The 66,282-nt window shown below is 38.2% G+C and overlaps 1 protein-coding gene across 1 annotated transcript; it reads right to left on the bottom strand.

Moving 5' to 3' along the window:
* Window positions 1–15,179: 15,179 nt before the first annotated feature.
* SH3YL1 (SH3 and SYLF domain containing 1) lies at window positions 15,180–54,062 on the bottom strand (the record flags this gene model as incomplete). Its single annotated transcript, XM_009698921.1, has 9 exons — window positions 15,180–15,379; window positions 42,037–42,093; window positions 42,826–42,898; window positions 43,576–43,720; window positions 45,695–45,823; window positions 48,966–49,078; window positions 52,271–52,335; window positions 52,832–52,945; window positions 53,952–54,062. Coding segments are annotated over 9 exons (1,007 nt in total), but the record flags the coding sequence as incomplete, so codon positions are not given.
* Window positions 54,063–66,282: the final 12,220 nt, after the last annotated feature.

Genomic DNA, 66,282 nt, shown 5'->3' with positions numbered 1-66,282 from the left:
TGGTTGGAAGAGACTTCAAAGATCATCATGCCCAACCACATCTCTTCCATTTATCCTTAGTTTATGGGAGCAAATGTTCTGTTCTTCTGCTGTTTTCCTCCTGAGGTCTTAAAGACGACTCCCAAAATCAAATGAGGCTGACACACCAACAGTAAAACATTTGGATGAATTAATTGGTGGTGCAAGTTTGCTGATATAATCTTTTTTCGCTCTCTCTATCCTCCAGCTTCTTCCCAAGTTCATGCCTTCCCTTCCTATCTTGCCCAGCTTCTCACTTTCTCACAAATTCCAATGCTGTCCGGCAGTGCCACTGCAGCGCCTCTTCACTGAAGCAGACTGGTAAGACCATGTTAGCGGGTTGGATACTTACTGATCCTCTCTAGTCATCTGGAATCACAAGATCTTCTTCCAGGAGTGACATACCCCTTGCTCCTTTCCCTTTGTCCCACACGACTTGGGCTTTGACTCTTCTGCTGCTTGTGCCTGAGGAAATGGTACCTGGGCAGTAGTGTCTTCTGTGTCTCACAAACACTTATCAAGCCTTGATCAGCTTCTCATATTGTCCCAATGATATTAATTTAATTTAGAACATTTAAAGTATTAGAAAAAACGCCCCAAAAAATGAGAAGATGGTAAACATGGGTACTCTTGAGCTAGTATAGAGCCCATCGCTGATCTTGCTGACACTGATGGTATCTTTTAATCTGTGATTTGCCTGGGATTGTGACCGCTGTACCTCTATAGATGCTGACACATTATCCAACAGCTCTGTAAATTAAATGCCCTTTAATTTACCCCAAACTCTTCAAACATGTTCAGTGAGGCAGCTCATTCCTTGAAAGAAGAATGTCCTTAGGCATTCAATAGAAAACTCTCTAAAGTTAATTCCTAATGATTTCAAGAAGAATTGGATCAAACCTTTTTAGCATATAGGCTATTTTGTTTTAGTTTCCTATGGTTTTGTTTGTTTGTTTGGGTCTCTTTGCGTTTCAGCATTTACTAAAAGGGCTTGTAGGACCACAATGGAAAAGCAACAAAAATGAGCCTTTTCTTTCTTGTATTCTTTTTTCTTTTATTTTGCAATGAGGACCTCCTATTCTGTATTAATCATTCATGTGATACTTCTACTTTCCACATATGTTTCAAGTTACATAGGATATGTAGCATCTGTATCGTCCCACCAGCAAACAGCCAGCACTCAAACTTGCCAAACTAAAAGGTGCATTTCCTTGGCCTGGTCTCCTGTTGGCTTTGGACCTAGTAAGCACAAACTGTGTTCGTTTTTAGTGTCTCTAAGACAGATCTATTTATCGCCTGTTTGCTTTAGGGTAAGCCAGGCAGGTGCTCAGGCGACAGTGCCTTTCTAAACAAAATGGGCACGTACACAACAGAACCTTGCACAGACTTCCACTCTGCTGTGAAGGAGAGCTGTTGCCTTCACCACTCTTCCCCCACCATGTTCCCACAGTACGGATGCTTATTTTAAACTTTTTTTTTTTCCTTTCCCACGTTCTTGCTTCTTTTTGATAACATACATATAATTGTGAAAATACAAAGGGGCCAAAGGTTTGCTTTTTGAGTGATGGATGCCCAGGACAGCTGGGGTTTACCCAAGGAGGCAAGTCTTCTCTAGGATACAGTTTTAATTATTTTGTGGGCGTGTAGCAATATCACAACTAATTTGCTTTCACTTTCTTTAACACCACAGAGACCACAGGCAGCTCAGCATGTTACTGTGCTGTCCCCTAAAATAAGTGACCTGTCCAAAATGACTGCACACGAGCCGTAAGTTGAGCAGTGCTGCCAAGGTACCAACACCAAGCATCTAACAGGAGGGGTTTAGAAATACACTTCCATCTTTCAGACGTGCCTGTGTTCAGTTCCTTCCATGTATTAGTCCTTGAAATGTTTTAAACACCAGTTGTTCCTCACATTGTACATGGGGAAGAGTAAGCGGCAAGGCTGGCTCAACCAAGAGATTGTATCCAGCAAATGGCAGATTGGTGAAGCTGGATGGACACAAATGCCCAGCTGTTTTCTCTCTGCCTGCTGCTTTGCTGTTTTCCCAGCCTGGCAGCCTGGTTCTTGATCACTTCTGTTTGCAAAAAAGGTGTGACCAAAACTTCATCTTTGGGTTTAAGAAGATGATGCTTTATCTCATGCCACTATGTCTGATGTGAAAGCTGCATATAACACCTGAATTCAGGAGCATAAAAGACAAGGTTGTCAGACTTTGAGAACAAACTTATCTACATTTGCCCAGAGAAGACATAATTTTAATAGGAGTTGCTTACATTTCTACGTTGACCTTAGAAAATCACTTTATTGTTACTTACAGGAAGTATGTGCCAGTTCACTCCTTGGCCTCCTTGTTGAGTACACTAACCTGGAAGTTTGTTTTATCTCTGGGGACAAGATATACTTCTTATAATAGAAAGCAACATTATTTGGTTCAGTTCTGTTTTGGATTCACGGGTGACATCAGTGCAGGAATTATACCCAGACAAATTAAAATCAGGCCTACATCATATCTGCACCCTGAGTTATATTTGGCAATGTACAACTATTTTGAAAGTCATGGCAAGTGAGCAGACCTTGAAAAAATATGGATACTCCAAATGTTGATATCATTGCTGTAAACTTTTTCATTGCTCTGGTATTTGGAGTACTCTACACTGTTTAATTTGGGCTATTAACATTCCAAATGGAAGTAGCAAGAACTCCACCATAAGTTTATCTTTCTTTGACTAATCTTAACATGCACCCAGGTCTCTGTCTAGCTTTCCAAGAACCACATGGTACGGTTATATTTCAGAAGCACATTAGCTACGCTGTCTGCTTTAGCCATTTTACTGACACTGCCCAAGTGGCCCCCCTGGAAGCACTTACCTTTCTCCAGTGACTATGTAGGGAGTTTGCTCTTCTAATTTTTCTCTTCTGAATCAGAACAGAATTAGATCTTACAGTAGACTAAACCAAACGATGCCAGTGTCAGGTTAAGATTTTTGATCCTTTAAATCTTATTCATGCAAGTAAATCAGCGGTGATGCTTGTGGAGTGGAAGAGAAGTACAGCTATGTTATTAAAGGTCACGGGACCAGGGCTTCAGAATATGTAAGGCTTTTGCTCCACTTAGCCTTAAAATTCCCATGCTTAGCCCCCTCCCTCCATTGCTGTATTTTAGCCAATTTCTAAGTAATATTCCCAGCACAGTATAATCCTGAACTTCAATGCAGCTTCTTATTTTTTTGCAGATGTAGTAAAAGCACACTTATGAAAATAAACATCAGCTAATAATATAATAATGACGGAATGGGCAAGACGCAATATAATCCAATCAAAGGGGTGCAGTCCAGCATTACTTCTTCACCAAATACTACACACACATGCAAAGGCACACAGAAAAACTGCTATGCAGAATCTACCCTTAGCTTACCCAGTCCCTCCACTTTATTACCTAATGATGCAGTAAAGCCTTTTGGCATTAATTTAATAAATGCAATGAATACTTATAAAAAAGATACCGAAGAACGGGATTTGAAAGAATCTCCTTTCTCTGCAACCACAGTTTCAGCTGGTTTCAGTGTATTTTCCTTTAGCATTCAAATCTGACGCGTCACTGCATAGAGGAAAGTTTGCATTTTCATTACTATAGGCAATTACTAGACTGGTGTACTGTTAGTGCAAAAAAAAAAATGCAAGTCAGTGCAAGAAAAAAAGGTGAAGAAAAAAGGAAGGAAAGGACTATAATTATAAAGTGCACATTTACAGCTTTCTGTATCTCTGATGCACACATTCTCCTGCAGGGATTTCAATCCCTTTTTATTTCAGTAGTTAAGTTTCTTTGCTCTGAAAGGCCGTGAAATGCATAGACACAAATCTAAGAGCAGTATGTATGAAAATTACTGAAACACTGTAGGATGACAAAACTACTGGAAACAGTAGAAAGAAAAGTCTTAGGGGGCTGGAACACCTGAAACACACTTGGAGAAAATTTTATTTTTCCCAATTTTTATTGAAATTATCCTTCAAGGATTTTTTCAGCTTTTTAGGGAAAAAGAGTAAATCAAAACACTTTATATTTCAAAGAGTTTAAAAAATAGACAACTGTTGTGAAAGGGAGTATTTAGTGGAAAATTCCATTCTGTTGAAGAAATTACTTTTATCAAAACCAAAACCCACAGCTGTGACTCAAAGAATCAGAGAAGACCACATACCAAGAATAGCACATTCCTCATTCAGCACCCAGAAACGGGGACACTGGCCTCCATACACTTCTCCATACTTAGGCGAGGATAGGCCCTTGCTGTCATCATTTCAGTTACATAGGTCTGCACATGGTATGCAGGTAGCTGTACATCTCGGGTGGTGCTTAAGTAAAATGTAATGCAGGGAAAAAAATCTGTGGATGGTTAGCCTAAGTGCTTATAGCATGCTGAATTTATAGTCGTACAGCCTTTATTCTGAAGGAACTAGAATTCATGAGCTGGAAAAAACAGATTTGAATAAACATTAATTAACACATTCACCTTTCCCACGTAAATAGTGGAAATCCATACTAACATAGGTTGACTTGTTTCACAAAGCATAGATACTGTTGCCACCCCTGTGTGTGCAATACTTCGCTTAAGGTTATCTTGTTCCTGTACTAAGTCCTGTAAGAGAGTCTTCACAAACTTTTTATTGAAGTTTGGTCATCGATTGAGTAGTACTTGGGCAAGTTTTGTCTTGTTTCAGTAAAGGCGAGTGGTTTTGTACCTCCTGAAGCATATGTGGGACAAAGACACTTCTAGCTTCCTTGCACTCAGAGTTGATCTCATCTGCTGAACTAAAGATCTGTTTAAAATACATTGTCATTTGGATTAAAGTGAATTCTGACGCAAAAGAAAAATATGCAATATCCCCATACTATTTTAGGTTTGTCTAATTCATTGATCTGACTAGGAGTTGGCCATCGAATTCCTTTGAGCAACAGAAAGTAGTGGGATGCCCACAGTATTATTTCACACAGTTATGCCATTTGAAAGGTTTTATAGTGAGAAAAAGATAGAGACAACTACAGACAACTTAAAAGAAGTAAGTACAAGTGCTAGTTTAAAAGGGAAGATGCTATTTCAGGATGTCAGCCACGTTACGCAGCTGTTTTTTCAAGACAGGAACACCAGAATTAGAAGGACCATACAAAATTCTCTGGGGAAAGAAAGGTAAAGTATTCGAATACTTGGTGGCTGCTTGAGAGGCAATGGGGAGCACACTGAAAGGGGAGGGAAAGGAAAAACTGTAGCCAGGCAATCTGATAAGCAGAAAGGTAACACTACACAGACTTTGCAGAACACACAAGCAAAGAATAGAGATTTAGGCAAGCGAGAGGAACAAAGATTTCTTGACTTTTCAATCCTTTCCTGCAAGTATCTCTGAATGAAAAGAGACTGTTTGAAGAAAGCCAATTTCGCATCACTGGTCATAGGTTCTTAGATAAAGGGATATTTTTTGTGGTGTCAAATACAGCTGAGTTTATATTGTCATGCCATCTGGAAGCAAGGTGCAACATTGGGATTCAGTGTAAGATTAAAAGAACTGTGATGCTATTCCTGGCTACAAAAGGATGAGAGTGCAGGCTCACTGTGGAGCCCTGACAGTTTTCAAAAGCTTTCCACCATTTTAATTTATCACATTAAAATGTACATGGTTTCCTTAGACTTTCAGGTTTCAGGTCACACTCCAGAGGAAGAATTCCATTTTCTTTCCTTATTCCAGAAGTTACTAAGAGACATAATATACATTCAGGAGCCAAGGCACCAGGAGGGATTAACCACATTGTTAATGCTTTCAGTTGACTCCACTTACCTTTCACTGCACCGTGTAAGCAAGTATAAATAGAGGTTGCAAAGGAGGACTCTGTCATGGAAGGTAGAATCTGTATTCAGTTCCTGAGGCACAAAGAAAATACCTGCATAAGAAGAAGACATCTTTGTGGTTCAGTAAAGAGTGAAGCTCTCTAGTTTTTGAGCAGTGCACAGGACAATTACAGAAAGAAGGTATAGACCCCTGACGACCCATTCCCAGGAAGAAATGCGAAAAAGGTCTTGAGGAGAACCTGAAAATTCTATTTTCTTCCATGAAATCAGTTGGAAAAGTCTTCAACAATTTTTGAAATAAACTTTGATGTGTTCCACTGCCCAAAATCATGTTTCCACTGAAGCCAGTGTCAATGTTCCTGCAGATTTCAGTGGCTATATAATCAAGATGTGACTGTTGATACAGAAGATAGTGCTACAGAATTCCTTTTGTGTCTAGAGACATCAGACCAGATTTGTTAAGATGGTTTAACTCCTCAGCTGCCATTGAAAGAGGTAGAGGCAGGCGGTGTAATAAAACTCTTCTGTAATATCTGAATCAGATTAGAGGACTTAAAGCATCATGTAAATCCCTATGATCAACTAACACTTCAGATCACTTAAACTGATCACGTTCATGTTTTTAAGACAAGCAGTAGCCTATAATGATTTTTTCTTCCAAGGTTACATTTTTGTTATATATTGGTATCTATTTTCTTGGTTTAGCTTTTGCTACCTGCAGAAAACTTTGAAAAACAAACAGAGCAAATCTATGGAATTTAAGCATTTATTTAGGCAGGTCAGAATTTTAAGGCTTATTACTTTGCTAATTCCATTAACCTTTACTTATCTCCTAGTCTACACTGTACAGACACCTATTTTGGTTTTAACGGCAGCTTATAAAATAGTTTAATTAAAATCCAGAAAGGAACTCTCCATCTATCATGGAGGTGCATGACTTACTTTAAAAACAACAGCCTAGGCTTTGGTAGGGAAGAATGACTTTTTATCTTTGTGACCGAAATCCCAGCTGACAGCCCTGTTTATGCTACAGAAAATAATGACTGCTGACAGTCTCAAGGACCACCCGGTGGGTTATTTACATTTGAAACATTTGAAATCAACTCTGTTTAGATAATGTTTCAGTTTTGCATCTGGCCTGCCTGCACATGTTGCTTGTACGCTGTATTAAAGTTAGTACATCTCATTGGAACTGTAATCAATAACATTCAAGTTTCATACCATCAGCCAGGATCTATTAACGTGAAACTGCTGAGTTTCGTATTAAACATTTTGTTCATTTGGATTTTGGAGCCCAGTTGTTAACAGAAAACTCTTCATGTTTAAGAAAACTGGTATTTTTTTAAATGTAAGTGAATAACATTTAGGCTTTTTATTCTGACATCACCCTCAGGAGAAGAATATAATATAAAGACTATTTTAGTATTACAACGTGTAAAAGAAAGGTATTCCAGGCTACCTGAGTTCCTTAGGCTTGGCATGTACACCGTTGTTAGACAGCATTGACAATTAATATTAAGAGCCCTAGATTGAGATAATCCATTCAGCAACGTATGATTTGAACAGTTTTAAGAAATAACAACTTTTCATGAGATCTGTATTTTCTTCAGTTCAGGAAGTTCTCTTTTCAGCTCACTATTTTCAATCTCTTTGCTTTGCCAAGAATATTTCTAAACTGATCAAAAGAAGAATACCTTGAAGGGTGTTCTATTACCTAAAACAATTTTCTGAGCATGAAGTTAGATAGATACATATTTTTATCCAGCATTTGTCTTAGTACCAAAAAAGGCAATGATGAAATAAGCAGATAGCTAGAGTGTGTCAAAACTAACAACTAAGATTAATACCCCATACTAATTCCTATTACCAAAGTAGATCTCAACTTATATTGCTGTTAACTATAAGTTCCCCTTTCTTAGATTTTCCGTTCTTCATTCACAGTGGCAGTGATCCATAGTTTCAGTTCATGTTCCAGTTTTGAAACTTTTCTTAATAGGATTTGAAATTGTGTCTCTTTGCTTAATTTAGTAGGTCATGGAGAAAAATTCATACTTATTTCTGAAACACAAGAATGAAGTATTTATGTACAGAGATCATCCTGAAGGATTGCCAACAAAATGACATTAGGATGACAGTTGCAAGGAACAAGTTAATCTTCTCTGCCACAGACTCCAGAAAGCATCCTAGAAGGCATTGCATGCAACCTACCTCGCTCGACTGACTGCTTTGGAAAAACAGACATCTAACTTTGGAGGACTCCTAAACCTACCTGAACAGGTACCTGAAAGTAGATGGCACAAATCTAGGTATATTTTAAAAAATAAAAATGCTTTTTCGATGATGTGTTGGGTGGTGCTGAATATCCTCCCTCTCCGCTTTTGTTTTTGGTTTTGTTTTTTAACATATATCAGCAGTGTGGCAATGAACGCGACTCTACAGAAGGGGACCTCTGCGTATCAGAAGAAAAAGCCTTGCTACAAGAGGAAAATTCTTGACATCACGAAATGCTCTAACTTAAGCTAAGGTAATATTCCAAACCTTGAGAAGGCGAAACAAAGAAATAGCTATAGGATTTTGCTTTTTATATAGCAAAGTCTTTTTTATGCTATCCAAAGAGCAATTGTGACTACAATCTTCCAAAAGGAAGTCTGTTTCCTTTGGCTGCCATGTTCATGACCAGACTCCAAGGGACCTCTAGGAAAAAAAGATGGCAACCTGCACAGGAATCTGCAAGGCAGGTCAGGCCTGCTTCAGAGCTTCAGTTGTAATTGGTTTCAAACATGTGAGATGTATGGAATGGCTTTTTGTATGACAGAAGTAACTGACCAGAAGAACACATAGATGGTAATATAGGAAAAAAAAATGCTTAGCATGGATGGATGCAAAGTCAGTATCCTTTCTGCTAGGAATGTGAGCTACCGGAAGGCTGCGTTAAGAGTATGTATTGCTTGAGAGTGTGATGGCCATGGAGAAAATACTGATTGGATTGTTTCCAGAGGCACATAAATACATCAATAATCTCTGTCTTACACTGTAATTTGGGCAGCAGTCTGGCTCCTAGTAAAGTCAGCAGAGTAACGTAGACTCTAAGTAAATGTAGCACCATTTAACATTTAAAGTCTACCTCAAAGCTACCAAAATGATCCCACAGATGTAAAATCAGCTGGAACAGGCCCAAGTAATTTCAGCATTGACAGAAGGAAACAAGGGGTTAGTCTGAAAAGCATGAAATCAGATATGCAAAAGAAGTGATCCAAAACACATCAAATGCAATCTTTGGCTGTGAAATCTTAAAGCAGCTTGTCCCAGTTCACATTTGTAAGAATCTGATAGCTGACAAGAAACCAATTAGAATAAGAGACTGATGTTTTGGATTTCTGGCTTAACTGTGGCCTTAATTTTGCCATCAAATATGACAGGAGGAAATTTGGAACATTAAAATACAAGACACACTAAAGGGAATACTAGGTTGAGAGCAAGTAATAGCCTGAGACAGGTTTTAAAAGATAATGGGCAGATCTAGTTTCCACAAAAAATGACCACCACAGAATGAATAACTCAAATTAAAACTCATATTTTACCAGACAACACCTCTGCTTACAAAAAGTTCATTTTGGCCCAAATTTCTGCAGTTGATAAAATCTTACAGAATGGCACCTATTTAAGTGACTCGGTACTTTAGTAATCAAAAATGTCTCCCAAGCAGCTAAAACTATCAATCTGTGACAATACTTTTTGCATCCAGGTGCTTTATTTATTTCCCTCAACAGCATTAGCTAAATTTATTGTGAGGTATAACTCAGATTTAATTGCATGGAAATTAGAGTCTAAAATGATATAAAACCCTTGGAGAAAAGGATTCAACTAGCATTTGCGTTTGGAAAATAAAATTAAAATGTCTGAAAGCATAAAAGGCACTGAAAATATTGTGAAAACAGGACCTTCAGAAACTCAGAATTCTAATAATGTTTGTGTGAGACCATATATCTGATTTGAGAGAACAACAACTTTCATTTACAGGAATGATGTGAGAATGTGGGCTCCCAAAGTCAGGTAACTAGTCTCTTCCCCGCCCAACTATTTGGTACAGTGGTCAGCTTTACTCAGATGTTTAGAGTCAGGACGGTCAGGTTTAATTGTTGTGGACACTGTCAAACACAGTCCTTGAGCATTCAGCAAGTCAGATGCTAAAAGGCCATGCATAGCACAGCAGTAGTACAAGACTGGAGAAGGATACACCAGTGGAACAGAAGAAGAGAGGAGGGGAAATTCTTTGCTTCAAAATTACTTAAACAATAAAATAACTATGGTTATTACTTTTGTGAGTGGAATTAATTCTATTCAAGTAGTTTATGGAAAAACTTCATACGCTTAAAATAACCTTCAGGCTCATATTACCACTACAGACAATGTCCTCAGGGTCAACAAGCAAGCAGCTCCTGGTTCTTCAGCTAGGCAGATCTTCCACGTGGTAGACAGGTATGTTTAGCTCCTCTAGGCACTGCCTGGCTTGCTTTCTCTGCCTCCCATATAGACTTTTGTAGAAAAGAAATTCTCAAGCTGAAGGCTAGAAATATGCATAAGCCTGCTAGGAGTATTTACCTTTTCCATAATGTTAAACAGAACGTGAAGAACTGTTGAAGAGAACTCCAAAGCCGGTACTACCTCTAAGCTTTATAAAGGCAGATGCGAAGACTCATCTTAACGATGCAGATGGCAGAATTCCTCTGCAGTCTACAGTTACCAGGATTTTTATTTCTACTGTTAAAAAAAAAGATGTAGATAAAGAATTACAGGATGGATCACAGATATAGAAGAACATGTGGATATCAATCTAGCATTAGGGTTAGCGTGCATTAGTTCATACACTCCTGACATTTAAGGAACTATTTGCACTTAACTTTAGATGAAATTAACTAAAACCTTTTCCAAAGAATGAAGCTTGCTATTTTTTTTCATTTATTTTTATTACATTAGTTATGGCATGGGAAAAGCCCAAAAGGTTTTCTTTGCAGTATTTCTAATTCAATTAAGAGCAAGAACCAATTAAAAACTCACAAATGGTTTCCCATGAACTTTTAGACTGAATCGTCAGATAAATTTAGATTCTCAATGCAACCTAATTTGATTTCAAAATGTTCTGGCCAAGTTTTTTAGAAATAGATGCCTATAGGTAGGATGTTGTCTATATTTAGGTATCACAGAGGAAAGGTCCACATTTCAAAAGTTCTGTGCATCTAAGTACCCACAATAAATCAACATGAAAAGCTGCAGTTCAGCTCCCTTTCGATCAGACAATTCTTGTAAAGATCTACTGCAAAGGATACATAAATGACTATTTTTGTCTTCCTTATGATCCTATAGGTATAAGCTATGTATAGAGTTGATAGAAATGTATGCAATATGGATTTAAGACCATAATGTTTGACACAATTTGTAAAAATCTCATTTCAAAATTTGTGCAAGCATAATTAGAGCGACTGTAGAAATTTATCGAGATTTCAAAGGAGAAACTCAGTCATTTTTCAAGGAGATGCCAGTACTCAATCCTGAGGTATTTCTGCCTGCCATCCTACTCCCAATTTATTAATGCAAACAGAACAGAACATCACTGAGGAAGACACTCAGTCAGACTGAGCTGATCTCCTTATCCAAACATGGATCCAAAAAAACTACCCAGTGCATGTGTGTGTGTGTGTGTATGCACACATATAGAAAGAGTGAAACAGAACAGTTAATCAGGAAAGACTGTCCTGAGATGTTTTTGTGGAAGGTTGAATAAATGGGAATGTTTGGCCTGCTGTGAGAAGGGAGAGTGGGATTACATGTTTACTTGCTGCTGAAGAACTGGAGATATTAGCCACAATGGAAATTTACACCTAACAGAAGTATTTTTTGGTCAGCAATGGCCTGCAAGGAAAAAAAGAATGGTGGAAAATCTCATATCAAAAGTTTTGCAGTTATACTTATTACCAAAGCTATTTTTAAAATTATGAGTTAAAGTCAAATTATTACTACATTCACAGATTTTTGCAATACAGATATTACAAAGAATAGAATCTGAACACACTCTAATTATGGTTAGGGTCATGTACTTGACAGTATTGCAAACGAAGATAAATGGACAAAATTCTGTAAGCTGTGAAAGAGATGTTAGGAATAAATGAATAATGTTTACAAAACTTCTTAAAATTTCTGAAAGCACAGATACCATTTTAAATAGTTAATTAAAGTGGATGCATTAAATGCTGAAGGTAACTGCTTCTAAGAGCAAGATGATGAATTGAACCTGCTCAAGACCACAGAAGAGGTACTTTGCCTGTAATCTCTGTACCTTTTATTACGTATCCCTTTGAGGCAACCCCATGGCTCTGTAACTCATTTTTTCTCTTCTAGTATGGATGCCTACTGATTTGGTCCTACAGACATCTATCCTCCCAATGTCGCACTAAAAACCAGATGGCAGGCATCTCATAACTGGTCTACAAACACAATTAAAACTTTATGCTAGAGGCACCATTTTCTTCAGTATCTTCTCTTTCTGCTGGATCTGGGTCAGGCATCCTGTACCAAAGAAACACACACATGGACTTTCTTTCATGGAAAACCTCTCTTATGAGAACAGAAGTGTCTCTGGGTGACTCTGTATATCTCTAGGTTTTTGTTCCTAGACCTACTGCTGAGAACCTGCTATATAACTACCTGTTCCTTACACATCTCTTAGTTTACTGAATCCTGCAGACTGCCTTTTACTGTACAGCATTTTTACTGTAAAAACACTTTCGGAATTAGCCTTAGCCCACTGATGTGGGTTGATCCAGCCTGTGTCAAAGGCATGTAGAATCCGGCAGTAGAGTTCTGTAGTGCTTCAAGAAGGTTTGTTTTTGACAACCCATGGCTTTTCTTGCATTAGGCTAATCCACTGAATCTTCTCCTTCCTATATTATATTTAGATGAAGAAAGAAAAGTTCCAGATACGAGATATGCTTCCCATTTAATATTTTCCTCTCAAAATGCAGCTTGGATTTAGTAATTAATCAGTGCTATCCTGCAGAGCCCGCAGACTATCATGAACACTTAGATTAGACAACCCTCATTTTTCCTCGAACTCAGCCAAGGCAAGCCAAGAAACTGAATTTACATAAACAATAAAAAGATTTTACTGTGCAAGTTCATAAATTCTGACAGTTTCATGGAAGAAGACACTTGAGATGAGTTAAGAAGCTTTAACAACCCTACACAAAGGCAAGTACACTGGCTGAAAAAGCAGCCAGCATTCTGGAAATGACTAATGATGTACTACAGCACAATTCTGCTAGTGAATGCTTCAGCTTCTACTGCATAACTGAAGTGCAGCAACAGGGTATAATAAATGCAGGAGTGATTCTTTGTGAACATGTGGCATATCTAGCTTCTGGGTCTATGATATTATTATTAATCCTGTTCACTGAGTCTTGATATTGGATGATTTAGTTTTTTCTGGCTTAATAAGCAATAGATGCAGTCTATGAAAGATAGGTAACTGCAGAATTTGCTTTCTCACCTCAATTGGCAGACGCTACAACAGTCCTTCTAAAGGCATATATTAACACTGCCACTGCAGCTATGTAATGATATACAAATCTTTCCAACTAGTTGGAAAATACTTTCTAAAAAAATACCTGCAAGCAGTATGGATCCGTTTGGTGGTGGTATCTGTCTGAACACAGATCACATACATCTGTCTTGTTTATGAGGCAAAGACCATGAAGGATTTTCACTGAAAGGCAGTAAACACATTTGACTATGGTTTCAGTCTCTTCCGTCTCATTTTGAGTTTGTTTATCGAAGATGTGTGGCCCAGTCTGAAAGAAATCCAGAAACTTTTGCCAATGAGTGGAACAGAACGATTTTCTAACGATGGTAAGTCTTCCTCTATACTAGGCTTAACCTTGCCATTCAGATGGGATACCTTAAAGCTAAACAGCACCTGACAGATCAGTAGATCATAACATCTGATCAACTGAAACTTGGTCGCTGGAAAGATCACACATGCTAATTTTCCATCCGATACACATGGCACTGTTAAAAGAAACAAGGACTTAACAAAACACATTTTCAAGTGGGGAAAAGCTGAGAATGAAGCAGCATAATTATCATTTTGGCATTAACTCTGTACAAGAGACAAATTCAGCATATCCAGCAACGAGAAGGAAACTAAACTGGTTCTCAAAGACTCCAAGTCTCATTCTCACCTCTGCTCTGATTTGTCACATCAACTTTCAAGTCAATATCTGCATCTGTAAAATGAAGTTGATTTACAAAATACTCAAAATTAAGTTGAAATTTGAGAATGATAGTACTATACATTACTACTACATCTATCCTACAGAGATATCTTCCCTATCTTACTGTTAATATTTACTCTATTTACTCTGTAATTTACTCTATGTTGCTGTTTCCTTAAAGATTAAACATTAAAAAAATCTTAAATGGCAAGAAGCAGGAAGAGTTGTGCAAGCTCATTTGTGAACCAAGCAGAGATTTCTCTATCTTGCTTTTCATCTCTAGAACAAGTTCCTACAGGAATCAAGAGACATAATAAGCATATATATTTTCTGGGAGGGACCACTCATGCATTTTATTAAACAAACTTTCAGAAGTGCTTAAATTCTTCAAAGATAAAGGCAATATAAGACAAGCTATCAGAGAAGCTGAACTGCTTAACTGTTACAGAGTTGTTTAAAAAACGGTCTTTGTGTACCTAACAAGGACAAACACTGGGGACCAGACTTAAACTAGTTATTAAGAAAAACTGCAATGCCTAAAGTGATTTTTCAAACCAAGTATAAAGATAATTTCTTCTGGCATACCTGTGAAAAAATATCTGTGTTTAGTAAAAGTAAAGAACTCCAACTCAGAGATGGTTTGAAGCAAATTTGAAAGCATTTATTATAGAAAGAGACCATAAATTATAATTTAAATCAGTATTTTATAATATAAAATCAGTATTTTTTCAGCATGTCTAGTTTTAAATTGTTTGTAATTTTTCCCTCATGTAAAAAATAAATCCATATAGCAAGACAGAATTGCAACTAGACACAAATTGGAATACTTTTTTACATGGCAACTTGCTCAAAATTAAAACTTCATCATGAATTGACTATCACCTACTCTTTATTTCAGAAATAAACTTAGGGGAAAGCTAAGGTCATTTAACGCATTTCAATTTTGTGTTAGAATAGTCTTGATCAAGAACCTTATTATAATAAAATCTGAAAACTTAAAATATATTTTTCAGTGTGAATATATTACTGCTTCAACATTTTCATCTATACAAATTTAGTTGTTACTTATGGCAACATAATTGGCTGGAAAGATGCCAGTTTGTCCTCCTATTCTTCCTTCCCACCAATCAAACTGGGAATCTGTTTTGGTTGTGACTGTAATTTTGTCTCCAGCTTTGAAAGTCAAATCACCTGGTTGTTGTCCTTCAAATGAATAAAGTGCTGTCACTTCTACTGGATTACTCCAAGAGTTACCTGAAAAGAAAGACATTGAATAAAAAAGAAATTACTAAACTGCACATACAGTAAATCCTTAAATACAAAATTCTTAAATGACAGTAGAAAACAGTGACAAAGACACCAAAATAATTTATCTGAGCATATAAACCACTGATGAACAAAACCCTCCATTTCCACTACATTCTTAGGTAAGTGAGATTTGGATTCTAGCCTATCAGCACAGTCTATTTAATAAAGTAGTACTCTATACAAAATAAAGGTCAGCAATTATTTCTATATGCCTCATACGGTCAAACAGAGACAGTGGGAACAAGAGCAGTGTGTTGAAGAAAATGTGAGTGCTTCCTGAAAGACTGCCAACCAGAACCACTTTTGGGTTTTAGTTTGGTATGTGTTCTCTCTGACAGTTTCTTCATAGAAACTGCAAAACTTAAGGCAAGGATCTGATTTTTTAATCAATACTCAGGATATAGGATGGTAAAATACAGAATATCTACAGCACTTCCCTTCTCTTTCCACAGTGTCTAGGATTCTGGTGTATCTCCCATGTTAAACAAAACACACAAACTGTGCTTGTGGAAAGAACTGATTATCGTTTGATGTACTGGAAGTGACTTGGCTTGCAGAGTGGTATTTTATACCATATATCCAAATGGCTTTTATTCTCTTTCCACCAGAACTCTTTCAGTCCTTAGTTGGGGTTGGAATCGTGCCATGAGTCTTCTGATCCAGTTTTAAAATCATCTAAGTCTTGGATACCATTATCCAGCCTCCATTCCTGTTGACACTTTTTTAGCCAACATCTCAATGTTTATTGCTATTTAACTTCTAATCTAAGTGAATATCTTCAATTTGCTAATAATTATGTTTGCTCTCAATTCCTTTAACTGTCTGAAGTACACCAGGTAGTTGCATTTGTTTAACGTTGATTTAGAAAACAGTTAAATCTCTCACATGAATGCATCAAAAAGTGAAAAACGGAAGGTGCAATAGAAGATGAGTTAAGAGGAAATAATGAAGACGCTTACACGGTCAGGTGGAGAGATTTCAGGATCTGTTGCTTATATGGACATGATGGCTGCACAAATGCTCAAGCATGCAAGGTTAAAGGCTTTTAGCATTAGCTGCACCTGCTTGCTGCCAAAACTGTGTTGCAAAAGGGGAAACCCAAGCTCTTCTTAAGTCTACACATTGCAAGTACACAGCTAGAAAGGATGGTGAGAGAAGCACTGATACAACTTTTTTTTTTTGGCAGTCTGTCATCAACAAGTGATACCCACAGAACTTTGCTTTTATCACTTCAAAAGAAAGAGGAAAAATCCTTTTACCCCAAGCCTCCCAAATACAAACTGCAGCCAAAACAGGACAGAGAATAATAATGGACTACAACTGTATGCATAAACAGCATAGATTTTTTTTCCAGCATCTGCCAATATATATGTTCATTCCATAGGCCAGTTCTTTCCCTTCATGATCTGCATTTGTAGCAATCATCAAAGCTTAATACAAAATTATTTGACCATGTGCTGGGAGAGTGTTGGTTGCAGAGAAGTCAAATGCTGTCTTCCTTGATCACACAGTCTCTCTCTCCTGACATCCGTATTCATGATCTAAAGTCACACACCACTATTTCTTTTGATGTGAAAACAAAACCAGATGAGAATAGCCATGTTTATCAGGTCTTTATCTCCATCAGCCAATCCTACCAAAAAAAGGCAACAATATAACTTTTCTAAATATTTTTTTTACTTTCAGACTTGAAACCCTGATAGACTGAGTATTCAGCAATTACATGATCTTCCTCCAAGAATTCAAGCATTTGATGCAGCCAGGATGACATGATGTGTTCCCATGCAAAGTGTGGTTTGAAGCTAGATATTTTTATGGAGGAAATCATAGCAAAACCCACAAAAGATGCTTTGACTTTTTACTCCTAGTTTTAATTGAAGAACAGTAAGAAAATACTGTGGCTCAGGCCTCTCTAGGTGCTAAGGCATGAAACCAGCTATGACTCAGTTGCATATAAAAATGAAGAAGGGGTGTGTTTTACCCCTGTGCCACATTCAGGCAGCACGCAGGGGTAAAAGTGCATTTTATAAGTTACGATGAAGGCTACAAATTCTTACACTTTAAGTCCTTAACCACACCTAAATGTTCAAATGCATCATCACTCAAAGAGAATTAGAGTTACTATATATTTATAACTGCCCAAGTTAGTACACTTGGAAAAATTAGATAATTGACAGCACAAAAGATGAGACTGAAATTGCTAAAAGTGACGATGAGAGTTTCTTTTCATTACATTCAACAAAAGGACTGTCATCACCACTTTAATACGCCAGATGCGTAACAATGGCAGCAAGTAATAGTTACTTCCTCCATGGCTGAACTTGCATTAAGAGTAAGACTACAATTACTGTTACACAAACTATTGAGTATACTGAAATTGGCTCAGTAAAAGTAGGAAGAAAAATGAAGGGAAACTAGACACAAATTAAAGCATGAAAAGGTGGAACAAAAGAAGTGTGCGTGAGATATTAAAGTGAAGGATTGCATTCGATGCACCACAATCATGCCTCCGATTATTGTTTGCTCTGTCAGATGAACAAAATTGTTTTATGCATTTCCTTTCCCACTTTTTGCCCCCTGTATGTGTATCTTTCCAAACATACAGAAACCTCAAAGCACTACAGCTGATTATGAACACTGAGTTCTGTGTCCTTGCCCCATTTGCTACCTGCTATGATTTAAAAGCACTTTCCAGCTTTATTCCTGTCAGCTATTTCACAACAATTCCTACTTAATTCTCCCTAGCAGCTCTTTCCCATACTTTAGTTTCATTTTATTTCTCACAAAGGTTCTAATTTCTGTGCTTTAATTCTGTATTTTTGCAGCATAAAACAGATAAAATGCATATTTATTGCCTCCAGATTGCTGCATCCCATGCCTCATATTTATATGGATCATCCTAACAAATAGGTTTCTTAAATGAATACACTGCTAATAAACCTACCACATATATTATAAGGGGGAGCTATTTCATGTTCTTGTTTCTCGATTTCAGGCGTTTTAAATAAAATTGTTATAGTCAACATGAAGATTGCTGAATGCTTGTATTGAAACCACATTTGCAGCTCACACAAGATGGTGCTACAGTGCTACATACAGCACATGATACTGAAATCATTGAGATTTATGAGTATGCACACTGGAATAAAAACAAATTACATTGTGGAAAATCCTTAATTAATGGTATCTGAATACACACAGCACACTTCTACAAACACAGTGGTCAAAACAGAAATATAGACATTTGGGCTGAAGATCAATTAGTGCAGCAGTCAGCATACATATTCAGTGCTCTAACGTACATGGGTATGGTGTATGCTGGATAACAAACTGCTCTGACCACAATATCCTTTCATTTTTATTCATCTTTACATACCATAATGATTTGAACTTTTTGCTAAGGACTACTGCTATGGATTAAAGACCTGATGGGCTATAAACTAGAGTGAATTTACAGCCTCTTGGGCATGCCGCAGTACCAGCCCCAGAGTGAATGAAGCAGATACATCGGCTACTTTTCTATTAATCGGTTGAGGAATGCCAGAGCATTTCTTTGACTTTGAGGCCAACTGGCATAGACTGGTCACAGACATACTAGCAAACACTCACCATCCAGAGAGGAGAGCCACATCCAAACTACCTGCTGGTTTCTACACCAGAGTAACTCCTAAACCGTATCTATGAATTATCTGGGAAAGTGCTAGGTGAGAATAACACCAAGGAACTTTCTAACAACACAACCACATAGGTAACTGAGTTATAGTTCGTGGGCCCATGCCTTCACACTGTTTAATTTACTAGGAGATGTAGCCACTAGTTTCACATTCTAATGTGAACCTATAAAATATTAGTAAACCCATAGGCTGATGCTAAGACTGGTTTTTAGAGAAGAACAGGCATTTTACATCATTTTGGGTTCAGCTTATTATGTTTTTAAAAACTAAATCTGAGTTGGAAGACAGAATAGTAAAATCCAGTTGTGGGTCCCAAATTTACTTTTACCAGCGTAGATGTATATATCCCCTAGCCACTGAATATCTGATGCTGAAGAAGGATATAAAAACTCTAAAGTGCTGCTTTTGGCCACTGACACAGCAATAAAACTAAAATAAGTTTAATGTGTTTGAGGTTAGTGGGGAGATTGCTCAATATCCACTTTGCAAAATTCACTAATTGTCAGCAATTAAAGAGCTAGCATGATTTTGTGGGTCATATGTGCACCTATATGATAGAAACTATAAGTGAACTAACACAAACTATTACTGCCTGTTTTGGGTTCATCTAAATCATATTAAAGAGCTTGGCAAAAAGGAGCCCTGTGACTTAATTATCACTGCCAACAAGCCATCTGAGCAAGGGTACTGATGACTGACAGGATAATCCTGTTGTTGACTGTCCATATATTATGCACTGTCTGCTAAATCTCTACTTTGGTAAATGGGCTGTAGGTCTGGTTTCTTTTGAAGTTGAAAGGTTATAACATTGTTTCCGTTGGGATGGAATACACCATATGAAAATGTGATTGTCTAGGTAGACACATTTTTCCCTGAAACTGAATAGTCTATCTTACTCAATTTTTTTGTGCAACCTTTAGAATGCATGGCTATAGGTTTTCTTATTTAAAAATCAATCTAAATGGGCAACACATTCAACCTACTAACTTCTACTTTCTCTGCATTTTGTAAAGAAGGAGAGAGAAATGACTGGAACTGCCACACAGAATGTTAAAAGTCAGATAAGTCTCCAGCATCAGAGATGACAGAAGTTGTATAGTGCCGGCGTAAAAGCTCCACCAAAAAGTGTCAGTTTACAGAAGAGCTGTAATAGAGTTCTCATTGGTTAAATAGAGACCTAGAAAAGTAAGCAACCACATGAATCCTGTTTGTGCAGCAGAAGTAAGAGAAAACCAACAAACAGACCAAATGATGGAAAACAACTAGTGGATCTAGGCAGATGCAAACATCTATGCTTTGAAAAACAAATATATCAAGTATCAAAAAGGTTTACTATCACTAGTACAGTGTTCAGAGGCATTGAAAGCCTCGGGTATTGCTCATATGTTTAGGATGAGAGCTGTAACTAATAACAGTGAACAGACAGAAATCTCACTTCTTTACCTGTTATGGGACACTGGGCTTTTGTTTAGAAAGAACTAGTATTGAGTTTATAACTAGAGTTCCGGAAAGAATCTAAAGTAGGCTGAAGAACTAGGTTAATTACTGGGTCCTGCAAATCTGTGAGTAAAACATTATAGTTGGTCCTAGCAACAATGAAGAGTTCGTAGGAGATTTTAAAGGCCACCCTTAGCAAATGGTCTGGAAAACAGCACCTGCTAAGATACAATTGTGAGTGTAAATACTGTGTGTGTATGCATAGATTGATTATACTAAACTGCCTGAAGGATGTTTGCCCCAAATTATCATATTAAAAAGGAAGACTATTATCAGGCCCCCAACTGGACATGTTAAACAGGAAGACAACCATTAGCTTGATTTAACAGCTTTACAGGAGCCAGCAACATGCTGTTGCAGCAAAGGCAGCAAACAGTATCCTGGGCTGCATTAGGCAAAGCATTGCCAGCAGGTCAAGGGAGGTGATCCTTCCCCTTTACTTGGCACTGGTGAGGCCACAGCTGGGGTACTGGGTCCAGTCCTGGGCTCCTCAGTACAAGAGAGACATGGTCATGCTGGAGAGAGTCCAGCAAAGGGTCACAAGGACGATGAAGGCAATGGAGCATCTCTCCTATTGTGAAAGGTTGAGAGAGCTGGGACTGCTCAGCCTAGGGAAGAAAAAGGTTGATCAATGTCTATAAACACCTGAAGGGAGGGTGCAAAGAAGATGGAGCCAGGCTCTTGTCAGTGGCGCTCAGTGACAGGACCAGAGGCAATGGGCACAGACTGAAACCCAGGAGGTTCCCTCTGAACACCAGGAAACACTTTCTTACTGTGAGGGTGACCCAGCACTGGCACAGGTTACCCAGAGAGGTGGTGGTCTCCATCCTTGGAGATAACTCAAAAGCTGTCTGGACATGGTCCTGGGTGACTGACTCTCGGTGGCCCTGCTCAAGCAGGAGGGTTGGACCAGATGATCTCTAGAGGCCCTTTCCAACTTGAACCATTCTGTGAATTGGTGAAAAACTTCAAAGAGATTTTTGAAACAAAGTTACCTTGAAGTATAAAAGCAGCATGAAAATTTGTAACTGGAGGGGAGAGAGTTTGGACCAGAACAGCAGTAATCAAGCCTGAATTTGATACAAATGGAAGTCACCTTGCCAGCATCACCTCTGTCTAGGCCAGACAGAGCAGCCTCCCTGTCAGACACAGCCAGCATGGGGTTCTCCAAGTTGGGACTCGCATCGCTTTGTGCGTATGTGACCTCGTGGTGGGGCTTTCCTGTCAACATATGGGTCAGTGGGTTGTAGGGAGCTGCACAAACACACACATGGAGCTGCAGTACCCACGTCTCCACAACAGCTTTGTGCAGGCAGGAGAACCTGCATAGCCAGAACAGATTGTGTGTGCTCATAACCCATACTACGTGTGAGAGGGGACATGCATGAATGTAAAGCTTTGTACACACAACACTTGATATGTATGCATGCCTGGAAGTGCAATTGAAACTTTGGAGGTTGCATTTAGAAACCTCAGGTGTTCATTAACTTTTTGTAGTTGTCTAACATTGTGATTTATTTGCTGTAATGCTGATATGATCCTGAATGTATACTTCACAGATTACTAGCTAATTATCTGTCCTAACTGAATTAATAAAGCACTTTGATCCCGATTTTGGTTTCAGTTACATGAAATGACCAGTCTTTCCCTGTGAGAGTTCCTGCAAAAGTGTCTTCTCCCACAGCAATGATCAGGGTTCACGCTGAATGGCTCATGGCCATTGCTGAGCTTTAACTAATAATTATAACAAAACAATCTATTTAGCTGCTGGTCTAAGTAAGGAGGGCAAGCATGTGTTGTGATGATAAAGCTAGGCTGAGAGCAGGAATTCAAATATGTAATAAAAAGCTAAGCTCACTAGCAGTCCCACGAGAAGCTAGAATGACTATTCTTTTCTGCAAAAACAAATCAGTTTAGCCTCGGACTGACATTGAGCAACTAGACTAATATTAGGGTTAAGACTAGGATCAGAGTTTAATAAAGTAAGGGGCTGAAGAGAAAGATTCATTGGTGGACAAACAATATTAGGAACGAGATAAGGCATTAAATGGCAAGGGTAAATATCTTACAGATATTTCTGGATTTGCTGTGCTCACCAACTGATAGAGCTAGATCTGGAAACTAAAAGATAACATTGGATCCTTGCAGGACAGGTGAAGGATAGAGTAAGAGCAACAAATGTCTTATGGTTCATTCTGAGGTGGACAGAAGTTACGGCATTACAGTCAAAGTCAGCTTTAAGGGTGGAACGAGAATTTGAGTATGGAATACAGTCAGCAACTGTTATTCTGCTTCTGTACTCACTGCTAATCAGGGGTTTGAACCGGCCCAGTTCTTAGAGTGATTACTGCTGCTTCTCCTCCTTCATATTTTCAGATTTGAGGCTTATTGAGCTATGTTTTGGGTAGGATTGGGGCAGGAACTGCAAGCACCAAAGAGATATATTTTCTGCTGGATCCAGCACACTGTGCATTAGAATGTGGAAGGCAAGGGGTGGGCAAAGAAAATTGCATGTAGTAAGTTCCGAAGGCATCAGGGCAACTACTAGTGACAGGAATAGCTTCTAAATTAGTGCTAGGGCTCATGATAGTAGGAACTAAAGACCTAAAATTTTTACTTGAGGAATGTAGTAGCATTGGGCCATGATGATGCCTAAAGGTATGCAGAGAAATAGCTTAAGTTTATCTTTGAAGCAGGTAGGTAGAACCACTGAGTTCAATCTGTAATACTCACAAAAATGAGATGAAAGCTGGATCTGGCAGGGAGTGCTTTTGGTTCTGTTTGAGCTGAAAGACATACTTCACCTGGGAGTCAGTGGAGGAATGTAAAGAATGGGCAAAGTGATAGGGCAGGAAATTAACTTTGAAGCAAGAACTCAATCTAGATGAGAGTAAAAGAATATTGAATTTGTAAAGGTCAGACAGAAGGATGTTGCAACAATTGAATCATAACAGGACAAAAGCCTGGACAAAAGTGGAGACAAAAAGAAAAGGCTGCATCTTTCAAATGGTATTCAGAGAACAATCTATAGGACTCATTGCTCAGAAAGTGAGAACTTCTAAAGAAGCTCAACTTGAAGATCACACGTGCTCTGTAGTGGTCAGCAACAGGCAGTTTCAGGTTCTATTTGATCATTTTTAGCTTGAATTTATAATTAGCTAACAAAGGAATACCAGAGTAAGGCAGGAAGAGATGGATCTCGAACAAAGGTAGTTATGAATTGTCTGCAGAAAGTGTTATCTAGTAAATGAAAAGGGACAAAGGATAGCTAGCTGCAAAATAACAGAAAAATAGAGCACTGATAAGGATGCCTGCTCAGTGACACACTGGAAATACAGATGTAAAGGCAATTACAGACATAGCCCAGCAATGGAATTCAGGGAGCACAAGTATTACCAAAGAAAACAGAAGACAATTAATCTAGCTATCAGGTTAAGGGAGGATGGAATACGACTTCTAATTTGTGGTTATAAAGAAGTCACCAGAGACTTGGAAGTAACAGTTACATTTACATCAGTGAACGTGAAGTGAGTACCAAGGCCAACTGCCACTCTGGCCCTGACCATGCTGTTAAACTCCATGTCTCCAAATCAGAGTAGCTTCATTCCTACTGACCAGTGGGGACAATCTCTGGCACATCCTAACTTCCAAACTACTAAGGACAGACACTACCTGTCCCAGACCAAATCATACCAGGAATCTGCTAACAATTTAATGGAATAAATGATACAGTTTCAGTGCCCGAGCACATTCCCTGGCAACGTTTAGTTTATCAGCATAGATAGAGCCAATGGCTTGAACTGGGTGCAAGAAAAACTGCTTTAAAGAGGGTCCAGCCTAGTACTGAAGAACTCCAAAACAACAAGATAAAAGATTAGGTAACAGCAATACGGGTCCAAAAAAAGCGACAAGATAGGATGGATACCTGGGACAAACAGAGAGAGGCGATAAACCAATGAGAATCTTCTGCATCTGTGAAAGCTATAAAGTTTAGAGAAGATATGAGCTGAGGACAAGTAGAACCATTATATCCGTATCAGTATCCTCCTGAAAGATACCCAGTATGGACTGGTAAGAGGGGACAGACACTGGCGAGAACCTGAAGAATGGTCTAGTAATGCAAGACTTCCACAGAGGTGAGACTAGGAGCATGTAACTAAATAAAGCACATTCTCTGTGACTTAACGCTGGAGTGAGGTGTGTTGCCAGACATTAAACCACCTTTTTGGCCACTCCTCTCTTTGCCCCCGTTAGTCATCTGGGGAGGCTATTTCAGAGCCGTACTCCCCCAGCTGGTAAGACAGCTTTCTTAATGTCCAGCTTCAAGTAATTCACTACTAGTTTACATCAATTTTTCTTTTTGTTGACACTGGCATTTGGTTGAAACCTTTCTTTCTTGGCATTTACCTTCCTTATGCTTTTATAGTCAAAAACCATTTTTTTAAACCTTCAGATCGTTACACTAAAAATAACTTAGCTACCTCATATCAGAGACTCCTTGCTCCACTCACGGGACTTATTCTTTTCCACATCTATTCAATTTAGCCTAATTTTTCTCAAAAATAAGTAAACAGAATATTAGCATCAGGTAAGAGGTCTGTAGGTAACTGATTTCTCACACTCTACCCATTAAGTGCAGAGCTGTTTAAATAGAAGGGTGACAGAACTGAAGGAACAGAGAACTCATTTTGTGGAGATCATGGATTTATTTCTGAATGTGAAAAGAAATTAAAAAATACTTAGGATAAATCAGCACAGGAGTCTGTCAGAACAGATTTTTTGATGAGGACATAGCCATGAGCAAAGAAATCACCAAAGAAAAAAAATGGAAGAGGAAGGAGAGCAGGGAACACTGGAGGAACTGGAAGCCACAGAAAGCTGAGGTATGAGAACAGGAGAGGTATTAGCGATGTAGCAGATCCACTCTTTTAGCTGAAGGCTGAGCTGCAGAATAGGTGATAAAGCTAGACGACACAGAGCTAAGGGGTCAAATGCATTTAGAAGAATGATAATGGAGCTACAAAAACTGACAATGAAGATTGAGAGAAATCAAAATAAAAGGGATGTGTACCTAATTTAAAGAAACTTCAATATAGATATAGATTTTGTGTATGAATGGATGTACTCCAAATCCCAGAACTCTAAACCCAGAGCTATATTAGAATTCAACATAATACAATATTGAACATACATGTTACTCATTAGTTTGACAATCATTAATCCAACAAATAGTCATCAGTTCTATAAACTTTTTCAATATTAGTAAGTTTTGAAAGGAAAGAAGTCTGTGTGCGCAATAATGGAACCTGTTCCAAGGTTACCAAAGACAAAAAAAGGAAGCTAGCAAACAGAAGACTAGAGGGATGCAAAGTTAGGAGGGAAAATAAAGATGTCTCTGCGATTAGTGCCTTCATCTGTTCCCTGACCATAAGAAGAAATACTAGCACATGAATTAAATGGTGCAGCTATTTCAAAGAGACTAAGGAAACACGTCTAAACCCCACCTGTTGATACTAATTTAGGAAACAGTTAAGAACAGTATTAATCAGATTGAAGTCAAAGCACTAATTGTGTGCTGGGCCACCAATATGGAGAGAGAAATTGGACAGTGTGTTGTCTGATACAGTGCTAATTCTTCAGTTCTCTCTTCTCCAAGGAATTATGAAGCTGAAACTACTAATAGTCTCAGCGATACAGCACCTTTTTCAAGAACAAGGCAAATCTGATGTCAGGGTTATGCATGATCAGTCATACTGGGCAGTATCTACCTTTTACTACATCTAAACTTACCCTCTTGCTTTCCATTTTATTTTACATCTATTTCTGAACAGCAGCTATGAAAATAACTTAGGAACATATAGCTATGCCCTACAGATATTTGATTTCTTAGGTGAGTTGTGTCAGGGATAGTCAAAGAAGCATTGGAAAGGACATAAGAAGGAGTTTGTGGAAGAAAGATGTAAGGCTTAGTGCTGGATTTTTGAGGAAACAACTAATTATTCCTACATGCCAGTTTCCTGCAAGCTGTTCAGTCCTTTGATTTTAAGGATCTCATGCCTTACATCACTATTACATTTTGTAATTGTTTTTAGGTAAGAGTTTTAAATCAAGAACGAATACTAGTTTTAAATTAAAGATACATGAATTAACGGTTTTGATCATAATAACTCTAATTAGTCACACTTGAATGAGTTAGAACAAAGAAACAATTGAAGACACACTTTGTTGATGTTCTAAAAGACAATCTTAGAAATAGTTCAGTTGTTTTAAAGCATGCATGTATGTGACTAAACTTGTCTCCTTAGAAACAAAACAATGGAAACTATTTCATTTATGTTATAAGTTAATAAAGCACGGAATACCTCTGAAACCGCAGAAAAAGAAATAAAGCTACTAAAGTACATAAAATTATGTTTATTACTAACATGCACACATACAACAAAAAAATCTTGTTACAACTGATTTTTCTACTCAGAGTTTAGAAAGCAATCAAAAAAATGAAAACTGCAACAGAAAACAGTATTCTGTTATTGAAATAGAAAAATATATGGCTTACGATGGATGTGACTACCAGTTTGAATATTTCCTCAAATTTAAAACCTCTTGCACATATTATGTAATTCCTTTATTAAAAAGGACTGGCTCATTTACTTGCTAGAATGTAAACAAAAAAAAATACTTCTACAGTGAAGTTATGAAATATTGAAAGAAACAGTGCCTCAAAATACCCACTTTATGACCACACGCAATAATAAAAACATGGAATAAGATACTGTATCTGTCATGTGCCTTTTGGAAAATTGGCATCTTGGAGATTAAGACCTCCTTAGGTATAGTTCACTGGATACTTATATTTCATAATGTTTTATGCATGTAGAAGTTGAATGCAATTAATAGTCCATGCTTAGATGATATTTGAATTCCAAGGCTTTACTATTCATAAGTAGTTTCTAACAAATATTGTTTCGGTAATGTGAAGTTTGGGTCAAAGTTGGGGCTCAGACCTACAAAGGTGATGTTGAGTTCATGTTCACAGTTAGGCTGCACAAAAGTTAAGTCAGATTACTGAATTACCTAGGTTACAATGTCATGATAAGCAGAAATGAAATACCTTATAATGTTAAGATTCACTTACTGGGCACTTATTGGGCCATGTCTGTTCTCAGGATTTATCATTCACAATGCCTGGCAAGAGGCCTAAAGCAGCAGCTTCTTTGGAAAGCAACAACTGGTCTGTGTTTAAAGACTTAAGATGGAAGTAAGGAAAGTCAGAGAAAGGATGAAAGCAAGTGCCATATGAATTATTACACAAAGGCGGCAGTAAACTAAAAGATGTCACAGCTTTCTTCTCCCAAGACAAGACAAAATATCAGCCAGCAGGGTTTGGAGAAAACGGAGTAAAGCAAAAGCATATTTTAGTATGGTACACACTGGGACTCTCTGAAGAAATAAACTTTTCGGGTCCTGAATGGCAACAAAATATTACATGTGCTAATGCCTACTTAGATAAAAGTCTCCATGCAACTCTCATTCAGAAAGAAAAATAGTAGCCCAACTGTATCCTAAATACTAGAAGTCATGAAAGTAATTTCAGTTCTTTATCACATCAGTATACAGATCAGTTTTTCTTTCAACCTAATGTGCTTCGTTTTCTATAATCTTAGATGACACCTCTCAGCCTTTAACCCAAGAAGAAAGAGTTTTATCTCAGCTTCTAGAGCAGAACAGACATATAACTACTTACAAGTTTCATTTTAGTAGTTTCTGGACAAATTAAAAACCAACTGATTGTGCAGTCTTACAAGTGAAATCTCAAATGTCCTATCCCCATTAAACTACTAATTTCCTTAATGGCCTTTTTAATTTTGTTTTTTGAATGCAGACTCACCTCAAAAACCCTGGGCATATACAAAACAACCACCTCAGATCTCACTGAACAGATGTTTGGGAAGGCCTAAATATGCACGGTAGATTTGACATTTTATATCTACAGGTACTAATCTGCTATAATCAGATATAAGCATAAATCTTTCTGTACAGATACTTGAAGTATGTCATATGCCACCATTGATCCAATTAATCTCCAATAATGCTCATCTGATCAAAGGTCAGGAGACATGATATTCAGCAAATCATGCTCAGAACAAATAATCTCTTGCCTTAGCTGTTGTTTTGCTAGTAACTATGGTTTGTTTGGGGTAAGTAAACAAAACCACTTGTCTTTCTCTACTTTCTGAAAAAAAGCTTCTTAAGATCCTTGGAGTTTTTAAATTCAACATTGAAATCTGAAAACAATTCCATCTTCATAACTAGGAAAATGAGGATAGACTTTTTGGGGTAACTGAGCTTCACCGACACTGCAGTAAAGCAGCACCCTTTAAACTCTCACACAAATGCCTCTCTGTGCCCTCAGTTACACAAATCTGCTCTGAAGAGGGAGGGCAGGCACCAGTTGCTTTGCTCTATTCTACAATCACTTACAGGCAAAAAAGTGTCCTATATCCAGAAGGCCTGATGTCCACTTTGTTACAGCAGCTGTAGATTTAAGGTAATTTCAAAACGTTCATGGTACCTTGGATAATATCAAGGAAGTCCAGTATCATTCCAGGAACTATACTCTTTAACACCTCTTGGTATTAAATGACCACCCCAGTCCTGGAAAGGAGTGCAAAACCAAATATTAAGCCCTCTTCCACTTCCCTGGGAATTGTCTTAGCAAACCCTATTTTCTGAATTAGTTGCAGAGCTAGATGTTATCTATTACTTCAGCTAGGTAATTTGTCCAGGTTTCCGGTGTTACAAAGCCCTCCAGTTGATTTCTGGAATAACTTAATAACTACGTTTTCCATTAACAAAGAAACGGTGGCTGAAAAAAGCTATTCCATGTTTAATACTTGTTGTTAAAGACAGTACAAAGCAAAGTTAGCCACAGATGTTCCGTACCAGGTATACTACCCTCAGTTTTGCTCCAGAGCCTCAACAGATAAGAAAATCATCATCATCTGAAAATCTGAATGCATGGAATGGAGGTATTATACACATTTTTATAATAGACTCATAAAAGCCAGGAAAAGGCTCAAGTATTTATGACCTCTTTCACATAAGCTGGAAATGGACCATTTCAAAGCAGCTTCCATGTCACCAATTTGTGTCATTGCTGAACGATGTCACATCTAGCAAAGAAAGCCAGTGGTTTCATTGGTGGTTGAAACAGACCTGCCTATATTTAAAGTTTAAGTTACTGTGCAAATTAAGCTCATTCAGTAAGAAACACATTTCACTGTTTTTGAGTTTCTGGCCTACTAGGGAACATGCTGGCTCATCATCTTCATCTGCTGATGGAATGCTTTCTATCTTTGTTTCAGCACACTCAGCTTTTGCATTAAAGAAGTGCCATTTTTGTCAAGCATCTGTGGATGTATTTGGTATTTAGGATATAAAAAACCCACCTCCTGGTTGCAAGAGTCAATTCCATAACAGTACTTTTGCTGACTACTTTTTGGAATTTTCTGCCTTTTCAAAAAACATTTAAATTTTCATTCAAACTGAAATGGTCAGATAAACTATATCAACGTCGAGGGCTTTATTATGTTCAAGACTACATTAATGCAAATAATGCCCGTGTTGATATCATACTGCAAAGGCTGAGCTGCAACACTAAGCATAACCTTCATATTCTGAAAAGTACAGTACAGTAACGAGAACTGAGCACTATTTTATTCAGGTCAAACTGACAATTTAGGAACGATTTGCGGATCTTTTATTATGTTGACAAGCTTCTCCATGTTTCCCCTACACATACTGAGTTAACAACTCAACCTGAATACATTGTCTCTGTATTTTGCTGCACAAATCTCTCTATTGCCAGATTCAAAAGTTATGCTAATGTGTTATTGGTGCATGAGCTAGTTCACTTGATGTAAGTCTTAGCTTTTACCCCAGTCTGGGAAACAACCTACAGTCTCCAAAAAAAAAAAAAAAAAAGCAGCAGTAAACCAGACTTAATTCTATAGTTTCTACCAGTTTCTTGTGAAATGTTTTGTGAAATACCAATTGAAAATTTTTTTCAGCCTTTAATGGAGAAAACTTCTCCGCACTTGTTAGAAAAAATGGTTAAAAATAATAAAATTATATGAGACAAAGAGGTATCTCATAGAGAAACATACAAAATAATATTATTGTACAAGGCTTATTTGAAGTGCTGTTGACAATCCTCATCATCAATATTTAAAACTGGACAAGGAGCAGGATGACCAGGAACAGAAAGCCTGTTTTCAAGGGGAAATGAAAATGAGCTTCACAGAATAAAACTCAGATGAAAGAGGTTACTACTACAAAGGAATAAGACAGAAAGGTATTTCAGCTAAAGAACAGGAAAGCATAAGACAAAACTGACTTAATCTTGCTGAGAATAAATTTAGATGGAAAGCAGAAATAAATATCAAGTCATTAAAAGAGAAAGATTCAGAAACTGCTTTCTGTAAAAAAAGCTGGTGAGTATCTCCTAACTATTTTAATACAAAGTCTACCACTTTCATGATAATATATTTAGATTATGTGAACACCTGCAATATATAGAAATCTCTTGTTAACTGTAGTTGGGTTAAGGGGCTCAGGGGCTGTTGAAATCTAATCTAGGATTTATTCTTGGCACAATTACTTATTCTCATCCCTGTTATGTTACTCTACCACAAGTTCAGCCATTATTAGCTCTGCCTGTACCACAGGCTCCATCAGCTTATAACTTCAAAAAGTATTGAAGAGATGTTCCCTTCCTCTGCCAAATGGTGACCCAAGCAATTTTATTTCCACTTAGAGTATCCCATGGCACAATCCTGTATTATTTGATCACAGTGTAAACTGGTAGGACAAAGGCAGATACCCCTACTTCATCACAGAACAACTTCAGCAAGAGCTAGAAACAGCACAGACCCATGAACTAGAGCCTAAACTGATCAGTGCAAACTCTGCAACTTGCAACATCCACCCTCATGAGGATGAAGCATCTTGAACGGCCACCATCACCCAACCTGTGTTCACATTATGCTTCCCAGCCAGCCTTCGCTGAATACTCATTACATCAGCCTGGTCAAAAAGTACACAGTTACGATAAAGTTCATGAAATGAAACAGCAAACAGTCCTGCAATTTTCAGTTAAAATTTAAGAATGGTATTGACAGTATTCTTCATACTCCTATGAACATGACATAATGCTACCTATGCTTTTAGGTCAAGTGAAATACTGGATGTGTAGATGCTCCTTCAAAAGAAAAAGCTTACAGTAACTACATTTGTGAAAAAAATATCCCTTAGTTCAAGTATGAAGAAACTCTGGCTTGCAGATGGGATTCAGCCACTAACTCTGATTCGTCCAATGTGCAAGAAACATGAAAGCAGATTTTTTTTTTACCCCCAACAGTAGCTACAAACTTTCTCTGCTGCCCAATACCCAGCTGTACCACTAATCTCAAATTCTTCCTCATCCTTCTGTAGTAGTTGACAAATAGCAGAACTGGTGGAAGGAGTAGGGAAGAGACAGTCTGAACCTTGTGGCAGGGACCAATACATGAAATTGTGTACCAGAGTAAGTTTTTCCCTTTCATTTTCTTTACAGATGAGTTTTCTAATTTCTTATTTCTTTTAATCTTCTTTTGACACCTTCCTTGCTAAATAGCAAAGGATCTGCTAAGAACACAAACATGCACCACTCAGAGGAAAGGGGGAAGAGGAGTGCAAGTCTCACAGTGTATGAACAAATTAACAAGACCTACTCTTGTGGAAAGGAAATGAGAAGTCGTTTCCAGTTCAGCTTCTTAAAGAAACAAACAACTGGAAAAAGAGTGTGTGAAGGTTGCCTAATATGGCAATAAAATTGTTAATGAGAAAGAGAAACCCAATGGAAAATACCCAGAGAAGCCTCAATGAAATCCTTGCCAGACCTTCCCATGAACAGGTGGGAAGTTTCTTGAAACCATATCTTTTTGTAAAAGTGAGAAATATTATTACACCATTTCTAGAAAGGTTGTTATACTAATTTAGTTTATATTAATGTTTGTCTTATTGATTTATTTTTGCGAAGCCTCCTATTTCTTATTCAGGAACTGCCAGTTTTTCCACAAAATGTGAATGACCTTCTTGGTTCAACGAGCAATATCCAGCTGGCTGATCTGCACGATGTAACGCCGAACTAGCACAGCCAAGGTAGATGCAGGATCCCAGGTCCCTCCATGCCAGAGAACACATCACTTTTTGGGGAACCACGGCACTTAATTTTACTGCTCATGGAAAAATATATTTAAAGTGGTTGTTCCATCAGGGCAAAAACTAATGAATTCCCAAAGAAAGGAAAGTATTATCAGTCTTCCCTTAGCACTTAGTATAAAGTGGATGTTCAGTATCCTTCCAGGAACAGATATGCAGTATTTCTTCCCATCTCCTTCCTGGCTCTCACCAGAGATAAAGGTAGCATTGGGGACTATGTGGAAGACAGGATGTTCTCAAACATGCAGTTTTCAGATGCAGTGAAGTTTCTTGTCCCTGCTATCAAGATGGATCTGTAAAGCGTCACCCTACCATTACCGTAAAACGACCTCCATTTCTTGGATCAGTGTTAGCTTTCATCTCAAGTCAATCAAGCACAGGGCATTTTTTCACAGTCTGGATAGAAATCATGTATATCTAGCACTTCCTTGAGGTACTTAAAAGTCCTGTTTGGCTTCTATTAGTATTAATGAAGCAGAAGCTCCCATACTCCCAAAGGCTTTTCTAGATAAATAGATAGAAAAGCAATTTAAACTTACCTTTGTCCTACTATTTGAACAACACAGAAAGAAAATACTATCTAATGCAGTACACAGTTTTGAGACAACTTTTAAAGCATATATTTTGTCAATATGCTAAAACATTAAGCTCCATACTTTTCAAAGGTCTCAGACAAAAGACTTTAACCTATACCATTTAGCATTTGTATGTTCACATGAAAAATTTCACATTTTAACTGCTGTGAATCAGAATTATCACCTTAGTGGTGCTTTACACTTAAAAAATAAGTGTAGATCACACTGAGATTTTCCTATGATTTAGGTCCAATTTCCTCATTTTTATTCCAAGCCATTAAAAAATGGCAAGAAAAAAATATTGTTCCCCATGCCAGTATATCTGGTTCAGATTTCGCATAACAGCTCTCTGCCAATGCAGGCACACATCAGAAAGACCCCAATTTCATCCCAGCACGTCTGACCTCAATCTCTCTGTGCCTTGTATTTTGAGTTAGCTGATTATACATGGTAAGTCATTTGTTTCAGTATGACCAGTAAAGTCCTGCATGCTACATATTTTCCTCTCAGCTTGCCACAACATAAGCCATAAGCAGCTTGATTATCTGACTTACTACATTCACAATAGTAATAGTACGATCCTAGTAAAAGTGAATCAGGGATAGTCTCAAAATAGTCTCAAAAATAATTTCCTGGGATTTCCTGGGTTTGGTTAGTATTAAGAAAGAGCTTATAATAGCAAGAAAATTAATACTGTGGGGGACCACCAGATGGATGTTTTATTCTTCCGGTAACTAAATATAAACATGTCACAAGCCTTGCCACGAAAAACACAAAAATAGACCAAGCTTAGCTAAAACTCTTAAAAACAAACAACCCAAAATGTACTTTAGTTACTTTTCAAGCGGCCAACTTCTTCATGTTTACTAAATTAGTAGACAGTGTTATGAAGGATTATGACAGATATATCATATATCTCACTTTGTAAAAGTTTTCTAAAACAAATATCTATTAGTCACACTGAGCTGTCTTACTGATTTTACAGTTCATAATCTGCTAGAGTTGCTCCTCAAATTATAGTGTAGAAGAAACAGATTACTGCACAGCTTGATGAGGGTTCTTGCTTACAATGTGAAGTAGTTCTACTTGATCCTACAGCAAATCTCTGCCTTTCTTGGAAAAGGAGCAATTCATGATCTGAAGAATGAAAAGTGGCTTTTTTTCAGTTCGAAATACCCAGCACACATCCACAGCACCTAAAGGAATATCTAATCGTCTTCAGACAGAAATAAGCAGAAATTGCAATACTGACAATATCCTAGAAAGACAGACTTTAAGCATATGGTTTCTGACAACAAAGGAAAAGCAAAAATTCAGGTATTACACTGGGAAAAAGTTAGCCTTAGACCACAGAGATATCTGAATTTTACTGGCTCCAAAACTGATGATTACTATTGTTGTGTCTAGTCTTAATTACAATAAAAATGCCCAAGTCAAAAGTTGCTCATCAAGAGCAAGTTTGGGCACACTTACATTTCTCTCGTAGTGCAGTTGTCAGAATTTTTCTGTCAGTGGGTATTTCCAAATGTGGAACTGCATGGCTGATATAAATAGCTGTATGTTAGACTTCCAGTTAAATTTGAGTTGTTCCAAAATAGTACTAGTTCTGCTAAAACTAAGTTAAGAGAAGCATATCAGAAAAATAAAGTGATTGCTTCATACACATTTAGCAAAGCAAGCCTGTTTTAAAGTTGCAAGCACATACAGTGGTGCTTTCATTCAGCAGCTCTAACTAAAAATTCCATTGTTTCACCACAGTGCGTTTAAACAAGCTCAGTAGTACATGTAATTAGAGGTACTAATTAATGCAGTGACAGCTAGAATGGTGTCCAGGTTCCAGGTTGTATTTTGTCTTTTCCCTGAGTTTGATCAATATTATCCTAAAGGGTAGTAGCTCTAAAAATAACAAGGTCATAAGTCAGATGGAAACTGAACAGCAGAACAAGTATTCAAGTACAATAAGTGAAATAGGAGGTGAAGTCACAAGTAAAAATTATGCTGTCACGCTCAAAGAACTGCAGAACAGATTTATTTTTTTTTTTTAAAGTTTTTTTCCTCAGAAGCAGTGTGTGAATTCTTAGTCCATATAACTGTGTTGGCTTAGTCAACACTGACATTTTTAACTGGCCACAAAAAAAACCTCATAATGTACCAAGAAAAAGAAATTCACACACAGACCCTCAAGTTTCCTTGCCAAAATACATTTCAGGATGTATGAAAATCTGTCTTGGAATTCTTCAGAGCAAATAGATTTTCATAGATCTACTGAACCATCTGGCATTCATAGATTACCGAAAGAAACACTGAGATCATCTCTGAAATTATAGAAAATTGGGCCAGACCCGATTCCTGGAGAACCGTAACTATGAAAAGCAGCATCTCTGAGAGGGATTTAGTTAACACAAACTGAGTTCACCACAACCTCACGGTACCACCTAACCAAAAAGGGCTGATATTGTCTCAACTGTTTTATCATAGAGTAGCAAATATGTAAGAAGGTTAAAATAAATAAATGAATAAATAAATAATTAAAAAAGGTAAGGACTCGAGTTTAGACCAAATTCGTTACAGCTTTTAGGAGTCCAAATCTTACTGATCTCAGTGAGCTCACATCTCAGAATTTTCTATTTGTAGCACTACTTAAAATTTTGAGAGGAAAGAGAAAATGACTTCTGACAAAGAGCACATCAATCTGTTTACCAATCAAAAGAAAGATCAAGGAAGATCAAAAGGTGATTTGATTACAGCACAAGTGTCTCAAAGGGAAGAAGAGGGGAACAAAAAAACCCTCTGGGTAGGAAAGGGCTCTTTAATATAGTGAAGAAAGCCACAACAAACATCATTGTCTAAAAGCTGCAAATTCATATGGGAAGGTATAAATTTTTAATAATGAGGCTGACAAATCACTCAAAGCATCATTGAAGGAAAGAGGGGTTTTTTTAGCTTCTTAAAAGCCATGACAAATTTCTCATCTGCCTCTGTGTCTTCATGAGTAGGCTCAATATAGCACTTCTTTCAGTATGTAAGAATACAAATATATGCATAATGGGGCACTAACGATCTGTTAATATTTTCGTATTATTTTCAAAATGAAAAGTTTCTGCTAAAAAACATTGTGGTTTTTTTTTTTTTAATTTTACCGTAATCAAGTTTGGGTGTGATGATTTTATGCACAATATTCTGAAGAGTTCAATGTCTGCAGATAGATAATTTATTCAGTTCAAAAATCAAAAGAAGAGGGCACACATTTTCCCTGAGATAAAGTTAAATTTAAAAATATTTAGTTCAAGTACTTGTGGAAGGTAAGGAAGCCAATGTTTCTGAGAGAAATCTAAAAAAAACCCACCTTGAATGCTTAGGCTTTACAAGCACAAGTTCTTTGAAGTTTCTTAAGCAAATCATATGACTGCTTAAAAGATGCAACCACTACCATTACTTTCTCCAAATTTTGACAAAATACTTACACTGTTATAAAAAGAACTGCTTTTGTGTTTACGATGACCATTTTGTCTTACAGTGCTGCAGTCATAGACCCACCCTCTTGTTCATAAACTGAAAGGGAACATATTACTGAGCAGAGGCAGAATGAAACACTAAGCAAGTATGCATTTTTGAGGCCAGAGAACTCAAGCCCACAATGATTTTTGATAATTGTGAATTAATAGTGAAAGAACAGTGTTTGGAAGGAAAAGGTTTTTTGCATTTTCATCCCCATTGCTGCCTCAAGTCTATTTCCTGATTGTTTCAGTATCTTGGCAATTTTAAGTGATTCTTTTCCAAACATGTGAACCAGTCCTTTTCCAATTAGCTGAACTGACTTCTGATTCTGAACAAATTGTCTGTTAATGATTCAGTTCTCACCAACATTCACTTTAACCCAGCTCCTGCTTTTACTAGCAGATCGCTACTCCTGCTGCTACCAGTTCAGTTGGGAAACCACATCACTACAATGTTTTCAGAATTGTATAGTATTCAGCAAACTGTTAGGAGGACAGACAGGTAAGTCAAGTAACCATTTATCTACATTTTTGGTTACTTGCTGCTTCATGGTAGAACCCCAAGCAGAAATAACTAGAAGTCATAATACTAATGAAAAACTAATATCTAGGATTATCTAATCTAGTGCGACAAACTATCAACCTAGCGCATCCAAAAAAATTGTCCTAATAAAATAAACTTCTCCTGAGTCTACAATGCCCAAGCAGTCCACTAAAGAACTACAGGTCATTTATATTACAGATGTGGTACACAACTCTGCAGAAACCTTCTATCCAGATAAAGTAATGCCAGAGCACAGTAGTAAAGCTTGGAAGGACCAGTCAGCCCTTTCATTAGATTGTACAACAGAGGGGACAAGTAGAAAAATGAAGCTGCAAATCCCTAATTCTAGTAAGGGAGGAGGCATGAACTTTCATACTCATAAGCAAATGTAATTTCTTTATCTGAACAGTCTCCAGAAAAATCTCTGCTACTGTAGAAACTTCATACTTCACTGAGTCACAATAACTGTATCAGCTATTAAGTATTTTTTCCAGAATTGTAAAAGGTCTCTGGAAATTATTATTTTTTTTAATAAAATTTGTTGTATTTCCATGTTTCTGGAATAATTTTAAAGCATTATTGAACCTCATTTTACAACTAAATGCATTACCTTAAGTATTATTCAGTTACATGAAAATAATCTACTTGCATCTGAGTTCAAGTATCACATTATCAGTTTAGAAAAACATGTTTTTCATTTAACATTCTTCTTGCATTTGAAATAGATTATATTACATTACCTATCTAGATAATTCAGGTTCACATAAAATAATTAAAAATGTTTCATCCACAAGTCTAGCTCTTCTTCAATCTAATGAGAAAAATTAAGGTTTCAACCTTTCTACTACTTTTGTAACTGTTGCAAAACCAAAGCCTGATAACACAATGCCAACCTCCCCGGTCCCCGCCCAAAAGCAAGTCCTTACTACTGGCAACCCAGACAAGCTTGTGCTCAACATCAAAACCTACCCCTGCACTAGCCATTATACCTAAAATGTAGCTTCCTAAAGATTAGTTTCATGCACTTTTCTATTAGTCATCTAATTTTTTTTTCAAACTAGAAAGATGGAAAAAATGTTGAGTCTTTTTTTCAGATCACTGTAGAACATCTATTGCAGCAACTAATCCTGCAAGAAAAATTGGCTAGTATGAGCTACAGCTGCTAGGCAGCTCTGTTGAAATCATCTGGCCTATAAACAGGCAGGGAGAGATTATTGACAGGAGGTATGGCCTTAAGGCTCCTTCTGTTCCATCACCCAGCATTAATACACCCTTTGTACTGATGTGAAAGGGACTGCCAACTCTTTTCCAGCCTCCCACCACCATGCACGTAGGCTACGGTATTGAGACACTCAGGTGAACTGACTTCAGCCTTGATTTTTGCCTGTGATAAGAACAATTCTTTAGCCCTTAGAAACATATAGTACTGCTGTGGATTCAGATAGCATTTGAACTGTTACCTATGGAAATACTATTTGCAATAAAAAGCAAAATATACCATGCCCAGCTTCTAAAGTAAACGAAAACTACCATGAGACAACATTTCTTGCAGATAGTGTCATTTACACAAGATCCTACTACCTCTTGTACTCCTCAAAGATAAGCTTCTGTATTTCTAGAAATTGTTAGGAATCCTCAGGACTAGACTGATTGAGTCTACATTTTGATTTCAAAGAATCTTCAAAGCCATCAACAGATGGCTCTGGAAGGTTTTACCTTGTCACTTACACCTGAATGGAAGAACACTCCCTTTAATACAGTAAAGGTGTGCAAGTTTTTTCTATTGCTTTAGAAACCTCTTCTCGGTTGGTCAGGGTTTTTTTAAGACTGGGAAAGTTTAGTTTTAATGGCCAGAAGACCAATTTTTCTTTCTTTTTTGCATGACAGCTACTGAGTACAGATCACTGGAGTCATCATTCTTTTCCTGGTAAAGATCCTACAGCACAAGAGCAAATTTTGATTCTCAGAAAGTCTCTGATCTGCAGAAGTCCCATCAACAGCTCAGCTTAAGATCCTCCTATGTTAGTCCCCTCAACAGACACACATCAACAGCATGCATTGAGAGAAGATATGGAGGGGAATGTAAAGACGATGACACATATAATTTGTCTTAATTTTTAGTGAAAATATTTAATTACATGAAACAAGAAATGAAAAATACGATTTTGGCCTTCAGACAACAGAGTTTAAATCCTGTGTTAAATCACAGTACTCTGCCTGAAATAGACTTTTCACTGTGATCTATTATCAAGCTTGATTTTAGCTCCATTTTCAAAAGTGAAAAAGAGATCCTTTGTTTTATTTTACTTTCAAGTGGTGCATGCCACATGTGAACATGTGCGTACATATTCACGTATATATAAACATATACATATATGTAATATGGAATGCCTTGGTCTTAGTTTTGATCCTAGCAGAGACCACTAAAACATTTATTTATGAAATGGACAATATTTTTAATGGGAGAAATGATTTATTTCACTGACTTTGAAACAGCTAACAGTCTTTTACCTGTGAAAGATGAGACTCCTGGTGGGAGGGAACACTATAGCAGCCAAACAAACATCACAGAGTCACAGAATGGTTGGGGTTGGAAGGGACCTCTGGAGATCATCTGGTCCAACCCCTCTTGCTGAAGCAAGTTGTACAGGATCGCATCCAGGCGGGTTTTGAATATCTCCAGAGAAGGAGACTCCACAACCTCTCTGGGCAGCCTGTGCCAGGGCTGTCACCTTCAAAGTACAGAAGTTCTTCCTCATGTTCAGATAGAACTTCCTGAGTTTCAGTTTGTGCCCATTGCCCCTTAACCTGTCGCTGGGCACCACTTGAAAGAGTCTGGCCCCATCCTGTTGACACCCACGCTTAAGGTATTTATAAGCATTGCTGAGATCCCCTCTCAGTCTTCTCTTCTCCAGGCTGAACAGACCCAGTTCCCTCAGCCTTTCCTCATCAGGGAGATGCTCCAGTCCCCTCATCATCTCCATTGCCCTCCACTGGACTCTCTCCAATAGTCCCTTGTCTTTCTTGAACTGGGCAGCCCAGAACTGGACACAGCACTCCAGATGCGGCCTCACCAGGGCAGAGCAGAGAGGGAGGAGAACCTTCCTCGACCCGATGGCCACACTCCTCCTCATGCATCCCATGCTACCATTGGCCTTCTTGGCCATGAGGGCACATTGCTGGCTCAGGGGCAACTTGTCTGCCAGCACTTCCAGGTCCTCCTACGCTGGGTTGCTCTCCGGCAGGTTTACCCCAGCCTGTACTGATGTGTGGGGTTATTCCTCCCCAGGTGCAGGACCCTACACATCAGGTTCCTCTCTGCCCAACTCTCCAGCCCGTCCAGGTCTCGCTGAATGGCAGCGCAGCCTTCTGGTGTATTAGCCACCCCTCCCAGTTTTGTACCATCAGCAAACTTGCTGAGCGTACACTCTGTCCCTTCATCCAGGTCCTTGATGAAGAAGTTGAACAAGGCTAGACTCAGAACTGACCCCTGGAAAACACCACCAGCTACAGGCCTCCAATTAAGAGTCTGCACCGCTGGTCACAACCCTCTGAGCATTGCCATTCAGCCAGTTCTCCGTCCACCTCACTGTTTACTCATCAAGCCCCCACTTCCTGAGCTTACCTATGAAGATGTTCTGGGAGACAGTGTCAAAAGCCTTGCTGAACACAAGGTAGACAACATTCACTGCTCTCCCCTCAACTACCCAGCCATCGTAGAAGGTTATCAGATTGGTCAAGCATGATTTCCCCTTGGTGAATCCGTGTTGCCTATTCCTGATAACCTTCTTGTCCTCCACCTGCTTAGAGGTGACATCCAGAATGAGCTGTTCCATCACCTTTCCAGGGATGGAGGGGAGGCTGACTGGCCTGTAATTTCCTGGGTCCTCCTTCTTGCCCATAACCATTTTTATAATAATTTTTTTTCCTAACAGATCACAAGTTTCCAGATGATGGGCCCCATGGTTCAAGAGTTACAGTGCAAATACTACAGAGTAAGATTCTCCCGTTAGAGCTGAAACCACTTTATACTTAAGAGAATCAAAATAGAACAACGAACAAGTAGTATAATGCAGAGTTACCTCAACTCAATACAAAAACTCAAGGAGTATAACCACAGTGGAAATCTGTGTTTATGCCAGCATAATCAGATATGACCTGTGGAAGCACTTTTTAATTAAAATAGGAGTTACAGTACGTTGCATAAGGACATGGAAACAAGCTTGTTATATCAGCTTTCTTTTTCACTTCAATTAGGTGATAATGTAAAACAGTTTTACTACTTTCAGTGCATTTTTCAAGCTCACTGAATAAAGCAGAAGAACTTTTCCTGTTCAGAAAAGGAACGTCATTGTTGGAATGTAAAGCCAAGGAATAAGATTCACATTTATGGAATATTTTCAGAAGAGCATACAAGACATGAATCTCATTTTAACACATGGACAATAAAGAAAAATACATATGGTCAGATATTGTTAGCTGTCTTCCAAAGCACTTTTAGGACTTCTCAAATTTCACACTGCATTAATAAAATATCAGTAAGCTTAGTACTTACCCACAGAGGCATAATCATTTGGAAGCTCAGGATAAAGTTTGTTTGTATTCTTTTTAGCTGAAAAAGAAAATCAAGTAGCAAGTTATATAATATACTAACATATATTTTTATATATCACATACTGCTTTTCTAATACATATTCAATAGTTATAAAATGATTGCAGTTATCTAAGGAGCAGTACAAAGGAAAGAAATAAAGACTTTGCCTTATATCCTTGTCCAGAGAAATAAATCAAGTTAACAACAGGAGCTGCACAGTAAAGCCTTACTTTCAATGAAAGCACTTTGGTAGACAACCTGTTATAGACACAAAACTTTGTCTGCTCTGCTCTTCTGTAAGACCTGTGCCTATTAAAAGATAATGACAACCTAAAAGAGAAACTAAGTTTTCTAGAAATCAGAAGTTTCTAGAAGTAAGACTAGCAGTTTCTACTAGGGCTGTTCTTTTTACTAAGAAATTTCATTGTACCATGGGGCTTCTACATATCCAATAAACATGAATGCTTCCTTTGAACTATTACATGCTTCTGTAACTATACAAACACTATTTCTATAACAAATCTGCCAGAGAGAAAAGGTTTAATATAAAACAAACAAACAAAACCTTTACCCTTTATTGCTCATGGCACTATCCCAACATGCTGGGAAACAGTGTTTGCCCAAGAAAGAGTATTAACAAAATATTTTTATAGAGACAGCTACTACTATAATAATTGCATAACATTCATTAGCTTTAATGATCTAATTTTATATAGAGAATAAATTGATCATTATCAAAATGTTTTTAACCTGGTGGTGTTGGTCTAACAGTGGGTTTAGGTGGCTCTGGTCTTGATGATGGTCTAGCAGGTGGGTCATTTACCTAAAATGTACAAATTTTTATAAAAAGGTACATCACACCTGGAAGTAGATCATAAATTCAGAGCCTAGAAGTGTGTCAAGTTACACTGAAAAAAAAATAAGTCACGCTTTCTCAACTGAAATTGTATGAACTTGAGAAGCACACTAAAGAACTAGTGACATACACATGGCTGTAAAGCAATTCACCGTGGGTTTAACAAAGATGAAAGTAAATGATTGTCTATCAGTAACAACAAGAAAACACCTTCTACAGTCTTAGTATTAATTGTAAATGTGACTGAATGGAAGACAGAAAAAGTAGAAAAATGGAGTATCCACATCAAACCTGGTAACTCCTTATTTGCAGATTACCTTGATTAGGAATAGTTGAACAAACTTTTCTAATCATTACCTCAGATTTGATTGTGGACTGTTATAATAAACAAGGACATACTTTGTTATTCTGGAGGATGCAAAGCAAAACCAGCAATGTTCTTGTCCAGAAGAGCCTACCAGGGCTATACTTGAATGAATGGATTGCTCACATGCAGTAAATGCAACGTGTAATGCCTTTAAGCATCCAACAGGGAAGTTAAGAATGCCACATGAACATCAACATTACCACTGACTAGGAACAGTTCAGGAACAGAAAAAGCCTATGTGAAAAAGAGATGCACAAACCCTTCTTTGTTCCCTTACAGCTTTTCCTGGATTATTTTTTTGCTCTTCATTTTCATATACTTCAGTGAAGGATGCTAGAGTTTCATAAAGATCTTCTGCTTGAGCAGGAAAAGGCACATCACCAAGCAAGATGGCACTAGCACGAATATCCTGCCCATAAAACCTGATACAAAAGAAAAGATGTCAGGTATTTGATCATCATCACATTTCAATGTCTAGATAAATTCACCTTGCGCAAATGTTCCGCCCCCCTGCACCTGGCCCTGCATTTCTCCTACTGATCATCTATTGAGAAAAGACAGAACTAGTTCAATGCTGTAAGTTTGGAATGATAAGTAATTGTAGCAAACTTGAATGCCTACCTACCACCTAATTTCAAAATATTCTTCATTAGTAATATTTTGTTCCTGGTCACACAGTATGCATCAGCTAGACAATTTCAAAGCCAATCACATAGTAAACTGAAGAAACACACACTGCTTTCACAAAACACTGCAATAGATTCCTTAATGATGTAATAAAATTCCTTAACGGAAACACTGGAACCTCAATTTTATGAATGGAGAGAGCTAAAAGTTACTGACATGCTGTCATTAAAATCAGCCTTAGTCTTTGCTGATACTAGCAGAATTAAAGTTTTCATAAACACAGAACCTACAAGTGCAAGACACTCAGAGGTTCCTTGGATTTTAAACTTAATAGGCTGCACAAAGGAAGCAGCATTCCATAAGCTGGGTATTTTCTCAAATTCAGTGATGGTCTAAACCAGATTTTTTTTTGTTTGTTTCAAGTGGTCTAAAAGAATATTTCTCATTATGCAGTAATACCTCAATACCTATCTTCTACAATATTGTGCTGGGCTTAGATTGAAAGGTTTTGGTAAGAGGTGGGGCTGCAGGGGTGGCTTCTGTGAGAAGCTGCCAGAAGCTTTCCCCATGTCCGATGGAGCCAATGCCAGCTGGCTCCAAGACGGACCCACTGCTGGCCAAGGTCCAGCCCATCAGCGACAAGGGTAGCAACTCTGGGACAACCGAGTTAAGAAGAGGGGAAAAAAAAACTGTGCAACTGCTGTTGGAGAGAGGAGGGAGAATGTGTGAGAGGAGCATCCCTGCATCCCCCCACGTGAGTGCAGCAGGAGGAGGAGGTGCTGCAGGCCTGGAGCAGAGATTCCCCTCCAGTCCCTGGTGCAGCCCACGGTGAGGCTGGCTGTCCCCTGGCAGCCCAGGGAGGCCCACGCTGGAGCAGGGGGATGCCTGAAGGAGGCTGGGACCCTGTGGGAAGCCCACGCTGGAGCAGGCTCCTGGCAGGGCCTGTGGCCCCGTGGAGAGAGGAGCCCAGGCTGGAGCAGCTTTGCTGGGCGGGCTTGTGACCCCGCAGGGGACCCAGGCTGGAGCCATCTGTGCCTGAAGGGCTGCACCCCGGGGAAGGGACCCACGCTGGAGCCGTGCATGAAGAACTGCAGCCCGTGGGAAGGACTCACGTTGGAGAAGTCCATGGAGGACTGTCTCCTGTGGGAAGGACCCCACACTGGAGCAGGGGAAGAGTGTGAGGAGGAAGGAGCGGCAGAGACAACGAGTGATGAACTGACTGCAATCTCCATTCCCCGTCCCTCTGTGTTGCTCAGAGGGAGGAGGGAGAGAAGCTGGGAGTGAAGTTGAGTCCAGGAAGATGGGAGGGGTGGGGGGGAAGGTGGCATTTTTTTAGATTTGGTTTTATTTCTCATTATCCTACTCTCTTATTAACTGGGAATAAATTAAATTAATTTCCCCAAGTTGAGGTTTTTTTTTGCCAGAGACAGTAATTGGTAAGCGATCTTTTTGCCTTTATCTCAACTTATGAGCCTTTCCTCATATTTTTTCTCCTCCCATTCTGTCAAGGAGGGGGAGTACAAAGCAGCTTGGTTGGCATCTAGTGGCTAGCCAAGGTCAACCCACCACAGATACATAATCTCTAAATATTCAGCATCATCTCAATATCCATTCCAAGGTGTCTAAATTGAAGAAATCCTTGCCCCTCAGGAAATTCTAACCTCAGCACAGTATGTTCTCACAACAAACTCTTTTTCCAAACTGAATGTGTCCTAGTTCATCCTGTCACTATGCATTTACTGAATCTTCTAGATTTGAAGAGCACTTACTTGCGATTTGTTTCTTTCCTTTCAATTAAACAGGTTCCTTCCAGAGATACACCTGCAAACAGTCCTCGAGATTTGCAGTATGTATAGACAGCAGCAGAGCTTCTCAGGGCAACATCCCCTTCTAAGTTTCTAGAAGGAAAAAAGTTTTAGTTGACATTCTTCAACATGGCTTTGCAATATGAACTGCAATTGTCTTTTTATTTTAATCCTACCAAAAGTCAGCAAGAGTTTCACTTCCCTCTGTTCCTACAAATGCTATTGAATATATTCAAGTGGGTGAGACTTGAAATCCATTTTCACATCTTATTTCAGACAGGACCCAGTACAAAGTAATTAAGTTGTTTGATAAGGTTTCCTCTGAAGCATAGTAGAAAATTGCCTCATGTGAATGCTCCATGTTAGACCTCCTCTGCATTCAGAAGTCTGAAAAATGATTAACCCATGTTTCAAGCATTTTTAAAAATTATCTGATTGTTGTTTGTGGTGCTTGGAACTCTATTCAATACATCCAAATCCTCCTTGATTTTGTGGTGCCCAAAACAGCACAAAGTATTTCAAGTAAGGCCTTATCAGACCTCAAGAGAATTGGAAGATTACAATTTTTGTCCTACCCAGGATCACATAATATTTTAGGTTTCAAGATGCCTCAGGCAGTCAGTCAGTCCAGCCTCCTACTGAAAATGGATACAACATCAAATTGAGATCAGAGTTCTCTGGGCTTTGTCTAGCCAGTTTTTGAAGACTTCCAAGGATACAGATTCCACAGACACTCTGAGTAACCTGTGTCAGTGCTCAATTATACTCATGTTGAAAATCTCATATCCACTCAGAATCTTCCTTGTTTCAATTTATGACTACCATTTCTCACTGTCTTGCCATGCACCTCTGTAAAGAACTAGGGTCTGTCTTCTTGGTGATCCCCTGTTGGGAACACAGCCTCTTAGAAGACGTCAAGGTCTTCTCTCCTCTAGGTTAAATAAGCTGAGCTCCCCTAGCCTTGACATAGACAGCTAAAGAAAGAGCATTGTTTAAGACCACTCAAACCCGACCAAGAAGTATTATTTGAGTTGCTCAACAGTAAAGAAACACCCGTATCAACAGGAATGTCTGTGTACATCTGATCACAAGTTGTTTAACCATGCCAGCAAGATGTGAGTTAATCCTTGAGTCATGTCCTTAGGTGATTTATAACCATAAAAGGTTAAAATGAGAAAGGGGTTATTCCCCAAACGACCACCAGAGACCCTCTGAAGACCATTCCCCAAATTGTACGCGCGTGCTCGACTATAAAATATACTGCTTTGCCTATGTAAATGATTTCTGGGAAGGGGAGGAGAATTCCTGGAATTCACATAAATATGTATGATTTGTATAGATAAAAAATAGCTTTGAAACTTCGCGTGTGTCAGGAGGAGGAGTGATCCCCCGTGCGCCCTGGGCTGAAATAAAGTAATGTCTGCTTTCTAATACTAAAATTATAGTGTTAGAGAGTTTTGTTTTTCCCGAAGTTTCAGTGGCAGCCTTATTGTTCACGTGCTCCATGTCCCTGGCCATCTTGGTAGCCGTTTACTGCACGCACTCAAGTTTATAAATATCTTTCTCACACTGCAGGGCCAAAACTGGACACAACATTCTAGGCACAGTCTACAAAGTGATAAGAGGAAAAATCACGTCCCTTACTCACTGGTTACAGCTTTGTGGATGCAGCCCCTAGACTGTTTGCTGCCTTTTCTGTCAGGATGCACTGCTGGCTCAGCTTACGGTCCACCAGGACCCCGCCATCTTCTCAACAGGGCAGCTATCCAGCCTGGCAGGCTCTGCCTACGTAACTGCAGAGGTGCAGAACTTAGCATTTGTCCTTGTTTAATTTCATGAGGTTTCCTGTTGGATCTTTCCTCCACACTCTCTAGGTCCACCACTCTGAATGGCAGCCCTACTCTGAAGTGTACTGGCTGCATCCTCTGATTTGGTGTCATCCACAAACTTAAAGACGCTATTTTGCATCTGCTCCTCCAGGTCAGTGATAAAAATATCAAGCAGGAGAGGTCCCAGAAGAGCCTCCTGAGAAATTCCACAGAAACCTGTTTGCTAAGTACAACATGAATCATTTACCACTATCATTCAAGCCTGATGATCTGTTTTTTCGCCTATTCGCTAGTCTGCCCCACCCTGACACCGAGGCCACAATGTCCCAGTTTGAACACAGAGAAGCTGCAGGACAGCATACTGAAAGCCTTCACAAGGCAGATGACATTCGCTGCCCTCCCCCGATCCACAGATCTCTTTCATCTGTGGAACAGGTATCATCCTTTTATTTTGTCAGAAAAGATGAAAAACCATCAGTAAGAACTTCACCATCATCAAAAAAAAAGGCATAAGGAGGCACATGCCCCATGAGCAGAGTCTGAGGCAACCGGGCTTGGTAAGCCTGGAGAAGAGAAGACTTAGGGGGAACCTAACAGCAGCCTTCAAGTATCTATGAAGAGGCAATCAAGAATATGAAGCCAGGATCTTTCTAGCAGTGTATCGTGGTAGGATAAAAAGCTATGGACACAAGTTGAAACAATAAATGTTTTGACTGGATGTAACGCAAAACTTTTCACCATGAGGACAGTTGAACAGTAGAGCAGGTTGTCCAAAGAGCCTCAGCAGTCTCCACCTTTGGAGGTTTTCAAGACCCTACTGGAATAAAGGCCTGAGCAACCGGATCTGAAGTCATAACAGACCTTGCTTTTAGCAGGAGGTTGGAGTAGAGACCTTGTAAGGTCCCTTCCCAGTTAAATTATTCTGGGATTATATCGTCTCATCCTTCAAAGTAAGCTGGCTTAACCACTTAAGGTTTAAAACTAATTATTTGGTGTATTTTTTTATCTACTGTCAGGCAGATCTGTGGTGACAGAAAGCATAGACCAATAGGTGAATGAAAATAATAGGACAGTCAGGCACAGTAGCACCTGTGCTCTTTATTAAGGCTAGCCAAGCAATCTCCTGCAAAAAGAGAATAAATCTCAGAACACTTTCCTTCTACCAATAAATGCCTTTATCAGGAAAGAAGGAAAAAAAAAAAAAAAAAAAAAAGAGCAACAAGTGACTAAAAAGGCATAACACTACAAGAACAATATTTTCCAGTCGACACACAGGTTGCCCAGGTTGTTTCGTAACATATCAAAAAGCCACATCTATATTTATATATAGCTTTAAAAACTATCTTCCATCTTTAATTCTGCCCCATATTTAAATCTACCCCATATTAGGAAAGTATTTTACTCACCTCCCCAGAGGTCCAATTGCCACAGTAAGATTTCCTCCAAGTGTAAGATTTCCTCCTTTGGCAAAAGCTTCTACTGCTCTTTCATGATTCAATATAATCACTAAGTCTGAAACCTATAAAATATCAAATAAGAGTACTATGCTTTTTAAGAAGAAAGTTAAAATGGCACAGGACAAGTATCTTCCATTTTGCAGGAAAACAGGTGGGAGTATCAAAGATATTCCCTTCTGCAAATGAAAACTAGCTCCAGATTTATCAAGGTGATATACAAGTGAGAATCTCTCCTTCTCTCAGAGAATTACTTCCTTTCTTGTAAAGGATTCTTTTAAAACAGTTTTTATAACAAAGTTGATTATTTTTCTGCAAGGTATTCTGAAACTAAAAATCCTTTCACCTAGTTTTTTAATCAAATTTGACTGATTTTTTTTCCAAGTGCTGATATGGTCAGTATGTGGTAAACAACAGCTGTAACAGTTGTTATTTTAATTCAAAATTTCCGAATCAACAAATTTTTATTTTCTATGGCTTTTGCAAACAATTATGTGAAGGCATTTTCAGATGTGAAGAGAGATCAGATTAAGAAAATAATTTTGATCCTTCCATAATTGAATTAATAACAAGAAGACAGAACTTAGTAAACAAAAATTGCGGTCCAAAGAAAAAACAGCAAAAAGGATACAGACTTTCCTGTTATTGACAAAATTTTAGTTTCTTGACAGAAAATTGGGAGTTTAATATATATATAGTGCATATATATATATATGAATTAATATTTAATTTTTTAAGACTTGAGAAGATGAGATGTAGCCAGTTTCTTCAACAAACTATTACACCAAATAACTGAAGAGCTAACAAAGTATTTTTGAAAGATTTAAACGCAAAATGGAAAAAACCCAAAATCACTATTTTAAAAAGATTTTATTTGCCTGGATTGTGACACAAAATGCACATATCGAAGAACTTCTACTACTGTTTGATGCTTATTACCATCAGTAATGTAAAATTATAACTCTCTTTGATTTAACAAATTTCAGTAAAAGTCCCCTACAACTCTCTTTCCCAAACCAGGAAGCATTTTATAGGAGGAAAAAAAAAAACAAAACTTTCAAACACATGCATGATCCTATAAAGATCACTATCTTACCTGAAAGCTCAGTAAACATACTACATGTATTAAAAAAACCCCTCCAACACAGCAGCAGTACCAGCCTGTTTAACAGAGCAGGTTACACTTTTGTAGCTTACTGTGATGGATTATCTTTTCAACAGATATCTTGACTACCCAAGGACTACTGTGCCTGATCTTTCATCTGATGGACTTCACTGAAAGCCAGGTTCAGAAAAAACTTTCAACTTACCCAAATTCCAAACAGTGACAGCAAGGAATACAAGAGGAAATACCAGATTATTTGCAAAACAAGGCTAGCCCAGAAGTATTACACACAGCGTAAGAGGCGCCTTTGTTATCAGCCTCCTGGTAACCTCCACCCCAGCCCAAACAAAAGATGGCTGACATGAGTAGTTTCTCTCTGTATCCCTGGATGATTCAAAATACCATTCAGGATGCTGCTGCCTCCTCTTACCCATTAAGAGGATGAATCCACAACTAAAGTTAAATGAATTCATAGTGAGAAAACCTTCAAGGAAAGCATTTAGGTGAATTTTAAAATTGGTCTTTAATTTGAGGTACCAAGTTGTTTACTATCACTTCCGAAGTCTGTGATTTCCTTATGGGTAGTTTTAGGTAACAAGAAGTACCACTACAACTATGCCAACTATAATCTCTCCTACAGGAATAAAATTCAACCAATTTCTACAAGGTTTAAGTTTATATATGACTAAAAGCATGCTGAAATTGGACTCTGGGCTCCTAACCCACTTAGGTATTTCTGAATACCATCTCTTCTCTAGAAGAAGTAAGAAAGATTGTGTTATAAAAATGCCAGTAAGGAAACAGTATTTTTGTAAGCTGACTAAAATTTCAAATGAAGGGCACAATATTGCTCAGAAAAAACACCCTCTCAGAAATAGCTTCTGTATTGAAATTATTTGAGTATCAATAGTAAATGGTTACATTATCTAAAATATCAGATGGAGCTGGTTAAAGGAAAAGCTTGATAGATTAATCAAAGCATGTGAACAATCTGTTTCATTATCATAAAAGCAAATAAACCCCACAACAAACTCTGTGGCTCAAACTCCATGTTTTGTAATGCATTCAGATCCTGTAGTCATGAAAGCCAAAGAAAAACCCTTATGAACATTAGTAATTTTGTATTCACATCATTCTTTAAAAAGTGCACAGCAGTAACGCCTGAGATCACACAGTGAACAATGAGGATACAATAAAATATCGATCCATTGCTCATTGTGTGAGTGCTGGCTGACTGGTTGTCAGGGCAAGGGTAGCTGTTTAGTTGTGGGAGACACACTGCAGGCTGGCGTGAACCATCCAGATCAGCTATGCATGGATTCTTCTGAAGAGCAGAACACCCACAGCAAGGGATCTTGTTGAGAGCACACTGTTACCTTAATTTTCTTTGGGAATCAGCAAAACAGAAGTGAAACAGAAAGAAAAAAAAGGACAGGACTGGAGGCTAGGGTGGGAAAGAGGAGGAAAGACGGAAACAAACAAGGGTGAAGGAGCTATGAGGAAGAAGAGATGGGAAGCAGAGACAGAGCGCTGTCAGGGCTCAGATCAACAGCATTTCTCTGAACATGCTGAGAGTTCCTTACTTAACCATTTCTGCTGGCTGGAAATTGGCTCATTTTCTGTCGCATTCCTTCAGGGGAGACACCATCACTTTTGATGCTCCCAAACTGAAAGGTGAAGTCAGTAATCACAAGTTTGAATGGGAAATGCATGAAGTACAGTAACATTAGCTAGGCTCCATTTTACTCCACCTTCAATTTCTTTCACTGTTTCCTGCCAGATGGAGTCCTTGTGCTCTTTAACAAAGCATTTGATACAGTATTAAGTATAGGATACTTTTAATTAACATCAATTGGCTTATATGTGAACACTGATGGGAAGCTTTCCATAAGGGAAAAATTCAGTCTGCTAGAAGTAAGAAATTGAGGAAACAGTTGTCGTGTCACTTCTTTTCATTTAAATCTCTCCAAGCAATTAGACTAATAGGATCAAAACCCCTATTTTGTTCGTCTGGTATAAATGAATTTTATAAGAGCATTTTTACACAGAAAAATAAATTCTATTTTCTCACTTACATTTAGATCTTTGTCAATGCATTTTAATTTCTTGCAAAAAAAAGTTACCCACAAGTATTTCAAATGCAAAATTATACCTCAATTCCAATTTCAAATCCACCACCAAGGCCAGCAATTCCTATTGCAGAAGGAGCAGACCAGGCTGTCATGCAAAACAAGACAAATTTACAGAATTTTTACATGTTACAAGAAATACTAATTTTATTATTACAGTTAAAAACTCTAACAAATTCTTTATTTAAAACTATGTTCAAAACCACTACAATGGAATCACATAACTATACTGGTTTGTCCCACAGAAAGTAATTTAAGAAATACAAACTCTCAAGATCTAAACAAATCTGTTACAAATTATTTATCATACAGTTGTCCATAATTGGATATAATCCATTCTTCTAATGAGTTTTAAACTATATGCTTTTATATTTTATTCTTTTCTACAAAGATACTGAAAGCATTTACATCTGGTCAAAAGTAGGTACAAAATTTTGAAAACAGCTTTTGAAACAAACATCGTCACCCACTGGCTTGACTCCACACACATCTTGTGTTTTATGCTATGAAAAGAAATAACAAAGAAGAAAAAATTTTTTTCTTTCAATTTTCCCATGAAGTACAAAAAGAAAATATCTACTTACTTCCATTAGAAAGACGAGCTAATACAATTCCACTTCCGCCTCGAGCAGTCACCAAAAATCCAGCTTTGATAACGGACAAAACTGCAAGGCCTTTGGCTTTAGCTATTACATGAGCTGAAACAACAAAATCATTTATTCAAGAGCTTGTAAAAGAAGTTCTAAGAGAAGGGGAAAATAAAACTCTACATATAACAATTTTGAACACATAAGAGTCAAATAATCAAAGCAAAAGCTTAAAGAAATTTGCAAAAAAGCTGAACTGATAACGATACCTCCAACTCCACAGTCAACCACGAAGCTAGTCACAGGTCACATTAGCCTGCACTGATCTCTACACTGCCACAACTGCTTCACCTATCCCAGTTAGCCTATACAGAATTAGTTTGCTTATTGCCACATTGTGTGAGTACCCTTAGCAAGTTAAAGAGGCAGTGAATAGTTGACATCCACGTCTCTACAGCTTTTTGGAGGAGAAGAGTCTGAATTCAAATCTCAGCGACCAATAGCAGTCTAATCAGCTTATATCATTAGACAGTATTTGTGGCAAATAAAGTGTCATCAACCTGCAAGACATTCTGGAACATAATGGCTATAAATTCAAACCACAACTACCAACACCAGATGAAGGAAGACTCTAGGAGAAACACAGAATAACAATTGCAAAAATAAAAGAGGACAGCAGCAAATAAGCGTGCATAGTCAGTATCAAAGGAGAAATGCACCCTGATCTCTTTCCTTCAACTTATTATTATCTAGCTAATTGTAATAAACACAGATATTCAAGAACTAGAGCTACTATTCCAGGTTCTCCCTTAAGAACAGACATTCACAGGGTGAGCATGAGACTGTTCATCCATCCCAGAGGGAAGACCTCCTGTGCAGACACCCTCCAGTTGTAAACACACAAAAGATCTCTCCCAGTAAGTAATGTCTGCCTAGAATACAGCAACCTGAACCTCCTTACTTCCAAAATGTTTTCACAAAAGTTATGGCACTCTAGATCTTCATTCCTCTCTAAGTTATGGTCAGTGAAAACAGAGGGAATTCAGAAAGAGAGCATGATTGCAACACAGGGGAGTGCTGAAGGTTTTAGCTGAATCAAAAGATTTTCTTTACTCACGAGGTATGATTTTATCAGGTCCATTTCTGGAAGTTATTTCTGTAAATTCTCGTAATATTTTAGCTGCCTTTTTAGCTTCTGACTTCAGGTTGGAAGGTATAGGGTTATTCACTGTAAAACATGAAAAAAATAAGAAATTATATCTATGGTCAGCTCAAGATAGCTCATATAAAAATAAACCAGTGTAATTTGTATGGGAAAAGTAATTATTTACAAATAGAGAGTAAACCAAACAAACAGGTAAACAGCAAATATAAGAAATTATCTTCTGCATCAGACCCACATTTTGTCTCTGATGATTGTAATGGAAGACATCACTTAGGTAGAGCACACTAGCCTGGTTCTTTTCTGCAATTTGTTCCCCTTGTAATTCCTCAGAATCTACATTGGTAACAGCAGGGATGTTGGAGATACATCCTCAGTTGTTCCTGTCACTATTGATTTATGGGCTCATTGCATATGAATTTGTCTAATACCTTTTCAAACCTGCTGATACTCTTTGCCTCCTGAACTCCCACAGCAGCAGTTCACTACCTGCTACTTAAAGAAATATTTGATCTATTTTAAATTAATCTACTAGTTACAGTGAATGCCTGCTAATTCAAGTCTCATGAATTCTGCTGAACAACTACTACATTCAACTTATCCACTACCTTCATGCTTTTATAAATAGCCACAGCCCCCCAGCCTTCTCCACTTCTTCAAGAATCCCAGCCTTCTTAGTCTCTCCTCATGGTAGTTGCTCCATCACTCTGATCACTCTAATTGCTCTGCTCTACCACCACCTCTGCTGTCCTTCAAACTGGCAACTGTTGACCAATGAACACTGAAAGGTTAACATCTCTTCAGGAGATTTCTCTTACAGAGCTAAACTTGCAGCATGTTCTGAAAATGGACAAAATTCTGTTTCGGACCAAGAAATTTCCTTTAGAAATCTACTTTTGGTGGAAGCACTTATCAAAATTTTCTCTCCAATGTGATCCAACGCAAGCACCTCTTTAGATTTCAACTGAGGGAAAAGCAGGGATTAGGGATAGATTATGTTTGCTTTATAAAGCTGTAGACTACAGTAGCAATCACAAAAAAATCTTGAAATTTACCCACCAAATCCATGAGATCATAAATGCTACAGAAGAGTGTTAATTCCATTTAGATCTACCAGATCTACTGTTATTAATCAACTACAGAACAGAATCAGGTACTACAAAATATTAATATTCTGGAACAGTATAAATACCACTTTATGTATGAATAGTAAAGTTTCATCTGTAGATTTGCAAAAAGAGGCCTTAGGGCAGATGAAAAGATATGAGTTAGTCTTGATTCTTACATCTACCCAAACCCCTCAAAGCTATCACTTAAATTATTCTAGTTTTCTAGTCTGGACATATCAACACCCACCATTTCCAAGTTTATGAGCAACAAATTGTCCCAGTAATACACGAATATATTGTTTCTGAGAGGAACTAGGGACAGTATTTGCATAAAATTCCACTGTTCTTAAATTCACAAAAGCATAGAAAAGACCATGCATAGAGAAACAACTTTCAGTCAAAAGGGGCCTAGTTTTTTTAAAATTGGTGTTCCCTGAACGTTCATTCACCTCTTCAGTCTCGGCAACACTCCCACGCAAAACCATGAAGGTGAGGACTAAATACATTTTGAGATTAGATCAATGAAGCTCGGAGAGCAATTCAGCTCAGACTAAGTGAAATGCCTAGCGGCAAGTCAGCCAAGTCTCTGTCCAGGCTCCATTCACTAGAATAGGAATTACCCCTCTACTTTTCAAAGTGAACTATATTCCTCTAGCATGTTCTCCACGCAAGAAGGAAGTTTTTCAAAACAAGAGGGATTTTGACAGCTGTCTCTCTGAGCTAGCTTCTCCTGTGAAAGCCTGTAGCAACATTTGGCTTTGGTGAAAATGCAGCAAGTGTAACATTGGAGAGTTTGAAGTGACAGCAGACATCACAAGGTTGTACAGAAGTATCAGCCTCTGTGGGAACACAAGGAGACAGACGCATAGAATGCAACAGACTCTCAAGTGCCTTGTGGTAACGGAGACAAGACGTACTAATTCTATCTCCTATTCATCCCTTCTGTTTTCAGAAAGTTAAGATGATGGCCAAGTCCCTGTGTGTGAAAGGGCAGGGGAAGGTGAAGCTCTAAATGCTAGAGCTAAGAGCTCAGGACTTTCAGAAAAAGGTATTGGTGTATGCAATTTTCTCTGACTGTTACGGCACTAAAACTGTAAGCCAGCTTGCAGGAGTTTGAACATACGTTTCTTCCTTAGTTCACCAGGCTGGAACATGGCTACATGGACACAGCAAGAAGAGAGGTCAGTGTAGCCCAAACAAAACACGAAAAGAAAATTGCTTTTGGTAGATTAACAAACTGGGCTGGAGCAAATGTCTCCATTACCTCTGTTGTCTGTAGTTGACATTGCATTTTCAAGGTCAGAGGGGAAACATTACCAGTATGTCGTAAGAGAAAAATAGGAAGATTTTTGCTTTTTTATGGAGAAACATTGAGGCAGTCACAAAAAGCATATTGCAACACCAGTCTTCTCAAGAAGGCATGAATAATTCACTTTTAGTATCTTATAATTAATAATTAGTATTGTAATACTGAGTGCATGGCCATTTGCATAATCAGGTGAACACTTCTGTATATAGGTTTTTACTTAAGATATTTTATAAGTCTAGAGGTCTCAGTTTTGGGGAGGGTCACCTACCCAGTCTAACCAAGAGACACATTTCATGGTACTTAATCATTCTTACAGTTCAATAACATTAAAGTGTCCATTTTAACTGTGGTAAAATGGACAGTTACACGTCTGACCATGCAGGACTCCTAGCAAAGTGATCAAGAGAAAGACAGACAGACATGTGCACACTGGAGATTAAAAAAATTGCAGAGAAAAAACATTGTGGAGATTAAAACCATTACGGAGCAAAAGCAAGCATGATCCAACTTCTACATTACAGAGGAATAAAATAAACTTCTGTGCTCCTCTCATCCTCTGCTTCCTTATCTTTGCTTTCTCCCCATTGTTTCTCTTTGTCCAATCTCACAATTTGGAGGAACATCTCCAATTCATTCTTCTTACTACTAAAAAGGGGAAAAAAAAGCAGCTTGTTTTTCAAATAGACGAGAAGTCCCTTAGCTATGTCCATTGAGAAAACATGAGATGTTTTCAGACCTAAAAGTCTGCAAACAAGAAGAGATGAGTTTAAAAAAAAACAAAACAAAACAAAACCCCATCAGTTTACAGTTTTCATATGCATTTTCAGATTCAGAATTGCTTCAGAAAGATTTGATGGTTATCAGAAAACAGGCTGTGCATGTTTATGTGCATGTAGGTGTTACCATTTAATTGAAGACAATTCAAAGCTGAACCTCATGAGCCAGCAAAAGTAATACTGTTGCTACCTCACTATCCCTTCAACTCTCAATACCTAATTGGTTTCAAAATCAGGTTTTGCTCATACCTTGGGGCAGGAGAAAGGACGTCAAAGTGTTTACCTTTCCGTGTTTACTTTGAAAGTTTCACAAGATACCTAGGATGACTCCAAGATTTTCCTACCTGGCTTATTTTTATCCTGGTGTTGCTATTTAGGAAGAAATTATTTTATGATGAAGATGGTGTTTTTACGATCAGGTTGCCCAGGAGGTGGTAGATGCCCCATCCCTGCAAACATTCAAAGTCAGGTTGGATGGGGCTCTGAGCAATGTGATTGAGTTGAAGATGTCCCTGCTCATTTGCAGGGGGTTGGACTAGATGGCCTTTAAAGGTCCCTGTCAACCCAAACTATTCTATGATTTATCTGCACTATCTTTCTAAACGTAGTATTCACAAATTTAAACTTTGCACAGAAAAATAGCATTACTCGAGCAAACTGAAAACTATGTGTTTCCACTCCAATTCCTCTAAAACAGTGGGTTTTTTTTTTTGTGCCACATGGTGTCGGCTTCCTTTATTAACAGGGAATAGGGGAGATGGAGAGAGATTCCTCATCTAGCTGTACACCACAATAGTAAGCACAAGAATAACCTAACTTCCCATCCCCAAAATAACAGCAGAAACTTCACTTTCTCCCTGTATTATTTGTTCCCTACATCGATATTGTTTCTGCATCCCCTGGGTATCTACAGGAATTCGCATTTCCATTGTCCCTTGCTTTTTCCCTACCTGTCACAGACTGAAGCAATGTTGGATTATTTTTCTGGACTAAGAAACAGCAGGAGGATTTGACAACATTCTGCCAGTTACTTTGCATGGAGCCAGATTTGTACACTTTCAGAAGCAGGCTAAGAAATGGGTGATAATTCTAAAGCACGGTAGAGATACAGAGCAAGGCAGAGGGAAGGAAAAAAGGAAGAGGTTGAATGCATGGCCAACTGAAGAGCTCAAAGCTACACCTTGTAGAGAAGGGCTGCAAGTAAGATGACTTACATTGAGATTTTAATTTAGAGAGCAGCAGGTATGAAAATTATAGTGACTGACTGCAAGCAAGCATGGCACAGAAAGGTTTCAACAACAATGGACAGGATCAACAAGCCAACTGATTAAACACTTTCATTGCTGAAAACCAACACAGTTACTCAAAGTGGCTACTGTATGATTCTTTCCATAGTGGCTCATTTTGAGTTCCTTTATTTACTTCCATAATGTTATGCAGTTACAAGGGAACTGGCAGGATGTCTACAGGGATCTTGAGGAACTGATGACTTGTTTAAAAAGAAAAACCAAAACAAAACACCACCAACCAAACAAGAAGCCCACACCCTGACCTTAATTATGTATAATATGATGCTTGATAAAGCCTGGCTGGACTCCCATTTTGCTAAGATTGCTAGAGCCATAGCAAAAGAAACCTACTATTTTTATCACTGAGGAATGGGGGAGGTTTGGCTCTCCCTTTTAGGCTATGCCAGACTCAAGATTTTGTTGACAGAATTCAAGATTAAATAAGGACACAGGTAACAATCAACACTAAAAAAGGCAAAGTTTAATGGTTAGCTACGTAGCATGGGTGAGGCCTCACTTACTATTAAATTTTAGATTAATTAGTTTCATAAAACTTTGTCCAAAGGCAAAGAATATTATGCTTTTTTCAGTAAAAAAAACTAGTAAGTGGAAAATGGCACAAATATGTCAAAAACAATTCAAAATTAGTTATTTACTTTTTTTAAAAAAAAAAATAAATAAGTACATGGAGGTTTGCACTATGAAATGGTGATGTCTGTCTCAAAATACAATAGAAATAAAATGATTAAAGATTATAGTGAAGGTTAGGGACAAAATGTTGTCTCTACTTATGTTAATCACTGTATAAACAGACAAAACTGTAAGTAGGATTTCTGTGACATTGAAAATAGTTTAAACTTCTGTTCACTTATCAAATTGTCCTCCTCTCCCTCAAGCTTACGTTAGGATTTGAACAGCAAACTTCTTTTCTTAAAAACCAATGTAATATTGGAAGTCTATGGAAGAGATGTTATAGAAATATCTGTTTTTTAATAAAAATACTGTATGAAATATTTAGAAATAAGCAGAAGTTCCATGTTCAGTTTACCCCTTCAATAACATAAGGAATAATCAATCCTGTAGCACTATCTTCACTATTAGCTTTTAAGTATGCATATATAATTGTCTGTTTTGTATTCAAGTAATGCTCAAGAAAGAGGTAACCAGGAGCAGTAAGACAATAATATCTATCAGGAGGATATACTGACTGATGGATTTGGAATGCCATGACCAGCAAATGCTCAGCTGGGAGCAAGCTTCATTTGCACTCCGGCTTGTTGTTGAAAGGAGAAGATATTGAGCATATGTGAGTCAGCAACACAATCCCCACGGGGGAATATCACACCAAAATTGATTAACTGCTTAATTTGTAAGCTGATGAGGCAAGTGCGTCAGCCTCTAATTTACATTCTGACTAACAGTAATAATGTGTTGGCTGAACATTTGGTGAAATTATCTGAGCAAGGTGTAATAAGGAATAAATAAAGCCTTTTTACTTAAAAGCTCTAACTAATTCTGATATAATCAAAATTCTGCTGAATATGAACAGATGAAATAAAGCATGGTGGCGTTATGAGAACCTGAACATCCTAAGTACAGTTTCAAAGACAGTTGATGACAACATGGAGACACAGCATCACAAACAGGTTTCACACATATGTTGCCCATATACGTATGAACTTTGAAGTATTTGGTAAAAGGTGGCTTTGGGTTTTTTTGGTTAGAAAAAGAAGTAAAAACAATGGCAAATACCTTCTATGAGCCTCAGACAGTAATTCAGTCTTCCCTTTCACTTCGCAAAAAAGTTTAGAAATAGCAAAAGAATACATTAAAGCATAGCTGATTTGCAAGTACCCATAGTTATAGCAGCAACATCAATGCTAAAAAGCTTGTATGAACAGAGAATATTCAAAGTGATGATTAAGAACACTCATAAACATGAGAACTAGCATCGTCAAGAAAGGTTAAAGAAGAACATCTAATGGGAAAGAGAAACCTGAAAAGCAAGACAGTGCAGTGTTCGAAAAGAGCCTCAACAAGTAATTGTAATGCTGAATTGAAATTTAAGAGATGAATGTAATTTTCGTTTCACAAATGTGTAACATCGTGGTACTGCGGTAGCCAGCTCCAGCCTTGGGATACATCTAGTACTTGGAATTCCTACAACAGCGTGCAAGACGTGCATCGTAAGCATTTTGCCTAACCCAAAAGTCAAGCGATACAGAGCAGTGGATGACAAGAAGCATATTAAACTAGGTCCAACAAGTCTCTAGCAGTCTCCCTCCATTTACTACTTCCAACACTTGAAGCCAATGGTAGACAGGAAAGCAGCCAGGTCAATGAAATGTCAAGCAAAGATCTGTGGAGTCTCAGAAGTTGAAAAGGAACCTGGAGGAAAAGGATGGAATAAAACAAAGGCAATAATCACCCTCTTTCATTGAAACCCAGCAGACTTCTGTTGTCAAATCCCGAGCTCCTTACTCCTGGTTTTGGAGCCAAAGGCAACAAGCAGATATTGTTTCCTCGAGACTCCAAGAAGCATGAAAGAGGAAAGCCTCAGAACTTGCACTTTGATCATCCTGCTGGGAAGCACTAATGGTATGGCAAAAAGGAGTCTAGGAAAGCAGAAGCAGGGAATGAGAAAATAGCAATTATTGACACCAAGGTTCATGCCAACCGTCTATGTTGTACAATTCTGTCATAGGCACCCGGAGAACATCAAGGGAGACAGAAGACAACAGAAAACACATCAGTGTAATGCAATGGAAGCAAAGTTGAAAAGGAAAACTGGGTCTCTCTGTACAGTGAAGCCTTATACTAATCTCATGTATTGCTACCATGTTCCTCATCACTTCAATTCCTGAAATTTTACCAACTTTCATGCAGTACTGTTCCTCAACAAGCTTGGCGTGAGTAGCAAGTGCTACGTCAGAGATAGTAAGAGTTATGGCAGTATACAAGTACTACGGCAGGAACTACCTGGCCTTGCAGAGTGGCAGCTGAGCTGCACTGAAAGACTCTAATGTCTGCTTTCACAACCCTAAAGGTTTTTGTACTGTGAGTTAACATAACTACTCTTTCCACCTTCCCCACCCTGGTTAACAAGAAGTTTACTGGACAGTACTGCACTAAGCTGATGCTGGTAGTGATGGGGAGGGAGAACAGAACAGAAACGTTTGCAGAACCTGCAGCCCTGAGCATACAGAAAACAAGGAGTTGGAAATATTTTAAGGTTTACTCAAGACAGATGGAAATACAAGAACAACCATTTTTTTCTTCCCAAATACTGCATTGGAAGGAAGTAAGATGGTGCTTAAAAATAAAGGTGAAAATTAAAAAAACCCACTCTTATCCATGTTAAAACCAGCCTGTTTACTTGTTTCACCTGCAATAACCTGCTAAAGTTAGCTGTTGACGACAGCCTGTGCACAGGAAGAACCTCATGAGCATACTAAAGTTACAACTAAATTCAGCCTTCAAAAACTCAAATATGAAAAAATAATATCACATAACAGAAGACAGCACCTTCTCTAAAAGGAAAATAGCCCAACAATTATATTTCTCAAAGAGGAGAATCTCACAGACATTTCTATCACTACATAAAGCAAAGATATCGATAGTATTTTGAAGATTTTTTTTGTTTGTTTTATTTGAACTGGAGACAGGGCTATAATAAGAAATCATTCTTGAATTTATGAAGCCTATATTTCATAATGACATATATATTCATATATTTAAATCACAGTAATTTGAGGGGGGAAAAATGACAAATGTCACTTTAAAGATTAGTACTTCTGAAAACCTGTATGGAATCTTGCATTGCATCTGTATGCTTATTCCAACACAGCGAAGTCAGACAACAATGATGAGAAACCCAATAATTTACATTTGGATTTTGGTATGCAAATATACAGTATGAAGTCAAACCAAATCCTACAGAAACACTAGGCTTTATTCAAAAAAGACCCACTTCAAACACAGAAGCCTTTCCACTGATAGCAATGAAGTAATGGAGATAGAGAGCAGACTTCTTCCTTTGTTCTCATCTCTGTAAGCCTGTGGTTTTTGTTGTTTGTGTTTTTTTAAAAATATATTATTGTGAGTTATGGAAATCAAAATACCTCTGAAGATAACTCAAAGGAAGACCGTATTATTGGAAGCACGTAACTGTGGAAACTCCGAACCTGGAGAGGGAAATTATCTCGCCCCCAACCTGCATTTGTACTTCTTTTACCATTAGCCGGTATTCCAAGGCAAGTTGCTCTTTGCAGCCTTTATAAGCACCTAACTTTGGGTTAGGGCTTTCTGCTATGACTTTTTTTAAAGGAGAAAACTTCTCCTTCCTGGTCAAGTTTTTAGGCTGTTGTTCTCTAAGCACAGAGATTTTGTAAACTCAAGCTTACAGAGATACAAACTGAGACGTCAGCTAATGACCTTTCTGAAAACAAAGCAAAATTTATTTGAAATGCAGCAATTACATGAAATAACACATCCAAAAATAAGCTTAGCCTTTGCACAGGCTATCTGAATAAATTAAATTGTATGAAATGTGATAAAAGTATGCCTGTTAGCTATGTCAGTGTGAATATTGTCATGTACAGTGTCCAAAAGCATACAAGATTTTTGGTCAGCTGGTAGTGTTGACAAGCTGCCTTTTCAGATTTTGCTACCAATTATGTATGCACTTCTAGACCAGGGAGATTAATATTTTTAATATGGAATATCCATTCTCTTAATGCTTTTAAAAAAAACCACAACATGCAAAAAACCCAATGCCCACAGTTACACTGTGTGCATATTTTTATTACTTTTCTCAACAAAGAGGAAAGGACTTAACTAATCCAAACATTAAGTAACTTGGTAACTTGCAAATATCTTGGTAACTTAATGGGATATCAGTCCTCCATCACACTTTGAATTGACTACTTCCTTGAGAAAAGTCAAAGAATTTGAAACCTCCCCTGTAACACACAAAGCCACCCACATTATCAAAAGCATTTGATGAGTTGGGGTCCCAGCAGTTCTTGTACTGAAGTCAGCTTGGAGGAAATTCTAATTAGAGATGCTGAATTTCCTCTCATCTCCAAGAAGGATGAACCTTCTGATGAGAGCTGGAATACATGAGGGTAAAATGATACTGACATAGCTGAAGAATGCACTTTAAAGAAAAATGTGTTCCCTTTATATATGCAAGATGTTTCAACTAAGGTGACGCCTCCTTATTTCTAAGGAACTGTGGCATGTGAAGACAGTCACTAACTTCCTGAGGCACAGCTGAATCAGAGGATGTGTTCCAAAAAGCACATCAGATATCTGTTCAACTGCAGGGGAGGCAGAGCAGTGGAACACCTGTAGCTAAAAGTCTTCAAAAATCCTTGTAACTTTTAGCATTTACAAGAATGCTAAAATCCTGAGTCTGCAGTGCTACAACCGAGTTGTACCCTTTGTACTAGGACAGAGGATAAAGACAAGGGGCATGAGGAACAAATCACTCAGTTTGTACAAAGATAGTCAGAAAACAGCCTTTTCAAGAATATAGAGACAAAGGTACGCTCTACAACAAGCACCAAAGGCAGAGTTACCCTGGGGGTTGTCTAAGACTAATAAGTAAACCCTTCCAAGAATTTGTACTATAAGAATTGAGGCTTTTGCTCAAAACATGCCACCACACCTATCCACCCTGCCACCCAAGCCCTGGGAAACTGTCTGCCTGAAATCCTTTTAGCAAGTCTTTCATATACACTTATTGTAATATGTTTGATGTGTAAACAGTTAGTACCAAAGGGGTTGGGTATTGCCCACCAAGCAAGATAAGTAGCGTGACCGAAGCTAAGTCAGAGCTAGGAATTCAGTTCTGCCTGTCTCTCCTGATTTAATACAAGAGTTGGTATGATATTTGTAATTTAGACATGAGGGTAAGGGGAAAATCCCAAACGGAATCTCAACTTTGGCTTGCTAACTCTATTGTAATCATGGAGGATATACTTCAAGGCAATCCAAGCAGGTAAACAAGTATGTTAACTTTCGCACAAGAAATCTTTAACTAAAGCAAAGCTGTGCTTTTCAGAAAAAAATCCTGAAAATCATCTTGTTTATCTTCTCACCAGGGACAGAAGCATAGAGAACAAAAACGTAACAGACTATAAACCCCAATGTGCGCTACACAATAACCCCATATGCTGCAATAACCTATGTGAAAAAATATTTGAGTACATTAACAAAATACAGATCTCAGCTACTTCCTGCAGAAAATATTTAACACTTCTATCAGTAAAACTGTCACTATCATTCTGACCCTCTCCCTATTTCATACATGTCCCATTCTCTATGTGCATGAGACCAATCTAACAAGTTACTAATTCCCACAATGAATTAATTTCTACAATTAATCACACAGGAAACATTTCTTCAAACTAAAATGAAGAAATATTAAAAAAAAAGTGTAAGAGCTTCATATTTATTAATCAAGAGTTTGAAGAGCCCTAGTTCTACCTAAGCTTTTAGATTGTACTGTTCACAATAGCGTTTCTCTCCCACTAAGTCATACAGCTTATTCTTCATAGCAGCCTGGCATTACAGGCTCTTTTGCAATGATGTAATGGATGTTAGAAAAAACCCAAACAAACAAAATATAGAGAGCTTATCACATCAGAAATAGTAATTCTTAGTGGTGAGAAACCATGATACAAGACAAAGAACAACAGTGAATGCTGTTATGGTTCATTTCAAAGTTATGAAGTTGACATTAACCGAAGAAGGTACAGACTGTGACTCTTCCACCACTGAGGGCTGAGAATCCAGAACAATGCTCAAGACAACCATCCTCCCCACTCCCCTCTCCAAGACATGGAAACATTAAGTATTTCGTCTCAAAGTTAGAGCTAAACATGTACCTACATGTAATCTACACACATACAAATATTGGGTTTTATATGAACTCCAGAATGGTCTTTCAAAGCACTCACTTCTATACAGAGCCTCACTTTCCCCTGACCCACAAATGCATAGAAAGGCGGTGGTGGTGGGGAATCTACTTCCTGTTATATTGACACCTCAAGGCACTCCACTTGATAGGAAGCAGGAATAAAGGCACTCTACACTGCTCAGCTTCTATAACATGGCAGAACTACATGTGAGAATTACACAACCGACTCATCTCGCCCTTCTCTCCTTCACCGAGGCCACATCTGATAACTGAGCAGTGCCATGGTCCCCTTCTGCCTCCACCACCTTGCGCTCCGGACACCGCTGCGACAGCACTGCTGCGGTGCATAAGGACAGGAACACTGGATAGAGAATCAAAGTTTCTGATTACCAATCATTTCCACTGCAAAGTAAAATAAATAAATATTTTAAAATGCAGTTGTATAACTGCATTAGATGTGGTGCTTTAAGACATGGCTTAGTAGGCATGGTGGCGTCAGGTATATGGTTGGACTTGATGATCTTTGAGGTCTCTTCCAACCATAATGATTCTATGATTTACGAAAAGAAGTGATGCATGCAGGCCAGTATATGAAGTTGCATAAAAGGGAATGTGCTATTTGTTGCATTCCACAGAAAATAACCTATATAAGCTTTTCAGGTTATAATGGTTAATTACTTATCATATCCATTTGAAAGCCACAGATTTGGCACAAAACTTAGAAACTGACATTTTTATTTCACCTCCAAAGCGCTGCATTTTGACTGAAAAAACAAGGCAAACAAGTCTTAAAAGCAGCAGAGGAATCCAGTCCCAGCCACACCCAGCCATCGCAGGGCCGGCAGCCAGCGTTACAAAACCCAGCCAGGTACACGGCA

The sequence above is a fragment of the Cariama cristata genome, unplaced genomic scaffold, assembly GCF_000690535.1.
Source record: "Cariama cristata isolate BGI_N322 unplaced genomic scaffold, ASM69053v1 scaffold14, whole genome shotgun sequence".
Taxonomy (NCBI): Eukaryota; Metazoa; Chordata; class Aves; order Cariamiformes; family Cariamidae; genus Cariama; species Cariama cristata.
The sequence above is the reverse complement of the archived record's forward strand: the minus strand, read 5'-3'. Positions and strand labels throughout refer to the sequence as shown.